Source organism: Mizuhopecten yessoensis, unplaced genomic scaffold (genome assembly GCF_002113885.1).
Source record: "Mizuhopecten yessoensis strain PY_sf001 unplaced genomic scaffold, ASM211388v2 scaffold4535, whole genome shotgun sequence".
NCBI lineage: Eukaryota > Metazoa > Mollusca > Bivalvia > Pectinida > Pectinidae > Mizuhopecten > Mizuhopecten yessoensis.
This window is the reverse complement of record NW_018405595.1, coordinates 607,048-679,136: the sequence shown is the minus strand read 5'-3', so window position 1 is coordinate 679,136 and position 72,089 is coordinate 607,048. Positions and strand designations below refer to the sequence as shown.

The following is a 72,089-nucleotide window of genomic DNA, read 5'->3' as shown; positions in this document are numbered from 1 at the left end:
CTAACACCGACCCTTGAGGAACCCCGAAATCTAGTACTTTGTCATGTGAGGTGGAAGTTCTGATGGCAACACACTGTTGTCATTCAATACGATAAGACTGTATCCAGCATAGTGCGGTATCAGTCACTCCATAAGAGTATTCCAGACGTTTATAATATTACTCAATACGTATATAAAGTATGCCATGGTCGATGACGTCAAATGCAGCTGACAAGTCCAGCATGACAAGCACCGCTCTGCACTGATTATCCAATGCAGAAGCTATGTAAGTATGTCCACGTAGGAGGGCCGTCTCAGTAGAGTGTCCCATGCGGTAGGCCGATTGCATGTTGTCATGGAGACTGTTTTCATGGAGATGGATCTCTAAACGCCGGGACACAACCTTAGATCTTAGACAGAAAAGGAAGATTTGAAACTTGGCGGTAGTTTTTCAACTCCTCCTTGTCCATTCCAGGCTTCTTTAACATTGGTCTGACATGTGCCTTCCTGAAACATAATAATACCTTTGACTCAGCCAATGATTTGTTCATGATTGAGGTAATCAAAGTAAGCAGTGCTTCAAGACATTGCTTAAATAGGTCTGTAGGCAGTGGATCAAGCTCACAGGACTTCGATTGCGAGGTCATGATAATGTTGCGCAACTCGTCCTAGGGTGTTGGTGAGAGCTTTGCCAATAGTTCCCCCATCAAATGCAATGTCAGTAGTCATGACAGAGATGTCAATGTCAGCAGAGGAGTTCAGTTCGGCAATATTTTTCCTGATTGAGCTGATTTTATTCAGGAATTAATCACTGAACTTGCTTGCTAAGTCTTTTTCAGAATTACAGCTTGGTAGGATAATTTCACCTTTCTGTCCAATTAGGTTTTTGGTGAGTCTAAAAAGCTGTCTATTATCCTTACCGCATTCTTCGATTCTTTCCTAGTAATAAGCCTTCTTTGACTGAAAGAGTAGTGAACCAACTAGCCGACATTGCTCCCTATAAATCTGTTGGGGAACGGTTAATTTGGGCCGTCGCCACTGTCTCTCTGCTTTTCTACGGTTCTGTTTTTCTAAGCGGAGATTTTCATTAAACCACAGGGCATTCCGTCTCAGTTATCACCTTAGTTTGCAGAGGTGCGTGTTTCTCTACAAGGGCTTCTATACCTTATGTGTATGCTTCAACAAGAGCGTCAACCTCACCTTCAGTAGTTGAAGGGTGGAACAAGACTGAATGTCATTGTTGAAATCTGGTATTTTTAAAAATTTCGCGGAATTTCCGGAAGCTTACTTCTTTCCTTGAACGATCTGGCTTACTACAATTCAGTGTTGTGTGGACAGCAAGATGATCACCGGATAGGTTCCCCTTTACATCACTTAGACATGGATCAATCATACATGATACATTATACGACGACTGCACCGCGAGCTCTATTCGAGGAAACCGGTGTGGTTTGATTTTATTAGGTTAAGCATCCTAACAGCTAAGTCATTTAACGATGTTCATCTATTTGTGTATTGTATGTGCTTACGTGTGAAATGTCAGTTGGAGGCGGTATTTTGTTGTATTTGTAGTATTAAAATCCCAAATGATGTAATGGTTGCAACAGAGTTTATTAGTTTGGTCGTGTTTGTGTCCGCAAGTACCCGATTCTGCAGGGTGTTTCTTGACTGAAGGTCTCGCTCAAGGCCTGTGCAGTTTTTAATTTTGACTGTTCATGATGCTCCATTGTTATCGATTTATTCATCTCCTTCTAGTATACCTCCCCTGCAGGTAGGGCGTAAGAATTGTACCTGCTGCCCCCAATTGCATGATCGTAAGAGGCGACTAAATTTGGGACCTTATCTCTTCTCTCCTTTCTAAATAACTTTCTTCTTCCTGATGTCTCCCTTGACAATGCCTCACTTTTGGCCATTTGTTGAGCGTTCGCCCCTGTGAGGAAGGCTTTGGGTTCTGTCCCCTGGCCGAGACATACCAAAGTCTTTAAAAATGGTAGTTTCTACTCCTGCTTAACGCTCAGCAAATTAGGAGTGGGACGACTGGTTCGCCCGTTGTCAGTATAATGTGACCGGGTGGGGCGTCCTGCTGGGTGTCTTCGGCAGTATGTTTCAGTGAGGTAGCACTATAAAGTCGGCATCAGTTCCGCGCTATCACAAGGAGACAAACACGAACATATCGCAGCCTCCCAAAATACACACACATACACTACACGCATGCATCTTGCACACAGAGGAGGCCGTCCTTAAATGACCTTAGCTGTTAATAGGACGTTAAACAAAATCAAACAAACAAACAAACAAATCTAGTCTATACAAGATCCCATTTTGTCTTTTCTGAATAAATGTTTTTGATATCTCAGAAGTGTACCAGTAAACATCATTGAAATAGACTCTTTGCAGTAGTTGGTGTTGTTATTAACTGTTGACAATTTCCCCAAACTCCAATAGTTAATGCACCATACATTTAGGATGTTTTCAAATATATTTAATTCCACAGCTGCAAGTGTAATGTTGGCTTCGTTTGCCTGTACATGTATTGAAACAGTTCCGAGTATAATATTGTTGTCTAAAGTCAATAATAGATATGAGTCATTGATACATTTCGTCCATCTTACTAACGTGATCCAATTGTCTTCAGAAATAACATCGCAAACAAATTCGAATTTGATGTATTTTATTAAAAAGAGAAAATAACATAATGTCATTCCTTTGTTAATTTAATTTGTCTGCTATATTGCTACCTGCGTTGTACATTATGTCGAATCATGTGTGTGTTGCGTTCATCCGTTCATGCTGTCATCCAACTTTTAACGGTTTCATTAGTGAAACAATGCCCACAATGCAAGAAGCCGTATAGCAAAAAAAACGGATTTTTTTGTTGTTAGATCTCCACTTATCAAGCCATATATACATGTATAAACAATGCACGAATCTCATTGGTCAGTTTGGCAGCATCCGAAGCAGCAACGGAAATGGAGATATTTAATCCAATCACATTAAGATTAATACGATATTTTCCGTATCTGTGTTGATCTAGGGGACACACAGGGATAATATGATCTGCTGCCCCCACTGCACCGTTTTGGACCTTTATTGTTACTTATCTATAGAGTCCATTTACATTAGATTTCGCACGAAGCCAGATAAACGTGACGTGGACGGGAATCTTGCTTTTGTTTCCGGGCTGTAATTTATTTAGATAACACTGTAAAATTGATTATGGTTTATCATGACACAAGCTCAGGGACTCTAAACCTTTAAAACAAACATGAAAACAATACTGTTTCTGTCATTTGTTCGATAAACTAAACAATTACTTTAAAACGTGTTCCAAAAATAATCATGTATCTACGTTACTACAACTTAAAGGGTTGTCACACACTACCGATGCACCGCCGTTGTTGTCCCGTTGCTCGCTCCGGCAGTGCAACGGCAAACATGTTTGAGCATGTTCAAACATTTCTACTGTTGCCTGCCGTTGCTAAAGTTTTCGCCGATGTTCTGACGATGTCCTGACGATGTACTGAGCGATGTGTAAGCGATGTGATACCGTTGCGCCGCCGTACTAGTACCGAACCCCGAAAATCGCCAAATTTGTGCTCCGGTATAGCTCCATCGACCCAAATCAGCAATTGTAATAAATGTATTAGGACGATTTCTGGTAATAATCTTAATGTTGCCCGTACAATTAAATATCAAAGTACATATTACTCAGACGGAGTGTGCTTTTCAAGTAAGTAATAATCTAAGAAACTAACGTCTTGCTTGTTTATGCCAGAAACAAATCGATCAAAATGTCTACAAGGATAACGTGATTAAGCGGACATGACAAACATGTCAAATCACACACACCATTATGAAATGCTGGTTGTCATGTCCTCTTGTCTAGTATGTCCTCTCAAATGATTACTAATCAAACACCGGACCTTTACACTCGATCTATGTCCAGTTACCAATAACATGTTTTACGGCGACAAATCCCACTAACTACATTTCAGCGGCAATACACAAGGTGACTCTAGGATCATATACTGATCTCATTCTAGTCGGAGTTCCAAATTTGCCCACTCGTTTGTGAGCGTGATATTCCCATAGGGTGTGACATATATATATTATCCAGCATGATACAATCTGTAAGAGCGGTGCCACGATAGAAGAATGACATGAGATATCAAGGAAAGGCTTTTCGAGGCTCAGAGAGAAAAGAGAACTTCCAGCATGGAAGGTCTCGGTATATATATATATCTATTCTCTCCAATTGATAAACTTTATGTTTTACGCTTAAGTGAGTGCTGACGATGCGACACATGTTTCTCTCTCTGTGTCTGCCGATAGCACACTTAATCTTTCATAAACAGCTATTACTCTAAGGTAGTCGGTGATCTGTATCGTATGTCAATGAAATGACGACCATCGATAGGGCCATCAACTTTTGGCTCAATCTTCGTTCCTTGACCATAGCGAAAGCACAGCAAAGAACCCTAAACATACAATTAATCAATAAGTATAATTGATGATGCATTTGAAACATTATCACGAATGCATACACTGGTAAGTTTAACAAAATTTCATCAGTCCAAATTATTCCACTCGTTCGCAATCTTTTTCGAAATAAATCTGCCCTTGCTGATTCCAAATGCAAGTTATAGTATAAGGAGACTAATGTGAGACAGCATGCAGAACCTAGGGGACACAAAATAAACTAAAATTCATCTGCTGTACCCAATGCAACACTTAGGTTGTGTATATTCGTTTCGGTCGCGTGTCCCGAGGCATCCGTCGTCGTATGACGTTGTTATTGCAAGGTCGCTAAACCTTAAACTTAAAGTTAATCGAGTTTTGAGTTGCATTAAACTGAATGCATGTATTCGGCATTTTACGTCGTTTTGACGTCATATGGAACCGACGTCGTCAACTAAGATTAAAAAGTAAAAGAATTTGTCGTTCTAAAGTAATCTCGCTGTTTGTTAAAATATTATTCTCTCATTTTAATGTTTTGAAATAATATGAACATGTTTAATGGTTGTACATAATATATGTTTCACTATAAGGCCATCCTCGATATCCAGGGGTTACGCTCATTTTCGCTCTCTGCACCCCTAGAATATGTCATAGCAAAATTAAAGGCACGCGGCTAGCAATTTGATTGGTGTCAGGTAAAAAAACCTGACCGTGACCAACCAATAAACTGATACTTGTTCTTTAAAGATTACAGAGGAACGACGCCCGACTTCAAAGCCAATACGTTTTACCGTTACGCGACCGGGAGATTCTTTTGATGTACATCACAGGATCAAACAAGTGTTCTAGTCTACAAGGCGGTGCACACCGAGCCTTCGATTTTGCTATGACATATTCCAGGGGTGTAGAGAACGAAAGTGAGCGTAACCCCACATCGGGGATGCTCTCATGCAAAACTTTAAAAAAAAATAACACTCGTGAATATATTTAAACAGTCTGCATACGCGGGCTATACTTATCCACGATGGAAAGTATATTTTTTCCGAATAAACACTTGATCGACATTTAAATACAACAAACTACTGATGTTGTATAAGATACACAATATAAGTAGTTTGGTAATTCAAATATCGACAATAAGTACATATGAATGAATATAATACTGCGTCAAAACAGAAGGACGAAAATGAAACTCAAATTCGAATAATAAGAAACACAAAAGGAACACAGAGGAAAACACCAAAACGAAAGGACATGCAACATCAGGACCATGAGGAGAAACCAAAACAAAAAGGAAAAGCAACGAAAAACACTGCAGAGATTGACAAAGACAACATCAGAAACACAGGAGATACACAATGACAAAAACAGTGACACTAAGGAATGACAACAACTTGGGCGGCAACAAGGACATACACAGGAACACAAAAACAGCCATATCGATAGACAACAACAGGAACATGGAGGAGTCACAACTATAAACAAAAACAGCACTTCCGAATGACAACAACAAACAGACATCACGAATATCCATAAAAGAATGCTCTTCACCATATGTGGTTATCGTCATGATGTATCCCATAATAGTATATCAATTTTTTCAACAGTGCCGATACCGGAATGTCATAGTTGAAAATCCAGGAACTGTAACTTCTCTCATGTAGAAAAGCCTAGTGAAATGGTTATTTGGAAACGCATATATCAAGACAAAAGCTTTATTTGGTACAGACTCAGGAGTAATAAAGCATACGTTATATATTAACATTGAAATCAATACGGTCATACAGGGCCACATGGTAGAAAGTGAGAAAACAAGTGTGTCAAAACACGGAAATAAGAAGTAAACGTTGTAGATATTTGTATATTGCTTTTAAAAAGAAAAAAGTTTCCAATTGTGAAATTGCAGTCGTTATACGGTGAAGTGACAAATTTTACCTACATTGATAACATTAGGGGTTACATTCTTATAATCATAATCATAACATGGAATAACAAGAGATGAGAAAAAAGAAAAAACAAGAAAGGAAAACACGATGAACGCCCACAAAAATATCAAAAGGAGACTGGGTCCTCACTACGTAGAAATGGTTTCAACAGGCAACGGTGAACGAGTAGGTATAAGAGAACAGGAACAATAGAAGTGTGGAATAATGTAATGAAAGAGGAGACTATAACAGGAGAAATCGATACACACTGTACAGTTGTAAAACAATACCAAAGAATGTTCCAGTATTTCAGAAACATTTTGACAAGTTATCACCACTCACACTAAAAACTAAAAAAAATAAACATTGTGACCAGTGGTGGGATGTTAGGGTTCAGCATATTGCTTTCAATTGAACCAATATCCGTTAAATAATAGAAATAATCACTGCAAGTAAAGGAGATCAGCTTTATTTAAGCCGAGATCTGCTAATACATGTACGTATCATTACAGACGTTTGATACCTTCGATCCTAGGCTAAGATAACGCGCCGTCAATAGAATTGCTTCTATTCAAAACAGATTATATGTGTACAGTAGTGGTCTGATGTTGTGTAGAGGCTGGAGATTTGTTGGATTAGGGCTATGTCCAAAGAATGGCCAATACTGTACCCTCAATGGTCAATTTGGTTCTGGATTTAACCTCTTGATTAATACTAGTAAATCCACATCGTCTTACTGTTGAAGATTGCAAAATGTATCCGTGCCATTATGCGATCATTCGTAATATTTTACAAATTCATGAGAAGTGCGCAGTCTTTTATATATGTCTATTCCAAGGCAAGAGTTTATGTAGAATATCCATATGAAACTAATCCTCAAACAGTTGATATATAACATCAATCAAGCATTGTTAGATTCTTCACACATACATGAATGCACGTCCTTTTAATGACCTTATCTGTTGGTTGAACGCCACGTCAAGCAACAAACTTAGACATACATATCAATCAATCATTAAACAACCTTTTCCACACCCATTATTTCAGAAATCCTCCATAAAATTTTCACCCAGCCTTTTTTTTCTAATTGTTCATGATACTCATATACTGCTATGTTAAAAATTCAACACGGTCGTTTATTTGTTTGTTTGTGGTTCATCGTCCTTACATATCCAGGGAGACGCCCTCGGAAAAGGAAAAAGGATAGGAAATAAAGTCTGCAAGAAAGATATGACACGTAGAGTATGCAGAAAGACACCCCAATTCTGTAAGCGCCCTCATATAAGTCGTCTTTTACGATACAGATGCAGTGCGATGCAGCAGGTCGATTATTTGTTGTTTTCAATGTCCCTTAAATAGATGACAAAATCTTCATGGAACTTAATATCAGTCATTCATAAGTATACTTCCATAAAGCACTTTTCATGCTATTTGTTATACATGATAGTCTAATTAATTCCTGATTTGCATTTTTTAAACAGGACTACGCGCTATAAAGAGAATTAGACAAACATTTCCCTGTGAACGGAATAACGACGTCACGTTACTTAAGCGTTTAATGACATCAACATAATAGGAGGCCATTGTTTAGATAATTTGATCTGTATGTAACAATAAAGTATGCAAGGAAGCAAGGGGGCACAGACGCACGTACCCATGTCCTTCTCAAAACACATACTATCTGTATTACAGGCGCACAGTTTGTGTAATGCAAGGTTCCGTATCTGATGGGCTGAAAATCCATATGTCAGTATTATAAGATTTAGTTGGTATTTGACAAATCTGCATGATTGCATGTCGGCACGAGGTTATGTCTTCTCCAAAAGGTCTATTACCAGAGATAATTTTGGTTAAATTTCTACCGCTAAAATAGTCTCCTATTAAGTTTAAAATTGAATTCGGAAATAATTTTATTTTGACATCGAAAATTGGAATCCATTTAATTGGCCTGCAGCGACTCCTGTACATAAAACCTGAGCGGATGCAATCCTTGAGATACTTTGATCACGTGTGCAGTAAATGGCAGGAAATTGTCCATTTCATTGACGACATTCCGGTTCGTTTCTATCAAATCAGTATCGCTTCAACTTATCTGATAGAGATTTCATACAGAACGGTCCATGTCTGGAAATTGGTTTTAGCTGTTTTTGATAGATAAGGTGTAGATGTAGTAAATTGAAAATTGAAATGTACCAAAAGACATCACAGAAGAACGAAACCATTTGCACAGGAGACTCCAAATTGATACGAAACGTGCAAAGAACCCCCACAAGATATTATACGTAACCAGGTGCTCCAGACGGCTATAAATAACCTTTAAGGAAATGCCACAAAAAGCCATAAAACACAGTGTCAGGAAATATTTGTTATATCCAAAGTCATTTATCAATATAGATAATAATATTTGCAATCAATATTTTCTATGGAAACCTGTTCCCTGAGTAAAGTCCGAAGTATATCGTCTAACCTGGTGGTAAATAAACACTGTTGAATGTTAAATCATATTTTATGTTTTGAAAATATGTATTTTATTGCTCCATTATTAACACTATCAAACAACGTATTTTATTATATATTCCAAGTACGATACATTAATTAATATGGCAAAAAACGAGTTTCTTAAGGTAATGATTTTTCTGGAAACTAAAAGTAGCAGCGCAGGCTCTCATACTGTATTGGCTGTATCAATAAGTTTGATCAATTAAATATCTATGATTTGTAAAGCATTTGTTTGTGCCTACTCTATCTAGATAGATAGGGAGCTACATCAAGCTCGTTCTTTATGAATGAGAATCAATATAGAGAATGTTCATCGTAAACTCTGCAGGTTGCTCAACCACGCCATTATCAAACTTCTTACTACCATCCTTAGTGTCAAAATAAGTGTGTGAGTGGTATTGACGCTTTGTGCTGCAGAAGCGGCATTAATAGAATATGGAATATGGAAGATTATAAGGGATTGTTTATTCAGTCTAAAAAATCCTTTCATCAAAGGTGTTTTGTTTATTCTTTCACACTCTATACAATCATACCACATACGTAACTGGAGATAAACATTTTAATGAGAGCTTTCTTTTCCACAACATCCGAACGGCAGTACAACTATTAAGTTAAGAACTATTTTGAAGCATGTTTTATTAAAAATGCGACCAATATCAAGATATTAATTATATAAACATCGTGAGGTTGATTGAAATACTCGTTGCCAATTAATAAGTAAGATCTTATTATTGTGTGAAACGCGATTGTGAACTTTTTTAATAGTACATGTAGCATTCTGCTTCCCGTCAACAGTGTTAGCATGTCGTATCAGCTTCGGTATTTTGGTTTGCTTCAAATATAAAAGTCTGAGCCATAAACTCATAACAAAGGTTTCCGAGAGATTAATGTTAACAATAACCATGATCAAGTGTTGTAGCCGCCATCATTATCTCATAAAAAAATATTGTATTTTCCATGTGTGATATGGATATCAACGGTTTTTACTATGCTAATTAGTGTTTATTGTTGTTTTGTTGCTACTACTCGGGTTATCTCTTTGAGATTGTATCTTGGTTAATATTGCGGGTGTTGTCAAGGAAACCAGCCGTTACTCTTCCACAACACATGGTATTGTTTTCCATGTCCCCTTTAAAGGGTCTACGTGTTATTCTTTTCCTCTCTGAATATTTCAGTTTTCGGTCTAATCTCACAGGTTTGTATTGGTTTGTACGCTTTGTACTCTCCTGATTGTTTGTTGATTTTGTTGTTAATAAAAAGAGCTTGCTTGGATATTTTCAGTGATTATATGGTGATGACATTATCATATCTCCTGATTCCCCTTCCATTTTTATTTAGCCATGCGGGTTCATGAAAAGAAAATTGTCCCGTCGAATATACATATGAGGCGACCAATATGGGACTTCCTGCAAAATGAAAGGTTCACTTTGTTTTCGGAGGGCATTGGGAATATTTAATATTTAATCTGCTGCCTCCATTTCCTTTCTACATAATCTTCTGGCCCAATGACCATTTTAGTATCATTACACTGAAATGTTATAATCTTGACACAGTACCATGACGTTTCTTCTGTACCCATTATTAGCACACCTGGTCCAAAGGATCATAATGAGCTTATACCGTGGCGGGGCCCTGAAGGGGAACTTAGCTAAATTTGCTTTAAAACGCTTCTCCTAAACGCGAGAGAAGATTTCAACCGAATTTGATCTGAAACTTCATTGGGATAGGGCAATAATTTCTAAATAAATGAGACTGAGGAAGACCGGGACCCAATGAGGAAAATGATCTAATATGTTGCTTTAAGATGCTTATAACCCTAATTGCCTGAGTGGATTGTACAAAATTTGATCTAAAACATTATTGAGGAAGAATAAACATTTCTTAATTGAATGAGGTTAATTTGACCCTTGCGGTCCTAAGAAATGGTACAGCTGGATTATCATATTCTATGGTGTAATTTTCATAATTTTTTAAAATGTGGTTTTTAGGTTTATAAAAGCTTATAGTTGAATGAAAATTAAAGTATTGTTTAATTGCACCCTGTAATATGACATATTACTTTTTTTTTAAACTCAATTGAGGCCCTTGATTAGTTGAAAGTCAGATATTGTGGTCCCAGTTGGGTTAGAACATAGATCTTGTCTAGTTTTGAGGAAATTTCATATAAAAATGTACTAATACATTCAGTTGTAATGACATATATAAAACTAGGTGGGCGATACAGGTCTAATGGACCTCTTGTTCTAATTACGGGCCTACCAGAGGTGCATTGGAACAATCTTATTGTTTAAACTAACGATTGACTGATATTCAAATGTTTAAATATTGGGAACTGTAATACAGTAATAGCATTCTAGTTATACGATTGAAATCAAATTGTGTCCTTGAAGGGACGGAAAAGCTAAAGCTGTATGATGCAAATTATTTTTTGGCATACTGTATCTATTACCAAATCTTAAATGTGAGGTCACCTGTGTGTGTGTGTGTGTATTTATAAGAAGACTAAGCTTAAGAAGATTGTATCAACGTTATATCGACAATGTCTCCATGAAGTTAGTTGATGCAGGTAGGTAGCCAAGCAACCATATAAAAAATGCCTCCGGGATACGCACCGCATATCTGTTAATGTTGCACTGGTAGAAGGACGTCCATAGCATCAGACATCACACAGGCGTGCTATACACGTTAAGACTGCTTAGCCTTTTTGACGTAAACAACGCTGTTTCAGTTATTCAGAAAATAACGAAGATCGGAGAGGGGTACCGGATTATATAATAAAATTATTTTAAGGTAAGTGATATAGCCTGATCTAATATTCACTCAGGTGTAAATTAAAAAAATGTGATTTGAAAGGTTTACGTTTTCATAATCATGATGCCACAATGCCCGTGTTTATGTTTATATTTTTGTAACAGTGGTTACTATTGTGCTTCCAATAGGGATCGAATACTTGACCACTATTTTACGAGTCTGACGCGATATGGAACAAAATAGAAATTCTCGATAGTCGAGTCGGTATGAAGTGGCCAGTAGTTAATCACGTTGACATACATCGCTTACAAGAAATAACTTGTCCATTTTCCCCCCAGAAGTAATAGTGAAAACAGTGCTGAGAATATTTCTCTGGTTCCTATGTAGGCGCGATTGAAACAGGGTTATCAGTATTATTATAAATTCATCCGCTAGGGATCGGACCCACGAAATTTAACTCACTAGTCTGAAACACAACTGATTGAGTAAAAGAGAAATTTTCTCAAATCGATCCGGTAGGAAGCGGCTAGTAATTTACGAAGGTGACATTCGTACTATTACAGGTATAAACAATCAAACTCGACGTTTGTTGTATCTATTGCGTCCTCCCAACTACGGCAATGTAAAGGTTATGTCCGCAATTAAAGATATCACTCAAAAGCTATTATAACATGTATTTAAATGACCATGATTTTTTTTCTTTCTATAGTTCCTATTCCAATATTTCGAAATTAATGTCCCTCTTTCCCATTCATTGCAGGTTCAGTTACTTTTTAAAAAACATATATATCAACGAATGGTCGTAAAAGGAAAATTGTCAACTGCATGCTTAAATGGTTTATACTGAAAACAGAATATATATTTGCTGTAAACCTCAGTATGTTAAATTCAACTAAATTTTGAACCCCATGCAGAACAAGGTATTTTGCTTTCGTGGCCTCGTATTGGCAACGATAAATCTTCTGCATCTCTTACAACATTAGAGATATGCATATCATTTCTTTACTTACTGACAATGCCTCACTTTTGGCTTTAGTGTTGAACGTTCTTCCAAGTTGGGAAGGCAATTGATCCTGTCTCAAGACCGGAACATATCACACTCCTTAAAAATGATTTCGTTTTTTTCCTTCTTAACATTCATCATTTTGAGTAATTGCGACGACTGCTTAACCCGTTGTCAACATAAAGTGGCTGGGTATGATATTGTGCTGGGTACCTTTGACATGGTGTTTTAGTGGGGTAGCACTCTAAAATCGGCATTAGATCCGCGCCATAACAAGCTGGCAAGTTCACCAACATACCGTTTCAAACACACATCCATTTGTATACGTACATAACATACATAGATGCACGCCCTTTAATGAAGTTAGCTGGTAATAGGAGGAAACCCCCTTTAAAACCAAACAAAACCATCGCTGTGATACAGCACCTTTATATTGGCCTATATCTCAGAATACAGTCTCTATTTGATTTTAGTTGTCATAATGCCGCACAATACTTATCATTCCTCTTTCCCTATACTAATAGTAACTCTACTTCTTCATTTCCCTTCCTACCTGTTATCCTATGACAGATGTTGTGATATGTATATTAACGTTTGTTGCACCTGTACTATGACCTAGAACTCACTGTTTGTCACCATTTCGGTGATTCATGATTTACCGAGGGCCATTACCGCATAAGATGTAACATGATTGCAACCTTACCAACCTTTCAAAATTATACCAACGGCTTGCCTCAAACATACGGTAATCTGAAAAAACAAAACATAATAATTGCATCCTCTACACGCGTTTTGAAAATGAATAGAGAGGTAGTGCCCTGATTGTCGTATTCAAATCTTTAAAGCATAAATATACAATAAGTACGGAACTGTTTGGACAGATTACAGGAGTGGAACTGGATACAATGGCACGAAAGGACACTTACACGCCTGTCGAATGATATAAAGATAACTAACGGAAGAATGGATGCAAATATCTAGAGAAATTCTATTTTTATGATGAAAGAGCTATTATCACGATGTGATAGCTATCAATCATTTTTTATAATTTTGTTTTTCATTTTCAGACCTTAATGTGATACATTTGTATTAATGTTAGTACCTGACTCTATAAAGAACCACAAGGAGTAGCTACTATTTATAGAAGGTCAGTTATTGACAAAATTACTAACTATCTGCAAAACAATCGCACATACCCTTCTATTTTATAGATTGTTTTGTTTGCTTATTTGTAATTTGTATTTTCCGCAGAAACCAAGTTTAACATTTGTTCTGTAACTAAATACATATTATACATAATGTTATGCATTTTACGGATACACTGTATATTACCTTTTGAAACATGAGCGGAAAAGGGAAATATACCATTATGTCTCTATTAAGGTATCTTATTAATTACAAGTTTGTTAGACAGTTGTTGGTACATGTTTTAACGGCCACTGTGTTATCTTGAATTATGTAACATAATGACACCGATGCATGCTACGATATGCGTGTATCTCTGCATTTAGGCTGCATGGTAAGTTGTCAATCAACTGAAGACTTGCGCGCCATAAAAAAGAGCGTACTTTGTCTTCCATTGTCTCTCGGGTCGCGTTGTTGTAGTTCGATTCGTTTCATGTTTTAGTTAATTTTTCGTCTTTTTGTTGATGCATGCACAGCTTGTCATAAAGCATTAATAGTGAAACACCTGCTGTTAGATTGCATTGACCGTCAGCCAACACGATATACTTTTACCATACCATGGCCAACTTGTATAAAACATTAACTCTTGAAATTTCCTCAAGTCTAAGATTTCCTTAACTTTGAGATGTTTTATGCAAGTGGGCCAATAACAAATCTCAAATATCTTTTCGAAACAGTGTCTCTACAATTCTAAACTATCTGAAAGCTGTGTGTCTATTCAAAAATAATCACAGCCACATTTTAAAGTGCGTACACACAATCACTACATTATTCATGGTTCTCTCATACATTACCTCCCTTTCGACCCCGTATACAATACATACGGTTATAAGAATAGGAAGTTATTCTCAGATCGGCTGCGGAATAGGCTATCAATGTAAACAGACAGGATGGTCGATTTTGGCGTCGATGCAACTATTTTTGGTAATATAATCTGTAAACCGTAGTTCAATTTATGCAACATCGTTCCTAATCCATCTCAGAGGATTAACGTGTAGAACATCGAACGTAACGTTAAATTGCGCGTGCCTTCTATGTCTGTCCCGGACGTAAATTGCGATTTAGTTCCTGCTGTTTTCATTGATGATATATCATGAGAAAGCTGTGGTTTGTTTCTATCTTAGGATCATTTCATGAATATTTCATTCGGTTGCACTACCAAATTTATGTAAATAGCTGGTTGATTTTATAATTTAGTGCGTATTAACCGATGGACGTGTACTGTTTAAATTATTGGCGTTTTCTTTACAAGCAAATCCTAAAGACCCACTGTTGACTTTACCCTTATCTTCAACATGTTCGAAGGGAAAACGACTTTGCATGCACCACTACATGATTTTACCAAATAAGCGAAATTATTTATATAATTATATAAACAAAAATAAAAAATGGCTGGTTTGAGTAGCCGTTTTTCATTTATCCGCTGTCTGAATTAACATGCATTATTATGACTTCATTTTATTTGCTTGATATATTATTTCTCAAAACAGTCATTTCTTTATATATGATAGTTTTAGATCCTTATATGTGGTTACCTTGTCATTCTATGATGTTGCATATTATTATACATGGTGGTCATTTTATTATATACTAGTATATATATGTGGCTGTCATAACATTATACACGGTTGTAATTTTATCAAATGCGGTTGACGTTTCAGTATATGGGGTATATAACTAATTATTTGAACTGTTGTGTTTTTTGTTATAATGCTAGTTTGGTTTGGTTTAGTATTGTTTAACGTCCTATCAACAGATATGGTCATTGAAGGACGGCCTCCCCTGTGTGCAAGATGCAAGCGTGTAGTGTATGCGTGTGTGTTTTGGAAGGCCGTTCGTGTTTGTCTCTTTGTGATAGCGCGGAACTGTTGCCGTCTTTATAGTGCTACCTCACTGAAACATACTGCCGAAAACACCCAGCAGGACACCCTGCCCGGTCACATTATACTGACAACGGGCGAACCAGTCGTCCCACTCCTAAATTGCTGAGCGTTAAGCAGGAGTAGAAATTACCATTTTACAGACTATTGTATGTCTCGCCAAGGGGAAAGAACCCAAAGCCTTTCTCACAGGGGCGAACGCTCAACTTAAGGTTAAAAGTGAGGCATTGTCAAGGAAGACATTAGGAAGAAAAAGTTGTTTAGAAAGAAGAGAAATGATAAGATCCCAAATTTAGTCGCCTCTTACGCTCATGCAATGGGGGCAGAAGGTACGATTCTTACGCCCTACCTGCAGGGACTGTTATAATGCTAGTACATGTATGCAGTGCAATAGCATCATCGCCTAAGTTTGAAATTGAACGTGTGTCAGAGCATTTTTGTGACGTAACTATAAACGACGCCAATGATTCTCGACATACACAACTTTAATCTAATTGTTTGGCGATTTCTTTACAAGATTGATTTGGCATTTGAGTTATGCATGTATAAGGAGGCAAAGTGACGCAAATATTAACACCAATATCTAACTACACGCGGTTTCAATCACATAGCATAAACAGGAAACTTGCTGAATTGACATTTTGTCATACAATTCCACGAAAGTGTAACGTATTGTAACTTTTTTGTATCGTGCTCATGTTCTGTCATCAGAAATGATACACGTCTTTGATGGAATACAAAACGATTATATCTATTTCTGCCCCTGAGCTAAGGTTTGAATGTAAAGTAATAAGGTGATTGCTCCGAGTAATATATTATATCCTCAATATGTAATGTAAACTTACAATTTCAAATCTGAAATATCAGATACTTTTACATCCCGAGGATGATATTGTCGTATGTACATCTGCCATGAAAAATATGCGTACATGTAATAAAGAGAAATTACATTTCAAATAATTCTAAGTATAGCCAATGTCTCGTCTGGCAGACATTAATCGGTTAGCCATTAAAGTGTTGCGGGTTTTGGTTGCTTATTTATTTGTTATTCTAAAAAGTTTTGCACTCTTGTACTTATATTGTCGATACAAAAATCAATAAAGAGAACTTTAATTATTTCTTTATAGGTAGTTTTCATTTGCTAAAGTGTAAAAGTCCGTGTCAAATTCCCGTATATAGATTCTACGTGATAATGTTTTACTCTTGTAACAAATCTGTGTTTTTTTTGTCTAAAATAGAAACAAAACACCAAATTTAAGTTTTATTAACTGTGTCAATAAAATCGATACTTCTGGGTCCAGGTGAATGAGTTGAAGGCCAATAGTCCGTTTCTGAGATAACTGGTTAAAGTCAAACTGGCCCATCATCAAGTTACACAGTACCATACGGTCTACATTGGTAAACACTAGATAGTTGAGAGACATAATCAAGTCAATATTAGACAAAGTAGGGCGCTAAAGGAGGGTATTTCATCAAAAAGCATTGTGGATCAGCCAAAAAAACGCATATTTTCATTTTTTTTCATTTTTTTTCATTTTTTTGTTTAACGTCCTATTAACATCTAAGGTCATTTAAGGACGTACCTCAAATGTGTGTTGTGTATGCACGCATGCGTGTATGTGTGGCGGAAACAGTGTCTTTTGGTGTTTTCTCAGTTTGAAAAAAATTCATGGTATAATCACAATTATGATAAAGAAGTGTGGTATATAAATAAATTTGCAGAAAACAATCTGGAAGATAAAATAGCAGGTTTGTATATAGATTTCTTTTACGACAAAAGCAACGCATAGTCATGTTTATTGGATTATTACAGTAGAGACTTTGTACCAGAACCGGAAAGGCATTTTGTAGATTGTTAGTTTTATTACATGTACTACATTTCCTTTAGAACCACAATAATCTGTTTGGATATTTCATACGTGTGTAAAAAGTCCGCTTATAAATTGTGTACACTAAGGAATAAAGTCAACTCAATTAAAACGAGGTTGCTCGTTTCACCACAACAATAATCAATATAATTGTCATTGATGCAATTAACACCAAAATTGATAGATTTGTTTACACGAAGGAACAAAGTTGAGAAATTGCCAATTTAAACAAGATCTCATTTTCGTTTCAATAAAACCATAGACACTATAATTTATTTTGATACCAATAGAAACACCAAAAGGATTAAAATAATAAATAAAGATATATTGCGTTACAAAGTGTATTTTCAACAAAATATATTAAAAGAAACGTATTGCACAGTCTAGTTGTGTCAATCATGCCATCATTAAATAGGTGTCTAATATTTTGGACGTTTGAGGGGAAATGTGAACATCTGTTCTATTCGAAATTATAGCGGTAATTGTGTCATCTCTATTGGGAACGAATGTGACAGTGATGTCGGCGTATTGGAGGTTTCTGGGAATATCGAGGCTACGCTGTCGATCGTTTCGGTAACTTACAATGAAAAGCAACACATCAGCTTTAAAATTATTTTCCAGGAATGTCACTATTTTTTTTAATACCTGTATGCACTCTTAGATATATAAACTTTATCTTTTACGAATCTGCTGAGCGTTTAAATGTACAAACTTTGCTATTATACTATGACTTAACTTGGTGGTCGGGTGACGCAGTGGAGACCGCCCTTGCCTTTCACCAAGGCGACCGGGGTTCTATTTCTCGATCAGACGTAAAACAGGTATGGGGTCATTTGCCCGACCACCTGGGTTTACCCCGGATACACAGGTCTCCTCACAAATTAAATCCCAATGTGCGCTAAAACCCGGGCCAACAAGAGTGATTAATACAAGTTGAAATAACTTGTTTCATAATTGTTGTAAACTATATAAAGTTTATATACATTGTATATATTAATATCACAGACCATTGTACTTGTATGTCGTACACACTTTACTGTACGTACGTATTCGCGGTGACTGTAATTGTTTATGTATAGATATTCCCAGTTGGTGTTGCAAAACCCTTCTATGTCTTACTTACGTGCAGGTTTATTTACTAGAGCATAACTGAAGCTTCACTTTGCAGTGTATGGATACATAGCCTGAGTATTACTGCTATGGATGCGTGACTACGAGCTCGGAAAATAGCTCTTTGAAAAACAATATTCCAAACGTTCCCGGCACTTTAATCGACGCTTACATAATATATTTAATTTATTAATTTCTTTTTCTAAACAAACCCTGATGAATCGGATTTGATAACTTTTTTTTTTTTATTTCAATTGTGTGCAAGCGCTGTTGTTGCTATAATAATGAACTGACCTCGCCTAAAACAAAAGGACATTTTATAAGAAAAAAGGGGAAACAATCAGGTTCACAATATTGATATAATTAAACATTTATCTCAGTTAAATCAGTAGGTCTGCAACATCTATGCTGTTTATTGCAATAACAAGTATTGGGGATATCTTAAGCGAAACTACATATCAACCAAAACATATTTAGTTACAGTTCTATCGATTGTAGAAGTGAAGAATAGTTTAGTTTGATTTGGTTTAGTATTGTTTAACGTCATATCAACAGCTATGGTAATTTAAGGACGGCCTCCCATGTGTGCAAGATGCGTGCGTGTAGTGTATGCGTGCGTTTGAGACGCTGAGATATGTTCGTGTTTGTTCCTTGTGATAGCGCGGAACTGATGCCGACTTTAATGTGCTACCTCACTGAAACATAATACTTAGGACACTCAGCAGGACACCCCACCCGGTCACATTATACTGACAAAGGGCGAAACAGTCGACCCACTTCTAAATTGCTGAGCGTTAAGCTGGAGTAAAAAAGGTCTTGGCAAGGTGGCAGAACCCAAAGCCTTCCTCAAAGGGGCGAACGCTCAACTGAAGGCCAAAAGTGAGGCATTGTCAAGGGAGACATCAAGAAGAGGAAAGTTGTTTAAAAAGAGAAGAAAATATAAGATCCCAAAGTTAGTCGCCTCTTACGATCATACAAGGGGAGCAGCAGGTACAATTCTTAAGCCCTACCTGCAAGTGTAGAATAAATTCGTAGATACATCTGTAAATGGGTAAACTGCCAGTACTTATGATTGTTTTACATTTTTTGTTAAGCTGTTTAGTAAGAATCATAAAATACTTATATGTATAAGTACCTGGTAGTAGAGGATGTTTTCGTTTTGATACGATCTGCATTGTAGTTTAATATGATGGCATATAATATGTGATAATATTTAAAAGAAATTTGATTTGATTTATTTGCAAACGAACGATGTCGAATTTTGAATTTCAATAGGCACGGTAGTCTAGTGGTAGGACGCCGGGCTCGTGACCGAAGGGTTGCGGATACGAGTCAAGACACGGCACTGTGTTGTATCTTTGAGCAAGATACTTTACTCCGCTTGTTCCAGTTTATTCAGCTGTAAATAAGTACGAGGTTGGGCAGTGCTAGAATTGTTTAACGCTAGCTGTGAGCGCCAACATAGGAGCACCGGCTTTATGCCCCCACCCCCCACCCCACCAGGGAGTTGAGAAATATATTGGCTGGTTGCATAGGCCCTATAACCACGGATAATAATCACGTGTTATGTGACTTAGTACCAGACAGTAGAACATACACAAATATTTAGTGTCTTTTCAGAAAGACACTGAAATAAACGTTGCTTTATAAAAATGCACGGACATATAATCTAACTTAACGGCCCATATATATAATATACGACAGGTTATAATTGTTACTGTATCGGTACAGAGTCTTCCAATAGTTGTTGTCGAATGTATTCAAGGGAATATACCTACTAGCTCATTTTGCAGAAAAAAACGTTTAGCTTCTCTTCACATCGTAATCTGTGTCTGAATAATCAGATAGGGTTTATTTACATAGAAAATGATCCATTTCGACGAGACAATGTTATGACCAGACTAGCATAATGTACGTAAGCTTGCATATAGTATTGATTTGTGTTCGGGTTTGATGGAACTTAACGATACATAGGCCAACAAGGCAGAGCCTTCCGGACAACGAAAAAGAAATAGTAAGTGTGATGCATGAACTTATGTGAACAGGATAAAAGACACGACCAAAGTAACGATGTATATGTGTGCTTGCGTGTCATGAGTTAAATTGAGTAAGCTATTTAGTTAGAGTAATGTAAAGCTTAAAGGTACCGTGCCGCTTACCTTCGCTCATTTTAGAGTTGCAAGGCTTTCACTTGACAGGTAAGAACAGATGGACTAAGAGTAATATTCGGCACGTTTTGTGTGTAAACATTACCCCTGACACAGTTTAAGATATAGTCCCTGCTATTGGTGACATAAGTAGCCGTCGGGAAAAAGGCTTTGCACGCTTATACTTGACATAAAAAAGCAATCATTGTAATTTAAATCTTTCGAATATACTTAAAGTATTTATAGAATTTTAATAGACTGCAATGTTAACCACTGTTTTTTTCCAATAGCTTGTGGCACGCAAACTTTAAGAGTTTAGAACGGTTGTGCGTTTTATTCGCATGCGTCGATAATCAATAGACGAAATGCAAATCTCACGACCAGTACCAACGTATAATTGAATATCAAGGTTCTACTTATACGACTATTACCATGCACAACGGAAACGACGCGCTTATATAAAACATACTTGAATTTCTATTTTGGTATTCAAAGTGAGGAAGTGTGTGGAGAGTCACTTCAAAACAAAAATGTGTTGCAAGCAACATGCAGTATAACATGAATATATGTCTTCTAGATTTTTAAAGAAAAGCATTCGGATTTTTCTGTTAAGAATAATAAAAACTCAATATTGCATACTTTCATGAGAATGCTAAAAGAACGTTCATACTGTGTATAGAGTTGAGTATTTATACGAGTTCTAAATACAGAATTATAGGATAAAATCCAGGTACATATCCGTGCATAAATACTGAAAAACACAGAATTTCTGTAAAAACAGTTTGTTCAAGACAAAATTATTACAAATGTTTTATTCTAGCATGCATATGTATATGAATTCATTTTTTTATGACACCCTTTTATCTTTGAGGAAGAGTTGTTTTGAACGTGCTTTACATTAGCTGGTGATCAGCCTTTGATTGCTACTAATATTGTTCTTTTTTAAATTTGAATTTCAAATATGACTCATGATCATCTTTATGTCCTATATCCTTCCTCTGGAGTCGCTTGAAGGAGCAATTTATTGTACATAACAACACAGAATCAATAATGGTAATGACATCAGTGAATGTTTTGTAGTCGTTTGTATGACAGCGTCGCAAATAAAGTTATATCAACCTACCAGCCTATCCTTTTAATGGACATAGTATCATAAGCCATTGATTATATGTCAGGAGTAAGATAGTAACAAAACCTTTTAAACTGTCGAACGCAACACTATCCTATATTCCAGTAATATACTATGTGACAGACACTTCGATATGCGCCGGGACAAATTCCTTTAAATATTTAGAGACCACGTTGTCTTTTAATGATGTGACTATCATTTTGTCTTCAACGTAATGCATCAATGTCATATACCAAACTTCATAAATCAGTTCTGACAATATTGCATAAATGTGTATTCATTACATTTTAATTGAACGGGGTTTTAAGTCTTCGTTACGAGGTAGTTCATATGTAATACGACGGTGACTACTGATGGTGGGATCACTTAAGATACCACCGGAGGAGCAGTGTCTCAAAAAAACGTCTTGCCATTTTAAGGACTTTGGTATGTCCCGACCTGGGGACATAATACATGGCCTTCCTCACCTTGGCGAATGCTCATCATTTAAACCAAAAGTGAGGTATTGCCATGCAAGGCGCTAGAAAATAAAAAAGTAGTTAGAAATAGAGAGAAATATAAATATTCCAAATATTGCGATGGTTGCAGCAGAATTATTTTGGTCACTTTTGTATCCCCAAATAGAGGACATCAAATCAAATCCCAATTCTGAAGGGGGGTCCCACATTAATCACTTCTTACGATACATGCAGTGGATAACAGCAGGTGTTTTCTTTTCTCGATCCTCGACCTGCAGGGATGGAAAAACGCATGGTACTTTCGCTAAAATGCAAACCTGCTAAAGTATGGACAGCATTAACATCTAAGAGAGATGCGGATTGATGTAGACTATGGACACATTTTAATGTAGCCATGGAGAATATCGATGTCGATGAAATAGACGACACTTTGCTTTGCAGAAAATACTGTTTTCTTTTCCTCATACTTTTTTTCATGCATCTTCCCGTGAATCGTTTCATGCTAATATCTAACCCGATTGCTCTAGAACTGTTGCGTTCGGAACTCAGTTTCTTAGTTCATTCCTCACAAGGTTGAAATTAGGAGTAGGCGTTTATGTCATTAGCAAGTATATGTAATGAAGCCGATTTCGGGAGGTTGGGATATACCCAACATAGCGGTAAATATTGGTTGGTGTGTTTACTTTTTTGATAAACAATGAAATACAGACATCCAAAGAACACGAGTGTATGGCTTGTGCACTGTCTCTGCCTCGAACAAATGTGCACAAGTATGCTGATCCGAATTTTGCAATGAAATACTCAATGAAATGAAGTAAACATCACGGCATACCGTAGAGAGGGAAGAATATTGTCACAAAAATAAAAAAAAAAACCACTACACTAAAATGGAACTCTTTTTCGTGATAATAACCGATGCATTGGTACCCTTTACCTTAAACTAGTCTAAACTATAATTGTTATTTAGGTTTAAGACATTATGCATTATGACTCGATACAGGTATGAAGCAGTCGTTTTCCTGTTAAATGTATGTTCTATATTCATACAAAGACCATTATAGGTTGCGGACTATTTATATTAAAAAGGTAAAATATTTGAAAATATATTTTAAAAAGAACATTAACTTCCCGAATATATTAAGTATTAAATACATGAACATGTACAACCCTTGTGATATACTCAAGATGATAGAGTTCCAGTCCATGTTGTTTTGGTGAAAAATGAAAAATATTGTAGTCGAGTAAGAAAGCACTGGCGTCAGGTAAAAAATGGCAAAATGAAGTAAATATGTTTTCAAAGTTTCCTTAAACAAATACATATTATTATTGCATATAGGTATGGATTAATATACACTTTATACTGCTGTTGGGGACCTTATTTAATATAAACAACTACATAATGGAAGCAGCAGAGCATGTCTGTAATGAGACGATAGCACTAGGGAGCCTCTAACGGCAATGAGACAGGATCAAACAGACCTAATCTTCTGTAGCTTACTCCATCTTGAATAGCACAGCACCTGAGTATGAATATATTTCGTCGGCTCTATCGTAATCTGCCATTTGAAACATCATAGACGATATAACGTCAAAGCAACAAACGATCGGCTAACAGTTAAGGGTACATGTACCACTGCATCAGATATAATTATACAGAGGACTATGCCCCCTTATATCAGAATATGGACCATCAGAAAGACCAGCGTTGATATGCTGTCCGTGACAAGCTATTCATTTTAATTTAGATGCTTTTTTGTGTTTACAATTCTTGAATAATAGCATGGGTAAAGTGAAAGTAATTATAGTATAGGTCTCTATATTCTTTTTTTTTTTTTTTTTTTTTTTAATACTCCAAAGTGGAAGAAATGATAAATGTCTGTATAATGCTTCGCAAGATGTGATGTATATGTACATGTATATCGACCCTTAAACATAAAAATGTATTGTGACAAAGTAAGGAATGAGTTTCATCGGTTTGGTATGATTGACAACTGCTGTTTCAATATCTGATGTGGTTGTGTATGCTAGCGTGGATAACCATATTACCAAACTCTGACTGACTGATGCATAGGAGTGCTATTTGGCCAAAATGTCTCGATATTTTCTAACAGCTGAATTTACTGACTCGGCAAATTGTGGCTGAGTGAGTTTTTCAGTCTGATTGTTCATCAGTGTCGAGACACCGGTCCTTGTACTCACAGCTTACCAAAAGTAAGCATACGTTTTCGAAAGCACGGAATATAATATTTACATTATTGTTTGTGTTTAAAACAAACTTAGCATTTATTATTGTGAGAAAGACTATCGTGAATTTGCAAAATAATTAATTAATTTTCTTAAAACAATTCAGTCTAACGTGGGTTCATGGGCAACAAGTAGGAGAGACCGCAGAGGGCAAGTTTCACACATGGCTACAATTTATTTTCATTCATGTGATTAGCAATTAACAGTCAAGCGTTTTATGATTGATGATTTCAATCAGATACGTGACAATTTGTGGTATATGAAAAGTATATTCCATACAGTTTATGTGCAATTAATATATGACTATTTACAATCAATTGATCTTTACAAAAAGATGCGATAGTTTTTACACTAATTCGTTTGATATTGATGAATTTTGAAACTATTACACATTTTAACCTATTTAATGTAAGTTTTATGTATTCATTTCGTGAATGTCTCTTTTTACAGTGTTGTCTGACACTACATGACTCATATTGTCGATGGGCTGTTGAGGAAAACAGAAAACAACAAACACAATATTTGAACATACTGGCACTATTCACCTTTAAATAAACACCGATTCACTTGTTATCCGTTTGAGTTTGCGTGACCAATGAAAGTTATTATATATGTTTTGCTATAACATACAAGGTTTATCCTGTGTGTGGCGTTCATAAACATTAACTCATTACACATAAATCGGCATTTGCAAATTATTGTCCTGCGTACGATGCTGTTAAGTGCTGCTTGCACTAAGCCTCGGTGTTAGCCCATTGGTCACCATCAAACCACTCGTTTCTATTTAGTTGATTGTTTACATGCGCTCACCTGAGGGTATGGGCTGTTTTCAAGTGGAATACGTATGGTTAATAACCATTTTATGTGTACTTTAACAGTTTTCTGCTAACACGTTAATGATTCGCTGATTGTTTTTGTGGATGTGCTAGAAACACTTTCAGGGTTGCCATGAACTCTAGTCATCCCGTATTCGGGCAAACAGCGCCACATCATTACATGTCGTAATAAGGTTAGTTTGGGGACGGTACCTTCCAGTGCTTTCTCTAATTAGCAGCCGTTATTTACTTGCAGTTAAGCCCGGTTAGCTTCACCTTAAAAACTAACTCCGCATCGTTGTCATATATATTGTACCGAGCATTCATTACGCGGCTATTGTATATAGCTTTGCGTTAATTTGCGCGTGAGGATTGCTGATTGCTTTGTCACTCTCTCAGAACAGCTATCTACAACGGAACATCTACAGGGTTGCCTTGAAGAAGCTGTATTTGGGTCGATAAACCGCTAAGACGTAGCAAACGAATACATATAGTACGAATTAGAATACATAGTTGTCATAGTTCAACAGGAAATACGCGTGTACAGTAACAATACTGAACAAAAAATAAAAGTGTAAAAATATTTTTTTATGCAAAAATTGATAATTGATTTGAAATGTTTCTGGTTTGTGAAGCTGATGAAAATAGACGTTTCTCGGTAAGCATGAAGGATCGTGTAAAAGGGATTATTTTCAAAATTGTATGCACTCATTATGTCAAACATGAAAAAAATGAGTCGTGACATATTAAGAATATTAATATTTTCACGCTGAATTTGTTATTTTGAATCATAAAACAACAATGGCGTTCACTCAATCATCCTTGTAACATTGGCAGGAACATATTGCCGTATCATGGCTGCCAATTCACACGCACAGGATTTAAATAATCTTTCATACCCAGGGGTGTAGGATAGGGATATTCCACCCGAGGGGTAACAAAATTTGGAAAAACGCGAGGCTTTCCGAGGGATTTTCCCTTTCCTAAATCTCTGGGCATGAAAGAATATGTTTCGCTCATTCCAACTACCAGAATAAGCTCAAAAACGATGAAAATGCGTTTTGACTGGCTACCAATTTTAAAAACATCATCTTTTTCCTGAGCTTTTTTGACGGAATGAATCAGTCAGCGAGTCTGACATATCCCATATCCACAGGAAAAAATGATCTCATCGTTCTAACGTTGTACGATCAATATATAGTAAAAGGTTTTGATTTCATCACGTCGCCTTTTCCGCATTGCGACATCGGAGAGTTCAAAATTCGTCATTGTTGAGCCATTGTGACGTCACGTCACGTTAAATTGGGTGTAAAATAGAAATTTCCTACACCCCTTTCTTATCCTGGACATCTCTATCTTACACACAGGAAATAAGAGAAAAGGATATATCACACAGGTAAAAGTGTAAATACACTTCTCCAGGGTAAGAGATATTAAATTTCTGGGGCCAATCTAAATGTGTAAAATGTGGCCTCAGTTGCAATTTTATTTTTTATTTTCAAAGTGATAGCAAATTAAACATGCGTAATGCATTACATTTAAAAATTTAAAAATGTTGTTAACATTTAAATCGACGAAGTACCTGTATGGTTTAGTAAAAAACCGTCAACCACCCTGATTTTGCTAAACAAAAGGTATTTATTGATCTAGTGTTTACTGGAACAAAAAAGGGAACCCCTTGCATTGAAAAAGTTGTCAGCATTGACGGATTCGATTGCAATATTTAGTGGATCTTAATAAAATAAGAACACTTTTCCATGAGATTAAAAGAAAGCACAGCCATTGATGTAAAACGTCATCATGATGAACAGTTTCATTGTTCTATTACCCCTATAGATACACTGCGTTTGTCTGAAGACGGGTTACATAAGCCGGAGAACATTTCAATCAACATATTTACATCTCATCCTTCTCCAGCTAGGTCAATTCTGACTGCGTATAAATTAGCGTATACGCAATTAGGCTCGGCGGATTTATACCTGTTTCAAATATGTTCGTTGCCAACTGCGTTCATATGACCTTACTTAAACGTACTAAAAATTAAAATGATGAATCAGCTTTGGTGATAAAACGAAATGTATTTAGGAAAGGTGATGTAGTGATGTTTGTCGATAATCACAAGCCCCATCTGTGACACATAAAAATGCCGGATTAAGTTCCAGTTATCAAAATATCTAAAGGGTATAGACGCGACTGTAGATCTATTTTAATTTCAACAACAATAATAGGTCGCTATATTTAGTATCTATATATACGACTCTGTGTATTATGCTGTGATGTCGGGCGCCATCATGACCTGAAATCAAGCTATTAGATTTCTGGGATTGTCGTGATTCAAACATGTTCACAAGTTTTCAACGGTGACCGGCATTTTTTCCCAATTTTATGGGGGATACTATGACTAATGAGACGGTTGATCAAGAAAAGGTTTGCCCTTCCGGAGAATTCCTTTATTGTGGAACTTCCCCTGTTCCCGTCGTCTTTTATATCGGCAATGCATTGAAATTTCGCCCTTGTGTATTGACGGCACTGCTTTATTTCCTATTTTACTGAGGTAAATTGCTTCGCAATCTGCACCTTTAAGAGCAATACCATGTTAAGCCTAAGAAAGAGTAACATGATAGGCGTCATATAAAGATAGCATTTCCTTCCTGATGTAATTAATCTTGGATCATTAAATTAAAACTGTGATCGTGATATATTAAGGTTTAATTAAAAAAATACATAGGATTAACATCTTGGTAACGAATATAAGCAGCACATCATTACAAGGCCAGTGTGAAATCAACATATTCTGGCGTTATATACTGAGAATGTGCTACTGGAGTCGTGTGCAGGATATTGTTAATAAAAAGACAAGTAATGAGATGGTATTGTTGCGTTAATTGAGCTTGTTTTATCGCAGATTGGCTGTATCTATGTATAAAAGGAATACTATTGGACAGACAGTTAATAGATTGTTGTATTTGCTTGATGTTTTCTACATACGATACTCAATATTCCAGAAATTTTCGTTTAGGAAATATCTCTTATTTTTTGCATAAACGCGACAGATGGTTTTTTTTTTATATAGGAATGATTGTTATTGGAAAATATCGTTAATTTACTGGCAGTTTCATCTATTTAAATACAATAATTGGTTTTGAGTCAAAAGATTAAATTGGTAATAAACCATACTATCATCTGTATTATATAAATTGATGTAGAAGTAAACATCGACCATTACACTAATAAACCCTTTTTACTTACTTTTTTTTTCTTTTTTTCTTTTCTGAGAGATTTCTACTTAAATGAATGGTAGGGTCAGGATGATTTGGTTTTAAGTTTGATATTTCTTTGTGTGCTATCATTAAGCTCCTCTTCCACGTCTTAGTTTGTTGGTTACCTACATACATGTACTATTCTATATTAAGACATAACGTTTGTACATATCTAAACTATAAAAACGCAAACTCTTCTTCAGCTTCTTTCCTCTTTAAGTTTTTATGATTTTCGTTTGGTGTTGTCTCATTCGTTAGTTGGTGTTTATAGTTCAATTTTTTATATCACTACTATTGACAGATTCTCTGAAAAAAATAACAGGTTCACAATCACAATAATTTTATAAAACAATAGGTAAATTAGAAAAATAATGTGTTCTGATTTAATATGTTTGATTTTTGCGACGATGCAATTTTGCGGGTAAGTTATAACTGGTGCCACTTTCGAGAGCGAGTCCGGTGTTAAGCGGAATGACGGAAGATAAAACTTCAACTAGCGTGTTTTTTCTTGGTTGTTCACCACTCTGACTAATAACAATTTTCAAAGCACACCGACACCCCCTTGCTGGTACCATTGCATCGAGGTCCGGTGACAGTGTACGTTGTACATGTCTTTCTAGAAATATCTCCCAAACATTTCAGCGGACTTGTGCTGTTGAAGAGAGGTTTGCGCAAGTATCACAGGCTTATTAACGACATTTTTTTTTTTTTTTTTTTTTTTTTTTTTTTTTTTTAAAAANCACTCTAAAAATCAGCATCAGATCCGCGCTAGAGCTAGGAGGTAAATGTACCAAAATACCACCTCCAACACACAATGATACGTAACACACATGAAGGCAAGCCCCTAAAGTCCTTAAATAACAAAACAAAACCCATAAAAACTGTATGATAACTCAAGTAACACAAATTGTGATGCAACCAAAAATGTTATCTTTGCAAAAGGTTGAAAGGTAATTTAATAATTGAGTTATTCTAGAGAAATATTATTTGTTGGTAGCAAATGCGCTTAAATATCAATTCTTTCTGCGGCACATTTCTCTTCATCAAACAGGAGGAATGCTAATTTAAAAAAAATGTTGTTACAGAGACAAACACGGCTTCTGTACTGGCAAATTATTTATTTCTATGTCTTCCCGAGTGATACACATGCTGTACGTTGCAAGAATAGGTCGTCGAACTGTACAGTGGTTGGAACAGTTTCAGTACACACGGACCGAAATGTAAGTAGTAATTATCGTAAATCTTGGTTTTTACAACGGAAAACAGATAATATATAGTCTATTTATAGATATTTGTATAAAATGACGTTCTGTTGATCACTACGGGTGGCTCTTTATGTGTTCACCCCTGCGGTGAAGGAGTCGATTTTTCAATTCATATTAGCATCATAGGAAAAATATTATTGATAAAATCTCACATAATTAATTGGTCATCAACTTTTTGATTTGCATATATTTTTACACAATAATGTTTTGCAATATTATGAATACATAATTTTCACTTGAGCTGTAACATAATTCTCTCAAACTATGTCTTTTCATTTAGCTATAGATTAAATCAAATACAGTTATTAGTATCAATTTTAAACTTTGCCAATGTATCATTAATTGTTTGGTTTAAGGTCAAATTGCTAACCATTAAAAGTGTTTTACAGACTATGTTAGTGGATGATTCTTTAGGGAATAATATAATTTAGACAAGATAATGTGACAAAAAGGGAGGGAACACCACAACAATATAAAGATATACAACCTAATATAAAGATGCACATCGCAATGCAAAGATACAAAACAACAATGTAACAATACAACACAACAACGAAAACAATGTATCAAGACACCAGAATAATGTAACGGCAACAGTGTAACAACACACCACAACAATGCAACGGCAACAATGTAATAATACACCACAACAATGTAACGGAACAATGTAGCAAGACACCAGAACAATATAACGACAAAAATATAACAATACACCACAACAATGTAACGGTAACAATGTAACAACACGCCATAACAATGTAACGGCAACAATGTATCAATATACCACAACAATGTAACGACAACAATGTAACAACACAACACAACAATGCAATGACAAAAATGTAACAATACACTATTACAATGTAAAGAATACCTCAGAACAGTGTTAAGATACCCAAAACAATGTCAACACGAAAGTTAAGTACACAAATGTGAACCTATACAATTTGGTACAGTGTAACAGATGTGGTATGCCAGAAACGAATTATACCGCAGTTTATAGAGGTACACAAACAAACTTACATGACTAATACTGCTAGACATGTGATAGTGAATACAATAAGCAAACCTGAATATGTATCAGAGCGGTGCCATTGGAATCGTTGCCCGTTGCCTGTAGTCATACACATATTCAGACATAAAGAATTGTCTCATATTTATGGATTGAATTTTTGTCGGTCGGCTGTGTGGGTCGTGCCTCGATGGATAAACCGTGCATGAAAGTCACGTCTGTGAGTGGGAGTGCTACGGTCCGCTTACTAACAGTTGGGTTGGGCTCCCATTATAAGAAGCGTGGCCATTATTAGTTGTTCTCAATCACTAAGGAGGCCTATATATAGGAACTGTGCTGTATGACGATACAACTGTAATGGATCCGTAAGTACTTTGTGTTTTAACACAGTTTTGTTATTATAAGTAAAACTTAGTACAAAATTTACCTGTGGTAATGTTTATGTTTTTGTTGAATTAGTTGATAAATTATATAACGTCTACCGTACATGTATTTGATAACTAAACAAAGATACCAGGCTGATATTTGATAGTTACCGATATATCATTTTTTACATTTTAATTTGCATTATATGTTACAAGGTAATGATGCGTATTAAAACTGATAACTTTACATATAAAAACAAAATAGTTGTCTTTTTCTTTGTTTCAATTTGGCACCAATATGAATTATTTCAAGTACTAACGTACTTAAGCGAATATCGAAACACTTTGTTTGACATTAACAAAGTAACAAAGTTTTGAGGAGCAGATAAAGATTTCCATCTTGAATTAATTCATTGCTTTGATTTCGAAAATTCGATTTTCTTTACATCAACTATCTAATACAAACTGGAAACCTTTATAAATGTACTGTTGGCCATTATGTTACACTTGTTCATCGCACGATGATTTAAAGGTCCGCTGTCAGTATATAAACATGGAATTTTTTTCTTAGAAAACCAAAAAAAGTAGATTTCTGTTGTAAAAATATCGTGGATGATTCCATTACAAAACAGATTGATAATTTCATACAACCGCAAAAAAAAGGTCTGAAATATGTTTCAAACGTTAACGTTGTTGGTGTCTTAATAAATCTTTCATTTCACTCAAGCATTTTATTTGGTCCACATATGTGTTACATTTGTTTCAATATAAACTTTACACTCTTTCGAATGCATGGCATTGATTAATGTTATTGTGAGCGTTGTCTTTACTTATTAATTGTCAAATACCTGATGACAGTCACACTAATATTGATCCAAACATAATTTAACATTCCGTTTAAAGGGCATTCAAATGCATGTGCATTTTATCAATCAATCAAATGCCATGTATGACATCAAATATTAAAAAGGCACGCAATAACGCATAAACAATCAACAAAGTGATAATAAAAAGCTGTAAGAGGAGATCATCACAACTTATATGCATTCGTCAGAAAATCGTGTTTAAATGCGACTTCATTCATATAATAGGTCCCATATCAGCGTTAAGAATAGTTACCGGTTTTAGGCTATGAAAAAAAAAAAAGAAGATAAATAATAATTAAAACTTACGATTTGTAAATGCAGAAAGCCAAACAAAGTGTACATTTTACTGCGCTATTTATGACTCATTAACAGCATTATAGGTAAATAGAAATGAAAATCAGCATCTCTAGAGTGTTCAGAATATATGCATAATACTGCAAAAAGGAAAAGGTGACTTTTAGCCCCTTCATAATTTTACAAACTGACAACTTTGCCTACAAAAAAAAATCTTTAAATAGTGTTTCATGTCAACCATGCAAAAATAATTTCCAGTGGGTTGCGGCCAACCTCGAGGACTGGTACAATGTAGTCAACTAGCAGAGCCTACCATCTTGTTACACAATACTGGTACTGGGCACTACAACATTAAAACACCTCAAATCAATACGAAAAGTGTAACCGTACAGGGAACAAAAAAACCATCAAAACAAAACGAAAGGCAACCTGATACCAAACAGAAAAAAGGAAGTGAAACAAAATTCTCAGGAATTGTTGAAACGAACTGCAATCGACAGAACTGACAAAATATACACCCCAAATATAAGAGAAACAATGTAAGCAATACATTTTCTTCGACGACTTATGACAAATTTATGGAAATTTCGATTGATGAATTCTGTTCTGCAAATTGTCTCGTAAATGTGAATACTTGCTATTATTTACAGTTTCTTCTGTTATGGAGGGTTAAATAACTCAATAATGCCGTGCTTTCAGTGTGATAATCAAGGCTGATTTTTTCTTAAATAAGTCAGGCATTCGAAAACTCAGTGTGTAGCAAAATTCAATTTTAAGCATTACGGCTTTTTTTAAAGGAACAATTCTATAAATCTGTTTCACTTTGTATGTCAAAAACAAGTCTCTTCAAACACTACGCTTACTAAGATGAATAATTAAATAAAGTTAAAATACTGTAATTTATCACACAACGTTACATACGGAGCCTGTTTGCCGGTGCTAGATTTCTTACTATGCTGCTGTGGTTCGATGGTGTGTAGAATCCGTTTGGTTTGGTTTGTTTTCATTTTATTTAACGTCACATAAACAGCCAAGGTCATCCGAGGACGAGCCTGCATGTGTGTAATACATGATTGCCTGCGTGTATGTGCGCTGGAGACAGGATATCTAGAACTTGTAAATGAAGAGCACTTATAACAGAAATCGCTTTTAATCGTTTACATTTGTACACAAAGTATTTTTATTTCTTAATTTCTAAAAGTTGTTGACAAAAACAAATTATTAGAAATATCAAGTTCCAGTTCGTCAATTATGGACCCATTAGCGGTACGCATGGTCTTTGGAAGGGACATCATGTCTAAAGTGTTCAAAAACATGCACAAAAACACGGCGAAATTGGAAATATGGCCCTTTATCCCTTTAAAAGGTTACACACTTTTGGATATATATAGGATGATTTATTTTTAAATTGATATTTCATGTAAACCGCGCGAAATAATTCAAGATACAGGTTACAGTTTACATCGGGGACTGATTAAATTACCAAGGAAATTAAACCTTTTAGACATTACTACCTCATCACAAAACTGACAAAAATTCCCAACATATTTCAAGTTATCATTTGTTTTGTATGATAAAACCTTATACGTACATCTAAACTCAATCGTCTAAACTATTATAGACCAATCTTCGTTATTCTAGTCAATTACCCAAATCTGGCATGCCTAGTTGTTAACGTCACGGCCGTTTCTTCAAGCATTAATGTAAATTAAAGGAAGGTAACACTGTTATTATATTACTTGGATTTTGTTCAACGGTATTGATTTGTTCAGTTAATTTTGAACATTACGTAGAAAATTTAGAAAAAATGAATCATGTTTTTTCAAATCGGTTACCCAAACATATTCCCCCATACAATCCAAAACACAAAAATGGTCAAATTGTCGGTAAGAATTTCTCTTGCTGTATTCAACTGCATCTTATTGTATGACGCGAATTATGTTGACTCCCTGCATTATCGACTGATTTGGTGTGTCTTCTGATTAGAGGACATTCGACAGTACCAAGTTAATTTTATAATCAACGTTTTGTTAAGAACCTACCAGCATTCAATCAGTTTTTCTCTGTCTTTATTTCGAAAACCATTTGATGGATATTTTTCTAAATGTAAACGTCTATTTATCAAAATTTCACTCTGTCTTGGGACTTTACCAGATGCTCTTGTGAAAAATGTATATACAAATGTCAATAACACTTGTTTTGCTGTGTTACGGTCAATCGGCTATGTCCGTCATACAGACAAGGCGTATACAATTCGTTCATGTCAAGGGGTGTAGCATAGGGTCGTATGCACCTATTTATTCCAAGAGTCACCATGTAATGTTTGCCTTTGTTACTCATTTTTCATATTCGTGAGATCAATTTTGAGTTCATGTACGCTTTGATTTTCTCTTTTTCTCTTTTTCTTCAGATTGTTTGACGTGCTTGCCTTTCGCTTAGTTATTGCATCCTTGAACACTACATATCTTCTAAACGTATTGTGTGTTATTGTATTTGATAGACTACGCAAGGTACTTGAAAATTATTTGCATTCATTATCTTTCAAGCAGGATGCGCGGTGTATCGGGTTCCATTAACTTTTTTGAATTCTTAATCAGAAAAAATGAAGAAACAGGATTAGGTGAGAACATGCATTTGTTACTGCATCGTGAACCGACGCTTTTATTTTCCTGTTGCACCGCCGTAGTCTATATATTATATTCACTGCGTAGATTTTCAATTTAAAGTTAAGATGAAGTGACGGCAGAATAAGTGGCTGTTGGGTTCCACCTTTGCAACAAACATTATGGTAATTATATACGTAACTACACAACTAACAACTTTTCTGCTTGGAAATATTACCAGATGATAGTAGCAAACGACAGAATTACACAAGAAACCCATTCAGAATGGCGCTCTGTATTGATGTCAAGCGTGACGTCATCAGCACCTGGCGTCAACAATTACTCTTCAATATCCCGCGCTTTTTTGATGTAGCAATATTTGTGTCGCAAGACGCAAAAATGTAATAAATAGAAACTGTTGTGGATTTTACCATATGGATATATAAACAACCAAAAAAACAGCGTTCTGGCAAAATGTGTCTGCATAGCAGACGTGAAAGGTAACAACTTCTGATTAGGGATTAATGACATTGGATTAATTGTAAAAACACAATAAAGGCTTACCATTGTGATGAAATTGTAAGGAAGACTGCGTTACTGGGTGAAAATATCTTTGTTGAGTTCGGTGATTTTAGGCATTCCCTCGGAAACAAACTCTGCCTCTCTATTTTGGTCGACTAGTCGTTGTTTTATTGTGACGCTGATTTTATTGATGAGCTTATCAAAATAGTTAACAGAAAACCTTTCAAGGTTCTAAAATTTCACATTGAGATTTATCGAAAGTGTGCTATTTTTAGATAACAAGAAATTGATTGAACACTTCGATGTTATATATTCTACCTTCCTGAGCTTACCGACTCATCTAGCTCAACTAAGTCCACTTTCCGCGACCATTACTTCAACATGACCAACATGAACGGCTTTCAATTACACTGTAAGATTATCGGGAAGATTTCAATTTTCAAACTATCCCTTTCTTGATAGTAACATATCTGCCTCCCCAACCTATGGTGTTTTTACATCGCAGTTAATAGTGTTTAAGTGCTTTCTCCGAATATCATGACATCTTTGATATATGACGACTTTTGACGGACAATTTTAAAAGACATGGTTTTCAAAGATGTAGGTTGATGAAGAATATTGACAAGTTTGTTGTCGCAATCACAATCGCATTGGAAACATTGCTATTTCTTTGTGTGCTATGAAGGTCGATGCCCCCCCCCCCTAACACTCATTAGCGTGTCCTGTGGTGTTGGTGTCACTTTACGGGTTCCCGATATGAGGACGTGACATGACTTGCATTTGACAGAAGTTCTCTTCCAGAAAATCTTGTCTTAATCTGATACTTTTTCAATGGACTCAATTTTACTATATACTATGTGCATTAGTTGCCCTAGTTTCATCGTTTTCGAGTTCGAGTGACGGTTTTGTTGACACCTCGATGTTCTCTTGTAGTTTATTGAAGAAAAAAAACGTTTTTGTTTGGTTCCCTTTTTATCCCAAACACGCAATTGTTTTAATAGAGTATAGTAATGGTAATACAATATATCAGCAGTAGGTTTTATGCTAGTCTAGTGACGGAATCAATAACCCAAGGTGAAATCACCGGTTGATACTTGGAGGAAGCGTTTCTGTCGCTGTAAGATATATTTTAGAAAAAATATTACCACAAAACCCCCCCAACAAGTTTATGAATGACGACATCATTTTTATTGAAGGCGTGTGTTGTTTTGATAAGGTATATGCTTGCTTACCTATGATATCAGCTAGCTATGTTATTTCCTAGGTAGTACGATTTTATTCATGTTTGAATCCCTGGTAAGCCCAATGAAAAATATTTGATCTGTAGACATTTCATGGCCATATGAAACGACTGATTTAAGCCTTGCCAAATTCTATTTTGTCAAATATAATCCTCAAAAGCAATCGGCCTATCCATCATTTGTATCTGTATTGGAGGCGGCCCGCTAACTGCAGATTCGATTTTCTTTCTTTTCAGAAGATGGGTGAATTTGCAGGTCTCTTAGAAAACATTCTGCAGTTTAATTGTTTGCTTATGTTCATGTAAGATGTACTACTACTTTTGGATTCACAAAAACAAAACATAAAATATCAGATGATAGCCTTTTCTGCAGGCTTGTGTCAGCCCTATGAAGAAAATTGCAACTTAATACACTTACTCATCTAGCGGCGTTTCACTGTCTCAGTCGACCTCTGGAACGGTGTGGTGTGATCTCTCTGATCGATGATAGGAGTTTGGATCATGCACATCGAATCTCATAGGGATTGCAATATAATATAGCAAAATCACGGATAACAAAAAGCATTAAACAGGAAATAGCAAAAACGAAACGTCCATGTTGTAAGAAACCCTTATTGAAGCAAATTATCCCAACTTGCACATAAAGATGAAGTTGAAATGAATGTAAATGCAGGCACCGCCACCATCGTGCTTTATTTTCACTCGTAATCAGCGGAACCTCTTCATTACAAGTTCTGGTTATCCAATGCACTCATTGTCTCATTTGGTCTCAAGGTAATTTCTAACTGAAAGAAATATCTGCTACAACATACCTAATGTCAGAGACAATCAGAGATTTACTGGTCGGTGATGCCAACCTCTCTCAAGTTTATTTATCAAGCTTTTTTAAATAAACAAACTCGCATTTATCGTTATATATATATATATAATACTTTATTCAATTTATCCATGCATGAATACATAAATTGTGATCCAGGTACTCATATCATCAAATTAAGATGTGTCATTAGATATTATCATGGCAAGGGCAACTGGCTGAGGAACGAAAACAACAGCATAGCTGTTTTACAGAGATGGCGCGGTGTGGCAGGGGCGGGTCCAGGTGAGGGCGTAATGGGCGTACGCCCCCCACCCTCCCTTTTTAAAAAAAGCCCGTTACATTAGTGCATTTCACAATTATTTGATGTTTTTTAGCAAAAAACAGGTCCAAATTTTGTTTGGCCTCGCTCCGCTCGGCGAAATGGTTGTTTCTACGCCCCCTCTTTCAAATATTTTGGTATTTTGTTTTACAAATGATTTCGACACTATGCTCGGTCATAATATTTTCTCAGACCTTTGCCTAATGCCATGCCAAACAGATATGAGGCAATGTGATCATTAACTGGACATCTCGCAGACGGTGCCTGTACGCTTCCTCTCACAACTCTAACTAATTTGCTATCGTTGCAAAATTGACATCCGTCTTATTCGTCAGAGCGATATCAGTCTGATTTATGAGATATATGCAATGACAAGCTACTCGATACATAAACAGTTAAAAATACTGATTATAAACGTGTACTTACTGTTCTTTGGGTATGACCATACAGATAGAAATATTTCTTTCTTGTCATCAAGACAGTAAACAACATTAACTGTACCACCACATCATATACCCTCTAAACAATGCAAAATTGGAAATCAGAACATGCCTATGAAGGGTTGTGAAATCCATAAACACTAAGAATATGTGGTTAAAATTTTCTATTAATGCCAAAAGAATTATCTTAATATCCTTAAAACGTTCTTAAAAACCAATCCTCTGAATAATGATTCTACAGAATTTGAATCAATTAAAATCAGGTAAAATTGTAATAACATATTTCATTACGTTAATGTATATTTAATTTCTAGTTACGTCGACTATTTCATATCACATTGAACAATACAAGTGTTTCTGTAATAATTCTATAGTCACAGGAGCAGCATATGATTATTTTAATACAGTTTAAATCTACACTGGCTTTTCATAAAGGTTCAACAACCAAGAGGCTTTTTTCCATCAATTAAATTGTGAACCCAATATACTCATGGACTACAACAAACACTTGGCGAGGTGGGAGCATGATTAGTAGAATTTATTTCCAGGATGGGTTAAGACTACTTGTACTCTGTATATCTTGTTGTTTTTGATATCACTTTTTACAATATATAGCAAAACATGTATTTGTGGCAATGAGGTGTGATAAGATGCGTTTGTTGTAATGACATTCTTGAGAGACCATGCCTTGTGTTAGTTAAACAGTAGTGTTCTTTCATTTCAGTAACGTCATTGATCCCATAGTGATTTGTTTGTATTTTGATTTCAATTTCTACATCCAATACACTCCGCAGTACGGTACGGTATGTCTGACTCTTTACATTTGACCGGACATTGATTGGGATGTGATACCTAAACCCTGCTTTATTGTTTTGTCAATAAGTCGATCATAGCGCGCACCATGTCAGACATTACAAACTAATATGTCATCAATCTTTCAGATCGATTGTCTGAAGCACAAACGCGAGTGCGAACAACATTTGTCTTGTGGTAGACATTTACCGAACAACGTGCCTTACTTGTAAATGATGTGTTCAGACTGTCATTCTGGCCACGATTAACAACCGGGAGACATAAATGGAAGCGACGAAGACAATTATAAACATACAACATAAGAATCGGTGTATCAATGTCCGAGTGAAACGCCATGGAGCAATGATCATGTCTATCATTTATTCATGAAAGAGAATCCATGTTTACGTGCGGGACGTGTTTCTGCCATTTTGTCAGAAATTCAATTCAATGTATCAAACAACGACTCGACCATTTTCATAGAAAGTTTTTTCTTATTTCAATTTGTCACGAGCGAAAACTGTAACCAAACATGAGACCTGGGGCAGTGACAACGAAACACCAACAAGACATATTAATGAGAAAAACAATGAATGTAGTTATTTATATCGCATAAGGAAATCGAATAGTAACCAATGAAATTATGATGAGGATCACAAAATTGGCCTATAATTCTTAATCTTTTTGTGATTAGTTTGTACATCAGCATTCAACATCTATCTCAGCAACTGTAATTTAACGAGCAATATACAACGACAGATACACATGGAAGGGGTAAGCAGGAATATTATTATCAAGAATTGATTGATAACTATATTATTTTTTTATAATTAATTAAGCTTTGTAATCATTTCTATGATACATAGTTGGAGTTTGGTTTAGATACATTATGTATGTAAATACACGAAGTGCAACTTGATGTGCTGATGTAGTCTGGCAGTAAAGATATCAAGAACGAATCGTTCTTTCCTAAATATATACAGTGTACGTCAATATTATTGTTACATTGTACTGTTAATACGTATATTTTGATCAGGCATTCTGACCCAAGACGGATGTCGGAGGCCATTTATTTTGCATATGATTTGGTCTATAATAAGTTTAGTTTAAGTACTGCCAGAAGACCATACATCCATCAGCTGTACGAGCGCACATAGTCGTAAACGGTAAATACTGCATTTACCGGATTGTGCTAAGTCACGAATTTACTACACATTTGGGCTTTCCAACATGGATGAACAACATGATTGTCGATCCTGTGAAGAGTCTTTAACAGCTAAGCACTTTACGATAAACAACATCGATTCTTATTATTAGGAGGCGCTGTAGTCTAGCGTTGGACGGGTTGCGGATTCGAGTCACGGCACGGCCCTGTTTTGTATCCTTGAGCAAGATACTTTTCTCCGCTTGTTCCAGTCTACTCAGCTGTAAATGAGTGCGTGGTTGGGCATGGCTGGAATTGTTGAATGCTAGCTGTGAGCGCCGAAATGGCAGCACCGGCTGTATGGTCCCCAGGGAGTTGAGAAAGATGATGGCTGGTTGCAAAGGCCCTATAACCACGGATACTAATATTTGAGACGACCTACGAACTAGGTTGTGGTAAAACGGTATACAATAATCTCGAATTATATTATTTTTATTATTAATATATTCACGACAAACACTACCAAAAAAATAATATAGCAGTTTTGGTTGCCGATGTTAGCATATAGGATCGGTTTGTCCTGTATGGCCTTGGATGTTGATGGGCGAATAATCTTTTATCTCATGAAATCAAACTCCAGGGCGAAACTGACAAACATGTTACATTGTACGTGGGCATAATTATACCGTTTAAAAGAATGAAACTTTGAAGATAAAGAGTCTTTTGCCATTGCTTGAGATTTATGGTGTAAGTACCCCATCTTCAATTACATTATTTGACATATCTCCTGACAACTGTCATTGCAACAGGAAGCAATCTCAAGAAGCAATTTTGTAGTCATTAAGATTCCTACTCAAAATATTGCACCCATCAATTAGTCACTTTTACTATGCAGTTACTGTAAATATACAGTTTCTTTGTCATTACCTTCCAAACCATTCACGTACACAAACCATACACAGCAAACCAATTACTGATCTTGAAAACCTAGATTCGCCTGTTTCGTTACGAAACGTGACGTTTTCTTTTCTTTTCTTGTATTGCGTTTCGTCGTTCTTTGTTTTACCCTTATAAATGGTTGCTCGGGTGTCACAATAAAGGAGCAACGACTTTTAAGCAAGTTTGTTAATTTGTTCAGAGATTTAGAGATTTGTGACCTTGATAAAGTCATATGGAGACGATATTTAACCATGATACATCCCACTTTTTCCTAATAAAATCCTTTCACGAGACAACAATGGCGACCGCACACACATGCCAAAATCGATGGTTGTAAGCAAGTAGTATAGAGCTGTTAAGTTGGTCTGGAATATAACGAACTCCATATATGTTTATGACAAAAGCAACTGTAATATAAAGGAATTACCATATAAAATGAACATCAAGATGCGAATCTTGAGAAAAAGTAGAACTCTGTGTTAGTCTGTTATCTTAACATGGAAACCGAAGGAATCACAATACAATGTACATCACTAGCCCAAGTTGCAACACCTGGTACATTTATGATCAATTCTAGTTTCCCTTACTTAATCTGTTCCTTTGTTGGTGACTCGTTAGGCACTTATAGTAAGTCCATTTAGATGTAGGTAGTAAGCACGATTTAACGGGTTGAGATGTCATGCTTCTGTGTACAGGTCGCTACGCATAAGGACAGACCGGAGGCACATTTAAATAGAAATAGCCTTTGAATAGCCCTATTTGACGAACTGCTCTATCAGTTAATTCGCGTCCACAACCTAAGTAGTATAACAATTCCCTAGTGTCATGCCCTATTTACTTTTTAAAGAAACTGAACACGCTCTGAAGGTGATGTATTCTTTTGATATTTGAAATGACCCTTACGACGACGCTCTGGTATTTAGCTGGGTAAAGTAACACCCCATGGCGTACTGATGAAGGATACATGTTCACGCCTACGGATGCTGACAAACCACCATAAAAGATCAATAATTAATCAAATAAATCACTTGTCCGTTAACATGTGCTCGATCGATTAGCCATCACTATCAAAAAAAAAAACTTGCAATAAAATACAATTTGTGTTGACATTTTCCAATGCAAATTTACAGGATCATTATTTATAAAAACAAAATGCAATGTGAACTAGGTGACTTCTTGTTTGCTATTTATAGAATATTCAAGACATGAGCATATGGCAGAATTGAATAAAAAGCATATTGGGAAATGATTGGAATCTCGTTTGCGTTCAGGAAAATATAGTGAATCGTAATTTGTTTTAATATTGTTCAGATTCAAGATTAATATAATGTTGAGCACGTTTTGAAACGCATACGGTCTGATCATAAAGCAAAGTTCATGAAGCGTTTTGTTTTTGATTTGTATTGCAGCAATAAGCAATTAAGGGTGGAAATTGAATTTGTGTGTTGAGTTTTGAAAATGCATCGTTGAGAACAACATGCTTTCCTATATGATTTGGTATAGGAAACGCTGTCTTATCTGATGTTGTGTTCATCATGTCCTTTGCTTCATTATGCTGTAACCTTTGTCCTTGTTTGATACGCAAATTGGATGTTGGACTTGTAAAGCAAGTAGCAGAGCAGACGATAACACATTGTTAATGATAAATGCTGTGAAGTATCAGAATGGGAATGATACGGCATCGTGATAAAAACTATTATATGTTTTGTCTCAAGACACAACCGCAACTTATCATGCAGTTCGTTGAGAGCAGTTTTTGCATCGGGGTCAAGAAATACAGATTTGTTTTTTGTTTAATTTCAGATTTCAAGCAGCACTTTCTTTTTTAAGTGATGGACATATTGAACGAGTAGTTGTTCTAAGGTCATCTGAAATCGGATTTTGTAATGTTTGTCGTGGTTAAAAAGCTTTCAAGCGATGAGTTTAAAATAACTGTAAGAAATGGTTGAATTACAACGTTGGTACATTTTGTATATAAACCTCTACGGACTTTTGATGTAGAATACAACTGATGTGAAAAACATCAATCATAGATGTTGACAGAACGTAAAACAGGATAAAACCAAACCAAACCAAACTCTTTGTTGCCAATTAGTTGTGAGTTCAATTTCTGCACAACAGCACTAATTTTATGAAGTATCCAAGCTAATTACCAAATGTCATCAGGAACCCTTTAACATTTTACTTTTTCTGTGAGCGGGAAGCACGAAGGGAGTACATGGGTCCTTGACTTAACGTATATTATTCACAAGGAACTGTCTGCAGTTAGCCAAACCTCAATTGTTTAGTCACTGAGTATCCTGTGTTTCAAGACAAGCATAATTACTTCTGGACAATTGGTTTGCCCTTCGTTCTTTATTTCAAACGCTGGAGTTCCTCATTGCGTTCCTTTTGGTTTGGTGGATCATCAGACTTGTGGTCATGTAAAAGTATATCGACACTACATTTGTATTTCGCTACTGTATTTTGGCGTTTGCTGTATATCGTTTTCTTATTTAACACGGAGATATATTTTACTCTATTTACACTTCGAGCTCTATACATGATGTTACATAGTCACTTATAAGCAGTGTGGATAAGGGACCAACGAAATACATTAACAAGTATATGAAGTTGTACTGTACGTGTGGGGACCGCGGTGACCGAGTGGTTGAGGCGTCTGACATTCTGCCACCGCTAACCCTCCACCACTGGGTCGTCGGTTCGAGATGTACGATGGGCAGTCACAATGAATTGGCCTTAGGTCGGTGGTTTCTCTCCGGGAACTCCGGCTTTCCTCCACCATCAAATCCTGGCGCGTCCTTAAATGACCATAGCTGTTCATGACGTAAAACACAAACATTTTCTAAGAGATTTGGCTTAGGTGCAGTTATATTTACCAATGACGCACACTGAATCTGTTATGTTCAGTTTCTTAAAGGCAAATTGTGTCGTGTGACTGGCATGGATTTACGATTGAATGATTTTCAATCTGTCCATATGTGAAGACGGAACAGAAAAATCTGGAGCATTACATATTGGTATGTAATGTTAGTCGGTAGCGTGAAATCTCATTCAGCCATTCCGAAATTAATAACTCTCTGTATTCTGAGGGGGAACAGTGACAACCTTCTGACAGAGGACTTAATCAAAAGCCTTCCTATGGTGCGGGGGCAGCTATCATACATATGCTAAGGTGTTTGTCTCTTGCGAAATCAATCTTGGTCTTTATTCTATCAAGTAAAAATTCTTGAATTTGACATTAGCCTCAAGCTCCAGTCTAAGTACATTAGTTCAGTCACTGGCACTACTATGCAGAAAAGACATATAATTGACACATGTCAAAATCAATTTGAGTCCGAATGATATGAAGACATTCACGTGAGTTGAACTGCAGCAATGCCATTTTGTTTTCTCATTGACCTTACTGTTGTATTAATAGATAAGACTGTAAGGAACGTATTGATATTAGAACATTCATTAAACCGCTGACATTTTAATAAAACCTTATTTCTTAAACAAATAGCTCTGAAACGTTCTGTTTACAAGAACATACTAAGAACGCCGAATTAATGTTTTCGGTGAAGTTATTTATTATCTGAAATATAAATTGACTATTAAAAGATATACTGTGCATCAAAACGCATGTTTATATTCTGATCAATTGGTTAATATAGATTTCTCTAAGTGTTGCAATATTTATTTTGCTCCAGAAAAGCAAATATATTATTATTGCTGTAACATGTAGGGTGCTATTGTTTTGAAGTTTTTTTCAAGTCATCGTTTACTTATTTTTTCTTGTAGGAATATCTCCAAACAGTACTTACACTTCGTTCATAAAATGTTGTTGATGTAATTTACGTTAAACAAACTGTATCACTATCTTGAAAAGATTATGTTACATCAATACTTTTTGGAAAGCAATACACCGAAAAGTAAAGCAAATGAAACAGACCTCAATCTAATATGATACTATGAGGACTTTTTATCTCAATGTATACCTTCATCAAAAGTCAATAAAATATATTTAACGATTAATGCACTTTCGGTAGTAAGTAATTTACGCTTGCCCCATTGATAAACCTATTATACAATACTAATTACTTTGACATAACATTTCCTTGACCTTTCGCTTGTAACCTTTATTTAGCGGATGCCAATTTGAGTATGATAGATTCGAAACGGAACACAATGATGATAACACTTACGAGGTAGTGTCAACATGATAGGATGCATTACTATTTTTTCATATTATTTCCGACAAGTGATTGGCCAGGAGTGCATCACGTGTGCAACGATAAAAACCGGTATTGACTTGAAGCGCGTGATTTTTGTTGAAGGACCGGGCGTTTCTAAAAATAGAATTATGACGTGTCTCCAAATAATGCACCATCCAGAAGCTTTTTTGTTGTGTTTTTTTTTCAGATTGCTACATTACTGTTTTGTAAAATAATTAAACAATTGTAGCCTTCAACTTGGGTCAAAACCTGGATTTATGAACCCGAGAAAAAATACATTGACCGAGGACGCATTATTTGGAGACACGTCATAATTCTATTTTTAGAAACGCCCAGTCCTTCAACAAAAATCACGCGCTCCAAGTCAATACCGGTTGATAAATCCAGATCTCGACCACAGTCAAAGGCTATAATTGAATAATATCACATATCCGCCTCTAAAATGTTTTAAATAGCCAGTTTGTATTGATGTTAGAATGGACGGAAGATAAACCGTAGCAATCGTCGCTACCCTTTTAGGTAATGATTGTTTCCTGACACCTACTGTAGGCGACATTTGTTATCGTCTTGTATCAAATGGATTTAGAACTATAAAACAGCACTGATGATGATCCGGGGATGAAAATGTAGGTACCACGCCATATCTTCTAAGTTAACCTTTTGAATGTCTGCAAAGGTATCAGTACATTTATATTGGATAATTTTGAAATGTCATGCTCACAAACCGAAATTAAGTCATTTTAGTTCAAGTAATGCTAATTTACGCCACTCCTGAGCGGCCTCTTCACAAATATAAACCGTCGTTATTGTAACAATAGTTGTTGCGAAGTCGTGAATAACTAAACTGAATTGCATTTTACTTTTCGTATGACAATAAGTATAAGCACACATTGACCCTTAAAAGCTTATTCAGATTTACATATCTAATTTCAGGCTTCTCGGTCCTAGCAAACATTGGCACGGTGAAAGTTCGCTGCAACGAATGAAATTTCTTCGTATCAACAGGATTAAAAAATTCCGTAACCGGGGCCTATATTTATTAAACCATTCTCATGCCCAAGCATGGATTCTGTTCTCCACCCAACTTCTTTTGTGCCGCATAAAAATTATGTCAAACGATCAAAACGCCAAACATTGAAAACAGTATTTGGTTTTATGTCTCTTCAAATTTTTTCCCCCCAAATCATTGACCAACTAACATTTGTTTTTATCAATTTAAAACTGGAGCAAGAAATAAAGTTTGAGCACAAAAACCATACTTGAGCATTGGAACGGTTTCATGAATACGGGCCTTGGTCTTAATATAGATTCCTGATCATGTCATGGAAATGGGGGGGAAATGGGATCGAAATCTAACCCTTGACCTAATGAGGATTCCCCGTCATTTCGGAATTAGAGGAAACGGGAAAGTAGTAAGGTCTGCTAAATTGCCTAAGCATATTCTCAAATTGAATCGCAAACACTATTGATCTGAAGAAACTAATATTAAGATGTTTTGTATGCAACCCAATGTGTCTGTACAGCCAACAGAGCACAAACCCTTACGTTTTTCTGTGTAAAGATCAACCTTGTTATCATAATTAGGATCAACCTTTTACTGTCATACATTTCATGATTAAATTAGCAGACATTCAACAATGCAAAGTACCATCTATTAAATGTTTGTTTGATACAATTTTTGTACAACAGATAGATGTTCGTTTATTAACATTCATATTATCGTTACAGTAAGAGATAGGTTATGCTTGTTTGCCGCTACTTGTACATGTAATACATTTTTGATTTTATTAATGATTTAATGTTTGGTTTCATGTTTCCTGGTTTTGTGGACATCACGTTTTGTTTTATTATTTCTACTCCAATCACTTATATTATTGATACTCAGAAAAGCAATTCAGCAAGGAAACAAACCATAAGAGGCCACTGTCGAAAGACATACCAATTTTCATTTCTTATTTTGGAAATAGGTATTCATAAGTATGATGTATGTACCTTCTCAATTTGTATTTACTGTTCGATTGATGCAGTTGCCTTTCATTGTGTTCATCCATAGGTCTCATTGTTTCGCAACGTTTGACCTTTAAAGGTTGATGGATCATTAAGATCGCATCATTATATCAAGGTATCTATCTATGTGATAGGTAAAGTCTAAACTAACGCACGGGAAAACCAAAATAGTCGTAACGCATGTAATCGTTGCGAAATATCAAAGCAACATGTAGACATAAGTTTCCAATTACCCTTACAGTAGGGAAGTGATATGTACCTCCTAGTCTCGTCTATCCAAAGTGAATCATGTCGTGCAACAAAAAACTAAATGCCAAACAAAAGATATACATGTAGCTGTATCTTTCGACAGTTTCAGAGATATGCTTAATCACTAGTGGTATAATTCAATTATAACTGTGTGATTATTATTCACTGTCTTGTTTCCTTGTGTTATGTATTTGATTAATGCTTACGTGTTGACAAAGGGCTGATCGCTTAGGAAATTTGACATTTGACATTGTCCGCAAGGGTGTGATAACATCTATACGTTCATATTGATTTAGAAATTACGCATCCAACAAGTTCGTAACAAGTACATGTATTGAACCTTATTGATGTTCTTACTCATAAATGCTAAAATATCTAAACTTTGTAAAAACTCGTTACTAAATAGCAAACGAATCAAACTGAACCAACTACAAAGTACCTTGTATGTGTGAATACATTATCCTTACATTTTAATCATGCACAATAATAATTCAAGTCCTTACTTGAATTTTCAAAACGGTTTTAAATTCACTCTACATGAACAGAAATAAACTGTATATCTAAATATCATTTTCACTATTCTTTAAGATAAATGTTTTGATTGTCATATATTGTATTAGTCAAACTGGACCATGGGGCCTTGCCTCAGTAGTTATATAATTTAAATTCTTCTAATTTCAATAATGACAGTATAGACTGATTGTTGCATGTGTACTGATGCCATGCACAGAAGTGATTCCCTGTTTTTTTTTTTACTGTTTGTAACGCCATCGACACATACTTTATGTGTATGTCTACTATGCCGCCATTGTATGGTCTCTCATTATTGTGTTATATATCTGTTCCTTTGCTTCAAATAAACTGTCTCACAAAGAACCTTTACAGACGCAAAAGGCCTGTCGAAGATGCCACATTTTTATGCCATAAGATATCTTGATAAAATTATTAAGTATTTCGCATTTATTTTCGGTGTCACAGAGGATTGTTCAAGTACCGCTTAATTCTGCACAACGTTACATACAAACAACAATGTACAACTCGCCTGTTCGACCTTTTGTCTAATAAGACTTTATGATGGAAATACCAATAATACTGAATTTAAAAGTTCTTTGTGATATGCCATGTTTTTGTAGTACATGCAAAATGTTTGTATAACTTTTCGCGTTTTGATTAACTTTATGCATCTAAAGTATTTCTTAATTGTTCGATTACTTTTCGTTCTAATCGTTGATATACCAAGACCGTCAATATACACACATGGAGGCTGAGATCCAAAAATAGCAAGCGGATCTGTAAGCGATATCAGAAAATAAAAGATGTCCAATTAAATGGTAGCGCGCCAATCAAATCCGATTATGACGTTCTATTCTTACCAGAATTACCATTAATGTAATCAGTCATGGCTGCAGGCGCGTGCATCAAAAAGAGAACACAATGTATAGTTAGCTTTTATATAATGATCGTGACCTTGAGTGAGGAGAGAATGTCAGTAGGGTGACTATCAGGTGTGTTCTACAAGTGTGCATTTGTATGTATGATACGGTTTTATCTTCTGTCATGTGGCTAATGGACGAACATTTAACTTTCGTCTATTCATTTCACGAAATAATTTGGTAATTGTCTCACTCCACTCAATCATGGCAAGCCAAAAATAATATATACAATATAATTCATTTATCATTGAAAATATACTGAAAATACTGTGAATTTCAATATTAGGGCGCTTTATTGAAATATGAAGAGACAAAATAGTGTCACAAGATTTGGTGTTATCAGCTATTTTATCACACATGTATGTTAAAAAGGGTGTAGTGATACTGTCAAAATATTGCATTGTACCAGAAGTACGAGGGTGTCAACGCCTTCATAGTGTTGCGTCCGGAATAAATTCACGATGTCCTTCTTTTTCTTTCTTTTTTTCCTAGCAGTTTTCACACTGGTAAATAGCTTGTGTGAGTTAAGAATATGCGAATAAGTTCAACAGCGTTACAGCAAGAATTAATCAATCACGAGATACATGACCGCTAGACAGATACACACGTTTGCTAAAGTTTAAAGAAGGTCGTTGAAACATTACATGTATGTGAATAATGCGAGGAATGCAATGGTCGGGATAAGACTTTCTAAAACAAAACTGGACTTCATTTAATCGGAAAGTATGCTTGAAATAATTTGACAGATCAAATCGTTTATAGGTTCTATTTTTGAAATGCTATCCTTTAAATAGAACTTCTGAAATAAATAAGTATATATATGGTTTCATTACTGATTACAAATTCCAATTATGGGTAAGTGGCGTAAATCAGATATGTAATGTGGGCTCCTGGAACAATAAGGAAGCTATTCGGCCGAATAACTTCGATTTTGTCTGAATTAGTGTGGCTTCGCTAAATTCAATATTGACGCGCAAATGGATTCTGTCTGGTACCTCTGGTACACCGTTACTAATGTGTGTCATATAGAAAACGCATATTTGCAATGGAACAAAGAGATCTTAAGGAATGCCTTGTAAGGGAAAGTCTCCTACGTGATGAGATGCGTTGGTGAAGGCGCCCATACCTGCGGCAATATATATCTGGTGCTAGATTCAGGGATCATGAAGCAGTCGTAGAAATCAGTCAAAACATGATAAAATTATGTTTATACAACACACAGTGCCATATGACAATGAACAACCTCATTCCGATGTAATCATTAAGGTAAAGACACACAAATTAGGTAATTTAACCTTCGTTTTATTTCATTCTTTGAAATTCACAGAATGACAAATATTTCTTATGATCAAATATCGATGGGCGTTCTAACTAACGGAATTATCATGCGGGGCTTACGTGAGTTATTTACAGAACACTAATTAGCACTTATGTTTTTTACAATACCAGTAGCTAAAACGAATCCCGGCATGCATGTTGCAAGAACTTGCGTTGCAAGTTAGCAAATCTTTGCTAGTATCCCACCATAAAATCCTTGAAAATCGAATTGATACAATTGTTTATATATCACGGGTAAGTTTTTATTTGCTTCAAAAGAAGGCATAGTTCTACTACGTGGTATGTTGGAAATACCGTTAACAGTTGTGTATTTCTGAGTATATTTGTCATATGCTGCTATTTGAAAATCAACTATCCGTGACAAAAGAAACTGATGCGTGGATATGTCATCCAGGCTAAATCATTATAAACCATGAACTGTTGAAACATTTAAAGATTTGAAGGTACATGTATATTTGAAGAGTTATCCGTGTTTGGTATTGATCTGCTGTATGTCCTAACCTCCTCTAGATTGCTTACATAGTAATTTCGTATTCTCTTTTCAGATTCAAATCTACACTTAGGTATGATTAAGGACAGGAACGGAAGAACTGACGGAACTGCAATGAAACCGGAAACACTAGAAGTGATGACGTATCAGTGCACGTCGACGATGGGGTTTGCAGATATGCGCACCATGAACCAAAGCCACCTGCAACTAATTGTGAAAGAATTTCGCGATGCGGATCGCTGGTTTGACGTAACAACAGAGACTTACTTGATCGTAGCCTATACTATTGTGATAGTAGCGGGAATTCTTGGAAATTCGCTTGTATGTCAAGTTGTTTTTAAACACCGGTACTTACGAAAACCTAGAAATATCCTCATTGTCAACCTCTCAATCTGTGATATTCTTATGTGTACGTTTTGCATGCCCTTTTCATTAATCAAGCTCACATTGAAAAATTGGCATCTAGGGGATTTTTTATGCCGGGCTGTTCCAAGTCTGCAAAATGTTGATGTCCTAGTTTCGACATTTACCATTGTTGCCATAGCTATCGACAGATACCGTGCCATAGTAACTGTCTCTAGGGAAGAGGAATACCGTAACATGCTAAAATATATGATTGCTTTCATCTGGATAATAGCTATACTTTGTTGCATACCAATGATTGTCTTCCACAACGTCGAGGTGCCATGCATAATGGAATACGGCATTTATCAGATTTGTACAGAAGTGTGGCCTTCCCAAACCTATAAAAGTGTATATACGGTAGCCATTACATTCACCCAGTATGTATTGCCTCTAACAGTCGTAATTACATTACACACAAGGATATGTTATGTTTTACGCATGCGCATTCGCAGTGATCCAATAACGGAGACGGAATTAAAACGAGTTTTACGTGATATTAAACGTAATAAAAAGAATATGATGCTTCTGTCTGCTGTGGCTGTATCCTTTGCTTTGACGTGGCTTCCATGGACGATTCTCAACATGACCGCCGATTTTGATTATCGTTTCTTCGTCGACAAGAACTTCAACCTTATGTACGCTATATGTCTACTCGTAGCCATGACCTCATCCTGCATAAATCCAATCATGTATGGTTGGTTTAACAGTAACTTTCGACAGGCCTTTATCAGTGCTCTGCTGTTCTGGAAGAGGGAGATGAGCGAGTCCATGGAACTTATCACAATCAAATCGGACTCTAGGGAGAAAAGAGGATACGGAGGAAACGATACTACAAATAGCTAATTTCCGCTTTTTTGAAAACTGTCCTGTTCGAAATGATCGCTGACAATTCAGAAACCATGACGCCTACCTATCGTTAGATGACCAAATACTAGTAAATAAAAATCAGCTTTTCCTTGTTCTTTGATTTACAAATATCTAAATCCACGAATCCTCAATCAATATTGTTAATCATTGACATAGATTTTAAATATATTCTTGTATAATACTTTAAACCTTTTTATCCCTTTTTGAAATAAATGCATACTGAATAACACTATTTCTATTTAGTCTTGTTTGTGCAAACAATGTCGATTAATCAGTACCTCACGACTTAAATATAAGACAACGTATCATTGTGAAAGATTGTAAAAACAGCTGGAATGAATGGAATGATATAGCTGCAAATCGAAGCAGTAAATGGAGATTTTCGTAGTATTTACACCTAAAAGTACTATGGAGCAATAGAAAGGCACAGTGAATGTTTGTAAAAATTGCAACGAAAAAATTAAAACAAAAACGATAACTAATACTAGGTTGTCGTGTGCACATTTGAAAATGAAACTCGATTAATCATCTTCCAAAGATACTTATTCTGGTCCTGATTTGGCATAATTCATTGTATAAGCTCTCAACTGTCGCTACGGTCTTTGTCTTCTAAAAGCAACGCAAAAATGATTCTAGTTGATATGTACAACGAAATAATAGCGGGAGTGCACACAGCTAAAGTTGTCTTGATTTGCCAATTTTTTTTATGAAATAATTAAATTACGCACACATAAGGGGCATACAAAGTAAAGAACAATAATCACATAATTATTAAATACACGAACTGATCAATTTGATAAATTGTTTTACACATTCCGACGAACCAATTTCCGTAGTCACTGATTCAAATAAGCACTCGATAAATTTGAGTGGGGTGTTCATCTAAAACGGTCTTTGAGTGATCTCACCAACTAATGAGGCCATCTCATGCTACCGTAACTTTTGAGAAGTTGCAAATATCTACAACTCAAACATTTTCCGTTATTGAGAAATTTCCTCACCAGAAACACGAAGTATCAAAACTACCATAAATTGAACCCAAATTCAATAGATTTATATTGAACTATTTTATTATAATGATTATTATGAACCAAGAATAGATTTTGATAAAGATCATTGCAAAAGTGAAACGACAATAATACCAATAATATCCAGAAGTGTTTTCCGCTACTTCGACGACACATGCGAAAATGTAAGTCAAATCCAAGTAATGTCACATCAATATATCTTGAACTGGCTGTACATGTACATGTACCAACTAAACATCATGGCACGCCAATGAAAACAAGATGACATCTCACAGATCCTTTACTAGCCATCTAATCACACCATATCAATAGATGTTTGTAGGAAAATTTGGTCCAGTTACTTGTTTGTCTTTACTATGCTTTCTTTTAGTTGTGTCTCTCTAGACAGATCTGGTTTGCCTATGTCACAATCATGTTACTATGTACCAGGCTGGATGTCCTGTAATGTCCAGGTGAAAGCAATCATTGCTGTTGACACTGTCTTCATATGACATTTACTGTGAAGATTCTAAACCTACATTCGTCTAAGTTACGATCGTTAAGCCGAACGCTCTCTTGCAGTTTACGAAATGTATCGATAAACAAGACAAAACAAGTATTTAACGGGTGCAGAATTATTTTGTAATATTTGCAACAATTGTTTGCACGCAAATAGGTCGTATACAATAGAGAATAAATGTCTGTTACTATAGATAACAATTGTGTCGTAGTACCTTATTTGTGAGTAAAACATATGGTCATTATTTGTTTTTAAAAAATCACGTGCCTGGCTTTAGGCTATGGTCCAGAGACTTTAGTCAAGTCACTTATTTATTTGTTTTCACTCCCTGAAATCGGATGCGATAATGATAGTTATTCGTTATTAGATAGCTAATGCACACGAAGAACACATTAAAAGTAATAAAAAATAACAGAAAGCCTTAATTGCAAAGTCTCAGCTAGAATAATTCGTTATTAAAAAAAGAAAATGCACCTGTGTTTAACAGATTTGCAAGTTACATTAATTTTTAACATTTATTAGAACGTGCAGGAAATAAAAAAAATACCTGACATCTATCAAACATGGCTCCTACACTGACACAATCACAAAGCATTCCAGATATTCATGTTCCGATTCAGGCATTTTATTGATATTTATTGCCGATTTAAGCAGTTCAACAGTATGGTTGCATTAGTATTGCATTTCAATAAAACCACATTGATTGCACCGTCAGCGAGTGCCACATTCTGCACCGTTTGACAGGTTGTTTAGTTATTGTGATTTCGAGTGACAATGTTCAGGTTGTATTTTCATTACTTTTGACAAATTCATCCAAGAGATTACTGTGGCTATCAAGGTTATGGCGAAACTGGGAGACACGAAATCCACCAGAAGAGTTTACCACCTTGTATCTTGAAAGATGACCGTACGACTCACACGTGAGATTACAGCGTCATAATATGATAATAAATACAGTATGCCTAAAATCGGTGATGGTAGGGACCAAACAGTTGAAATCCAAACTGTTCTAAACTTCTTTTGAAACACGAGGTTATGTGCTACCACTAGACTACCGTGACTCGAACCCGCAACCTTTCGGTCACGAGCCCGGCGTCCTACCACTAGCCTACCGTGCCTCCTACACTGTAACCAAGGAAAGTGTAATAACAATGCTTATTTAAAAAAACTTACATTAGCAACAAACAGACAAAGCAACTTATAGCATGTTACACCAATTAGTATTACATATTTGTCATCTTGCCTTTGTCAAGTGTGTCGCAGTTGACAAAGACACGTTCTCCACTTATTTTCCGGTGAAATACAGGAATTCACCCTAGAGATAGTCAGCCTACACGCGTAATGACGTCATGCCGCAATGTTAACTATCTGCATTTAACACTTTTCTTATTCTATGTCCAGGGTTCATCACCCCTATGAACTTATCATAACTGTATTCATGAGCGCCTGTCATAGAATAAAAGCACATGAACAAGTGTAGAGTATTGATTCTGACATGCTATTTCGAGTATGAGAGAAAAGAATAAATCATAGGTGTGGTCTATGGACAGGAACATTCAAATCACAGTGCATGAGTTTAGCTTCCCAGCACGAGGCGTCGCCCTCATGTAAAAATTCTATCCAGCACTCGACTAAGCCTCATGCTGGGAAGCCAAACGCTTACCTGCGGATTGAGATTTCCCTGTCCAAAGACCACATCCATGCTTGATTCTGTTTCTCCCAAACTCAAAATAAACGTACAAGAATCAATACACTACACGGGTTGTTTCCCTGTCCATTGACCACACCCATGTAAGATTCTATAATTCCCAGCTTTACAGGTGTATTCCTGTTTTAATAAGGCCATCTCACAAACACTATTGTTATGAAACAGTCACCGCCGCGCGATCAGATTATGCACTGATTCGGGGTATTGTCATCAACTATCTCACACTTTGCGTTTGCCCATGATTGTTGCAAGGTGCATTAAGATCACCATTTAAGCTTACTTCTACACTAGGAAAGTGCGGGAAGAAAAGTCATCGATCACTCCTGTTTGATGTAGACAGAGAAATCTCAGGCCTCAGGGTAAGATTTTCGAAGTTCAGTACTCGGAAAAAGGTATGCGCTGAACGTTAAAAATGATCTTATCCACAGGAAGGGATTTCTCTGTCTACTTTATAAAGAGGTGATAACGTTTTTTCAATAAAAAGTGTTACAGAGGATGATGGTTCATGATGTATCATTTGTTTCTGTTTTCTCATCAAGCATTGAATCTACCTTACTGTTACATCAAATTATGCCCGAGTGTTGGCTCAGCCTAACGGCAATGTACTGGACAATTGACTGCATGCAGATTACCTACTTTCCTTCTCAATGGCAACATTACATTGTGTCCAACACTTTGTGACAATAAGGAAAATGTGTAGAGAGAAAATGTTGCAAAGCAGCTAACGATCAATTCAACCATTACAGTACCAACTGTATCAACCAATACGTTGGCATGGAATATACATTGAAATAAAACGTATTCCTAACATAGGTTAAATAGGTGTCGGGATGAGAATGGTCCTTGGTACCTTTAATGCATCATATTTGAAAGCAAACAAGCCAAAACAAAATTACAATTGCAAAGTTAAATGGAATTTGCGAAAATTACCTATCAAATAGATATTAAAATTGACGATGTATGGTGTCATATTTTGCAAATAACATCTAAACTCTAGAACTTTCAGAAAGAAAAAAAAATATGTTGACTTTGGTTTTAAATTACAGGGGATGAGTATGATAAAACCCAATCTCTCGAAAATTATCGTTAAAATGATGATCCATTTTCTAGCACATAATCATTGTGCTTATGAGTAAATACGGTTATACCGAATTTCCGGAACTTCACAAAACCGGCATATTCAAAGAAGTTTGGTCATTCAAGTGTTTTAAACGGTGTTTTGTGTTTGTTTGTTTTTTAAAACGGTTTGACATTATTATCAAAGTGCGGTACTGACCTAATTACAAGAACACAATCACGGATGTATACTATGCCAGTCCATACATAAAGGGATGATTGTTTTCAAAAATACAGAACATTGTGCGATGTTTTCACATTCTTGGTGTGTTTTAGGGTATAACGTATACATGTACTGTGCATACATTGCACTTTGAAACTTGTGATATACATGTACTTTAATGTTAATGTTACTTGTGGCAATGTATTTGCAAACGCGTTTTATCATGCTTATACAGCAGCTACAGCGACAACGAATAAAGCTGAGGTTTGTTGGTGAAATGGAAATGCGGCATCACGTGAAAATGTGAGAAAGCACATTAATATACGTTTTTCTCGACACTTTCGCACGTTCCTTCTATATCGTATCATGCATGTTGATTATTTCCTAATTAACATTGAGCTGAGAAAACTGACAACGAGGAATTTCCTTTGTTTGGAGGTCTGTGTCTTCAAAAGATGACATATCACGACGGATGCCATACACCAATTGTCTAATAACGTAAGCGTCATCACACCACCTAATAAAACTGTCAACCTTCGAACGGTAGTGTGAAAAATCATCCAGACGAACACAAAAATAATGCTTAGGAGAGACTTGTTCAGGTCACAAACGCTTGTTAAGAGCCTAAGGCGCATAGGCAGGTATACAAACTACACGCACGCACACAAAAACACAAGCATACGCACACATACGCATACCATTACACACACATAGACACCTCACACAGAAGACATTGTTTAAATAACAAACATATTTTGAGAAATATCATTTAAAAATCTTAATATCATTTTGTTTCATACTGGGGTCAGTCAGGGGCATGGACGTCATTAACGATAGCCATCCGGGCTTCATATGCAAATGAAAAATGTGTGGACAATTACGACTTTACTAGAAGAGCAGCTGTTTTTAACTTTAGCTACTCACACAATATTTGCAAGGTTTATATAAACAAAGGGCAAATCAGCTCTCAAAGAAGCCCGAAAAAAGCGTGTTTTTATTTTTTATTTTTTGAGAAACTTTTAAAAATATGATTTTTTATGGAGAAATACACGAACATATTGCTTTGAAATTGTGTCGAGTGAATGCAAAAATGTTCAAACTGAAATTTTAACGATTGCTATATTTACGTTCTGTTACCATAACCTTGATATATACAAATGTATAGTGTATCCTGACATCAGCATGAGTCCTGGTTATATTAAACAGGCAGTTTTCATAGAAATAGAAATATTTGGGTGGTTTTAATGGATAAGGCCCCGAAGCAATCAGAACAAAACGTAACTGTATATATTCCACTTGAGAAGGTATTGTAAAGAACGATTGTTCAAGCTTATGATGCTTTCTGTAGCTTCACGTATTAATCACTTTGTTCTCTGGCTGGGATAAGGGTGTTAATACCGTAAACCCTTATCGTTCCTGTATAATTGACTGATTCGGCACGCATAATACTGTTATGACCTTGAAAATGTAATACATTATTGTCAATCAGATAAACACAGCTGGATTGACGACAATTTCAGGTAAATGTTGTCAACGAATAGGACTTTATTTGGACACTGAGAGACGTGATGAAATGCAGATGAGTCGTAATGGGAAATAGATCTTATCAGAATCTGATCATTTTCCATTTCGTTGAACTTCCTGAAAGATTAAACGAATACAGTGCCACACTTTGCTACAGAGTTTGATTAAAATCGAGGTTTAGCTTCACAATCCTACCCATTCATTGGCACGCAATTGATGATAATCGCTTGATTAAGTAGCCTCTCCCTGCCATCATATATAGACCTGGAATCATATTTCAAATCATCAGCTATCACACAGACGTCATGTAGATAATCTGAGAATGGAAACAGAAACTTTATATGTAGAAATTATATCGGATTCACGTAATGATAAATTGAGCTCAAACAAAACAACAGTTTGTGTACACAAACACATTTATTAGATTGCTTTCCATCGAGGTCATCGACTTTCCTTTTTTTCCACCGATATATTTTCAGGGAGTGCAAAATCAGCAGTATAAAATTGACGAGTGGGTTGAGGGTTACATGTGTTTGTATAAACCCGAAACGCAACTGTTATCCGACTTCAAAAGCCAAGATCGAAAATGTGAGAGTTCAAGTAAACATGTTTTAGCCGAAAACTCTATAGGAAACTGTCTTGTTACTGTGTGCCCTCTTAACAATGTCAAGAGTGTTCCAATAAGCATTTAGTTCTTTTAAAATAACCATATAGATCTGTCCGTGACGGAGATTTAGAAAAGAATCTACCCGCTGATAACTACTGCCTGTTGTAAGTGGAAACTAATGAGGGAACTCGCTGCAGAATTAGGAATTACTTTTGTTTCCTCTACTTCGGGACAAGATTAGAATAAATCTTGCAACATTTGGGATATTTATATTTCCACTTCTGAACGGTATTATTGTTTCGTAGTGCCTTTCTTTCAATAAACCCCTGCAATATTTACTATATTGATATTTTCTTTCTTTTTCCTAACAACCTTCTTGTTTCCTAACTCCTTGCTTGGCAAAACATCACTTTTTCCCTTAGTGTTAAACGATCGCCAAAGTCAGGAAGACAATAGACTCTGTCCCCATGCCAGGACATACCAAGTCCTTGAAAATGGTAGTGGTTATTTCCTCCCTAATGTTAAGCGTTTAAGGTAAAGGCAACATTATATGTTATCACGTTTTAAGTATAATGTGACGGTGTGGAATACTGTGCTGGGTGTCATTTGCATGGTACATATGTATAAGTGAGGTAATACTCTAATGTCGGCATAATATCCTCCAACACACATACACAAGCATGCATCCATTACACATGGGGTTCGTCCTCAAATGACTAGGATATTAAACCCTATTGAATCTTTAGCAATACCTGACTTTTAGGTTTAAGTATTCAACGTTCGCCAAAGTTAGAAATGCATGTTTTTTGGCCTTAAATGACGTACATTGTCAACGGGTCGTAAAACAAACAAAACCAAACAAAAACGAAAATGGGTTCAGTCCCCTGCCTTGAACATACCCAATGCATTGGAAATGATGGTTTGGTATTCCTTGCTAAATGTTCAGTATTTTGGGTAACTGCATCAACTAGTTAACCCGATGTCAGTATATTGTGACTGGGTCGAGTGCTATGCTGGGAACCTGTGGCATGGAATGTCATTGAGGTAACACTATAAAAACGGCGTCACTACCGCGCCATCGTAAAGAGGAAAATATACCATTATAGCTCTTCTAGCAAACATATATTATACACCTGGAAGCACGTCCTTTAATGACGTTAAACCGTATACAGTGTAAAACCAAAACTAAACAAAGCCATATATTTCATTATAGTTCTAACTTTAATATCAAAGATCAATATAAGTTAAAGGGGATCTTCCTGTAAAACACCTTAATCGTCAATTGTAATACTTTCTCTGTAATAGACTGGACTCATTTCCATTATGCTTCAAACTTTCACTATTCTGATATCTGTACACGTACATTGACAAGCAACCAAAATAATTCAGAATTTAAAGAAACTTTTGTGTTTGGAATCGTTTAATGTGAAATTAAAAAGAAAAATTAATGAAATAAAAATAAAGAAAAAGAATATATTTGTACGCAAATTTCACTCATTTCATAATTGTATGTGTTTGCTACACAATACTACCACTACGAATAAACACTAACAACTGTTGCTATGACGACGACGACTATTGCTACTATAGATATAAGGCATTAATAGTAACTATTTCCTACAGAAATTCTATTGCTTTACAATTTTACATACAAAACACGAAAAGTACATACCCAACAAAACGAACAAGAAGATTCAGCAAAGCCATGGGATATATTTTTAATAACCTATTTTATACATCTATGTCTCGCATGTAACACACGTAATAAGAATAATGAAAACATTCTTATAGTGGGATCAGAATGAATAGACCCCAGTCAAAAGAAAATGTTAAGCGAAATTCCAAGCTATTCTAAAAATAAAACGAATCACCTTGTTCTTACAATGTAAACTAAAAGTTGTGTTATCATCCCTTTTGATAAAGTTATTGCAGTTAGAGGGATACACAAGACGGCGTAGTACAGTAAAACAGCAGTCGTAACGTAACAGTTGCAAGGAGGGACTTTCTGCACAACCAAGACAACGACCTCTCCAATTACAATGTACCTACTCTGATCATGAAGGAGCTCCTTGGGCGTTTCCTTCCTTTCTCTCTATATATACATTCTTTTAACAATTACGAGTAGTGTCTCCTGCCTTGGGGGAGTGAAGGCTGCTCTTCGGGTCTCTTTACAAAATCATTAAACAGAAAACGCCTGACTTCTGGCTAATCATCATCCTAGAAATATAATATGATCTTTCTGTTCCTGTATCGATGACACCTATTAATGAATTATCCTTAGTAAACAAGCCTTCTATGTGTCTCGTATAACGTTACGGCGACGTTTATCAGCATGAAGAGCTATAACGAAGAGAGTTGGCGGATGTAGTTACGCTTTATCGCCCAATCCAGTTTAATATTAGGTTTCTAATATCAGATTTGATTCATTATGTACACAAACATCGAAAACATTTCGAGGAACACTGCAAAGGGTAATTATTTATGAGAATATGTTACATTTGAGGCCGTTGGTGTTACGTTTAGCGTTTAAGTTTTGCTAACAATGTTAAAGCGGTTTGAGAAGTACAATACGAAGAATCTACGTCTTTATAATTTACTCATTGATTGTGTGAACACATTGGTTTTCGAATCAAACATGTATCTTTATTCTTAAAAAATGCATTTTTTGTTTCAAAGGAGTTTATTACCTAGCAAGGTATTAGTAATTTACTCCGAAAAAAGGATTCCTGATAGTCATTTGTTCAATTTTTCGCCTACTCGTTTTAAACGCACATGAAAAATCAAAATCCTATTCATATACATTTTAGGATTCAGAGGCCAAGCATTGATTTATATACTCTAATCCTGACATTGTGTCACTACCATTGGGCTTTATGAAGATCATCAGTCATTTTGAAAGCAGCTATCAAGTCAACATCAATGACATTCCAGCCCAAGATGGATATAATCCAATGATTTTGCTACAATTGATAAAGGGGCAATACCTTTTCCCCCAGTAAGACGATAGGTTACTTTGATATTGACAACAGGCATGCTACATGTTCGAATACACTAATGTAAAGAGAAGGAAATCGATGATTTTTAGTACGCGATGTTCTGGGGGTCTGACATAAACCGTGAGTCCCCGTGCAGAACGAAACAGTTGTTATTACGAATCCTACACTGAAATTGATGACATGATAAATTTTGTCATAACTACTCATTTTCCATTTGCCTTTATGTGCACAATTGTTCATACTGTGCATTGGTTTTTCAAAATAATATAATTAACATAGCGACATTTGTTCTTGGAAATGAAAAAAAAAAGATCTGTGAGCGATATTTCAATTACAAAATCAATACGGAAGTGTTGTGACATCATTATGATCTGAAATGTATCTGTCGAAGGTTTCATTTCAGTGTTATTACAAAAAAAATATGGCAAGTATTCAATTGACACGTTTTTAACACAAACGGAATTGAAAATAAAGAAAGAAATGATTTCTGTATTGCTAGAAGAAAACGTTTCTACAGGGTAAGCCAATTTATTCTTTAGCTCAACTAACACGAAATACATATGAGCTTGTTTTATTTCGCGTCGTCCGGCAGCCGTCATCCCTTGATGTTACTTTCAGATACGTTTGTGTCCATTAGATCAAGGTCAGATAGTTAACCTAAAATATGATTAACTAGATAACAGTAACCACATTTAAAGTCACAGAGACCTAAAGTTTAAAAACTTTCAAGTAACAGGGGATCTCACACTGATAAAAGGGTATACATTTGTTCAAATAAATGACATTTGCCATAGTCAAGGTCAAAGGGGTCAGCGTGTTAACAGAATCTTTTGAACAGACATCTCTCCTTTACACAACTGACGTTAAGGTATTGATACATGAAGTTGGTCGGTAGCTCTGTTGGGCGAAATGCTGTCCAAATAAGTAATCTCCACCCACATAGAATGTAACCAGGACTCAAGCTGAACACGTCAAACAAGAGCAGTCATCATACAGCATTTGATATGTACCTCATATGAGTGAGTTTACGCACAAACTGTTCAAATTCTGTTCCAATCAACAAATAAGTTTTGTTTTTAATTTCCACGAAGTCTGAGATTAGCCTACTATCGTATAACACAAATGAACTAAACATGTCTGTTTATCTTCATGTTTATAGCATGTTATGTCTTGTTTTTGGTGTCGCATTTGCTCCTGAAGGATGAAGACGACGAAATCGGTTCATCAGGGATCTTAGTGTTGCTCTTGATAACTAGGATTTACTGAATTAAGGACACCAAATATCTTGTCTCTACTGGTCGACATTTCTCTGTGAACATCACAAACATTTGGTTAATATGCTTACTTAGTCCCTGATTATATGTGCGTTCTGCCCGTGAGATTAGTCCTCGATGCTGTTATTTCATGCTTGAGACAGCCTGTGGATTTCTTCGTTGCCTAATTTGATTTTGAAGACATCACGTATTTCTCAGAGGTGGTTATGTCCTAAATAAATGCCCTTGTGCCAAGTCGTTAAAAGCTCTGTTATCCTTCAATGAGATCGTGTAAATGTGGAATGGAGGAAATAACACCATAACGTCACACACGAGGTTTTAATTGGAACTCAAAAATCGAAAAACATATCAATAAACAAACACACACAGAGAAAACGTTAAGTTATATGAAGGTCGACTGAATGAGGTTGGTTACTTATTTTTGCATTGTACAGTGTATGTATTTGTCTGTGATAAAACACACGATACGATGTATGCAAAGTTATAACAATACATCTTTGTAATTGATGTATGTTAACAGTTGTGTGATCGCAAATGCATCAAAATTACCCTGCGCACAACGTCCGTACATTGTCCTCACAGAGTGCGCACAACTGGGTAATATCAATCGAACGCTCCGTTGTGCGATAAAACGCTTGAATATTTGCGATATAATAAGATCGGTTGATTGACGTTACGGAATGAAAAGAAAAAACAATTCTGGAAAGCTTGCTTGACATAAAGTACATCATATATGTATTTAGTATCCGATTTGTATATTTGACTGTCAATCATGGGGTCTATTATCGGGTGTAACACATGTACCGAGTGAATTACATGGGGCCAATAGCCGATAAGAGTCACCGATGGTTTGACAAATTACGAAACACAACTGAACCTACCTGTGTTACAAAGTAAGTGTGTTTAATACATGTACGACTTGTGTGGAAATTTCACACCTCTATTACGGTTGACTAGTGATACAAAATGTATCCGTTACTTAACGTATTTAACAGGTAAAGCTGCTTTGTTGAAATTGTATATGTGTGTACATTGCGTTCACATACAATTATATGACTTAATAAGAACACACATTTCGATTTAGGTTTTTCTCAGGAAGACGTGAAACGTGATACGCCCAGTACTGTTAATTAATAATATGTAAATCTGGCTGAAATATTGCAATATACTTAAATCCGGAAAGATTAAAGTTAAATAACGAAATCGTGTGTATTCACAGCCATTCTTTAATAAACACCAATCACGATGCCAATCGAATAACCGTGCGCACATTTTGTAACGCTGTGCCACAACTGTCTATTGATTGCTGTGTGATCTTCAAACGTTACACTTGTCAAGTCATAAATAGTATGATACAATCGAATGGCGATGCAATTGGCTTCAATTTGCTGATGGTGAGCTTTAATTTTTATGAAAGTTTATATTCCTGCTTCCCCAACTTAGTGTTTACATGCATCGGTTGCTTTGGTACATTATAAAGACCTTACTCCGAATATCAAAATATTTCCATTGTAGTTGTCGACTACTGACGGAAAAAAGTTACAACACAAAGTTTCGAGGGATGAAGGTTAATGCAGACTATGGGCAAGTCTTATGTTCTATTGTTTTGTGTGGTATGAAGGTCGATGATTTGTATTACGATTATTCATCGTCAAACGACTACCTTTATAAAAAAAACTGTCGAATCGGGGTGTTTTATGGTGGGTTTTTTAGGGTCCTAGAAGAAATCAAGAATATTAAAATCTATTACCTGTAACTGAACGAGAACGAGTTATCTCAGTCGAGGGCTAAGATTCTGTAACTAGTCCCTATCGAGGCGTAACCGAGGTTGGGATGTTACAGAATCTTAACCCGAGACTGAAATTTTGCTAAAGACTACAAGTATCCCGTCTTGGGCCTCAATTAAAAAATGCCTCTACACTACTAAAACTACATTTGAATGCTTCAACGTAAAAATGTAGTCCCTTCTTACAAAGAAGACAACTTATTTCCCAGTGTAGATTATATTATAACTACAATATTAGATATCAATCAACATCCAAAAAATACATATACAGACAAACAGACTGTTTATAATGCAGATTGTCAATTTAAAACCGTAAACGCTCGGATGAGTGCATCGCATTGTAAAAATTCCGCGAAATGTCACGTAAAGGTACCAGACAGATCGGATGAGATAGAAATATCTAGCATGGGGTATGACGTGTGATATCTTTGTCTGAGGTGCGAGAATATACCTTCTGTATCCCACTGCATGTGTATCGCAAAAGACGACTAATGTAGTATCCCTTGCAGTTTTCATCTTTCCTGTCTTCTTTTTTTGTATCTTTTCTCTGCTTCATGCAGGGTCTCCCTAAGTACCCGCCCTCATAATACCCTGGCTGTCGGGAGGAGGTTAAACCCCAATCAAACAAACGACTACCTTTATCCCAATGCAATGATAACACAAATCTACCATTGGAAGTTTTACTGTACACATTTCGTCACAGACTCAATATGAACCTCAACGCATTGTCAAATAATTGGGGAGAAAAACTTTTTGGCTTTTTGAAATCGAATTCCATATGACCCTCTATTAGATACCAATGTGAAGCGTTGTAATAAGCTAGTGAACTAAAATCTGTCCAAAAATCTGCGAAAAAGAAGAACGCTTATCGTATTAAAGTCATTCTTGTTATAATTTAATCCTCTCTGTTTGTTTTTTTTCTTCGCCCAATCCAAGAAAAAAGGATTCATGTACGAAATTCAATTTCTTTTAATTGCCTCGAAATAGTCAGATTAATAATACAAAGAGAGATGTCATTGTTGTTGTTGAAAGATTTAATAGATGGAGGCCTTAAAATGGTACGTATATTGCTATCAACATAATCCTTGATATACGCTGGATTAAGAGGCAACAAATCAAGCAAGACATATTGACAGCAAATCCTTACAACTTACATAAATAAGGATCTTAAACTAAGCTTTGTTTTACAATACTTACATGTATCTATCTGTCAGTAGGACTCTGTTTGGAAAGAAATTAAAAGGCATGGAGTAGATTATATCTAAAACAATAGAATAGGAGTTAGTCTTATCTATAGTTACCATTACAAGTGTAGCTATGTATCTAACGTACTATAAGAATTGGAACCGTTATGGTGTGACTCTAAAAAGAATTCTGATAATAGATGAAATCACACGAATGTTTTATAATCAGAATGAATATAGTAAGAATGACAATAAAACACAGACTTTTTGCTGTTTATACTATTTGTTCTTAAAACATTCCACAAAACTGTGTTGGCTTAGTCCTTGCGGTTCGCCGTAACCGTGATTGCCACAGTTCTTTCGTTTGTGCAGTGATATACACGGTTTATAATTTACATTCTTTAATCTTGATTACATTATTATTACCATGTTCTTGTCTTTTGTTTTGAAATTCAAATATTTAAATGGTTTCAAGCACCTTCCATCTATAGTTGAGATCAATTTCGATCTCCATTTTTGGCCCCTAGCCTTACCAATGAAACCTCTAAGGAGGAAACAGCTGTGCGATGCAATGGAGGCACGGTAGTCTAGTGGCAGGACGCCCGGCTCGTGACCGAAGGGTTGCGGGTTCGAGTCACGGCACGGCACTGTGTTGCATCTTTGAGCAATATACTTTACTCCGCTTGTTCCAGTCTACTCAGCTGTAAATGAGTACGTGGTAGGGCAGTGCTAGAATTGTTGAATGCCAGCTGTTAGCGCTGAAATGGCAGATCCGGCTGTATGGTCCCCAGGGAGTTGAGAAAGGTATTGGCTTGTTGCAAAGGCCCTATAACCACGGATAATAATTTGTGAACCGCTTTGAGACGACCTACGAACTAGGTTGTGATAAAGCGGTATATACGAACCTTAAATCATTATTATTATTTTTATTAATTAATTTTTGTCATACTTTAGTTATTATAAAATTAAGTACAAAATTATAAAGCATATATCAAAAGGAGATTCTTCTTTTGAGAAATGTCAAAATGGATCGAAAGAATGGAATAGCAGTCTGAAATTCTGACATTTATTTAAAGTAATATGATTAACATCACGATTTTTCTTCTTCCTCCTTTCACTTTTTCTATATTTTCTGTCTATTCATCTACTACAATGTGTGTCATATACAATGCACATGAATACTAACAGGTATTTATATATGCATTTAGTTATTAGTATTACAGTTAGTTAGTACTGGGGAATATGTAGAAAAAACCAAAATCATATATATATATATATATAGTAGATAATAAATAAATAAGTCCTTGCGAAATATATATATATATATATATATATATTCGTTTAGCTATGTATTGATGAAAACTCTTGCAATACGCATATGGCTTACGGAACCATGGTGCTTACCCGTAATGTCAGGTTAGTACTAAATCTGTATACTGTTACTAAAGTAATATCAACCAGGATATAGTAACTAAAAGCAGAGGTCCCTACAAAATAATTGCGGGTTGGTTTTTCGTAATGAGTATCTAGTCAGGTCAGATGTTAGAAAGACAGGAGGCTAGCTGAAGGTATCCTTCAACTTTCAAATTGAGCCAACAATAGCTGATACATATAGTAATGTTTGTACATTTCATTCACACGATATGAGGAAATTCATATTATACATGACATCAGTATTCGACTTCTACAAATACTGAAGTCACAATGCGTGATACTTAGATTGGACATAATTTGAGGTTACAAAACAGTCTGTCCTGTCTACATAAAAGTGACACGTTAAAACAGTTCCATAATATAAAATGGTTTTATAAAAATAGTTTCCCTGTGTTTCTTTTATGATATTCTGTCAAAAATGTAGATGATTCCCGCCATAAATATTTCTCGCATGAGGACCATGTACACAAACAGGAAGAAAAGTATGATTGTTAATGTAATTTGTAAAATATGTCAAAAACAGTATCAAGCGTCATAGAAAAATAAAGAAGAAAAAACTAAAAAACTGGAGCAAGAATAATTCGTTCTGAATGAATTTAATATTTTTTATTCAGAAATGCAAATATGCAAGTTACATTTAAAAAGTGTCTTCCATGAATATTCGACAAGCTAACCAGAATTTGAATCATTTGACATTTAGTTATTGGAAAATAATCCCACCTCGTGTGTAGGAATCGGTGGACTATGGTGAGTGGAACTCTAAGAGAACAAAATTGACCCCATTCGTACGCCGTGGGATGCTATCTTTTCCCTGTCGCTTTACAAACATTTGGTGTTAGTAGTCTAATTGTGTTAAGTCGTGAAGAACGTTCGCATTACATCAAATCATGGTGTCCCAGTTTGAGTAATTATAGCACAAATTCGTCTTGGGAAATCCGTAATACTTTCTCAACAGGAGCGGTCCGCGTGATCAATTCATTTCTCTGTTGACTACAAATTTGTTTTATTGGTATGTCGTTTAACGTACAATATGTCACCAAGGAGAAATACAGTTGTGGGACCGCACAACGCACCAAAAATAGCTCCAAGGTAACATAACAGGTAAATAACAGTTTGATGAGAGTCCGGAGTTTTACCTGACCAGTGCCTGACACACAGAGCTGATATGCGATACCGTTTGACCGTAATGAATAGTATTTGTTATTTGCATTCGTTTGCCTATATATAGCTCCCCTTCACCTGAATTTTCACACCCCCGGCCTTACCCGACGATTTACGTAAATGCCCCAGGCGGGGAGAAAACTACGGTCCAGGTACATGTACAAAGTGGTTATGTTTACCGGTATACGGGATTGTGTTGTAATTTTACATGTGTCGATTAAGTTTGTTTAGAAACACAGAAAACACAATTCCTAAATATAAGAATATATAGACAGAAAGATAAGTTTATAGATCTTGCTAGAATATAGAAACATACGTAAACATCAAGTTTATATGTTTAAACACGAAACCGTATAAATTAATAAGGCATTCCTCAATTTACACCAACCACGATTGTTATCGCACAACGTCCGTCCATCGTGCGCACATATGTGCGCAAGCAATGATCGTTCAGCTTTTTATCGTTCGCCCATCGTGCACACACCGTTCACACACCGTGCACACATCGTGCGCACACCGCAAATCGTGTAACGTTGTGCGATCCCCCAACTGTATGTATTCTTAAAGTCACCAAGTTTTATTGGTCCTACTGGAATTATAAATCATGAATACCTGTCTAAGATTGTAACCTGATTCCAAACTAATCATTTATTTATGATAAAATCGCTTATGCAAAACAAAATAAATCATTGTGTATCATGTATTATTCATCGGTACCAAACCTTTGGCATGAAACGAAATAAAACATCTACTTAGTACTTATCAATTCAGAACTACAGCCGAGATCTTCTGGCTTTTCCACTCTTTTCCCAATATTTGTGGAAAGTAAAATTGAGAGGTATATATCTCCAACTTCTCATCATACAGGAATCAACTTCATTCGAAAAGGCATAACCAGGAACCAAGAGATATAAAAAATGGGAAAATAACATTAACCATGATCAGGTTCATTGAAATCTAGGAACATATTTCATGTTTCCGTTAAAAAGTCAAAGATAACTTTATAAATAGATATAATACATTCGATATACAATTTAGCTAGAATAAGCCCCTCTCAAGCGCTTTACATGACGCAAATATACAATTAATACAATCAATACAATTAACATGAATGACATGACTTACATTCAAGGTCACATGGGTCGATTGTCTTACAAAATGTAAAAGCATTTAAATGGTTTCTGAAGAAAAACCAAAAGGCTAAGAATGTTGATATTTGGCAATAACGTGCTTGGGTGAAGGGCTACAACGTTTATTAAAATGAGTGACCCAGACCTATATTCAAAGTCACAAGTCATATATGATCAAAACCTTTAAAAGACCTCTGAATAAGCAGAAAACCATGAATGTAAATATTTGGCCAGTAGCATGCTGAGATGAAGGGCTACCACATTTGTACAGGTGAATAACCTTCACCTACATGTATATTCAAAGTCGCAGGGGCAAAATATGTTAAAAGTTTTAACGACTTCTACAGAATAACCAAGAGGTCCAGGTTGATGATATTTGGCCAGAAGCATGTTTAAATGAAGGGTTACCAAGTTTGTTCAAATGAATGAACTTTAACCAAAGCCATACCAAAACAAGCTCAGTAGTAGCTTGGATGCTTACCACATTGTGGATGGAACCCTCGGTCCCCCCGGCGAAGTGTACTATGGGGCTGTCGAGGTACAACGGAGGTCTACGAAACTATAAAGAGACGCCATGTAGAAGGTAAAACTACCCAAATAATTGAAAGTTCATGAGATAAAATCTTGGGTTAAACAAGTTGATCAAAATCACTTAGGCTCTGTTAGCAATTGTGATCGCTACACAGAGATAGATGTCAGATGGCTGCTGACTCTGAATAGAAATGAAAAGTCCGCCACAGACTCTGACCTCGATCAGTTTTTCACTATAACTAATCGCCGTTTCAATTGTCTTAAACAAAACTTTAAACGAGTTCTTTTGAATAACAAAAATGTCAGGGTGATAATAATTGGCTCTTTACATGATTAGATGAAGGACTTCCAAGTTTGTTCAAACGAATGACCTTCGCACATATTCAAGGTAACATGGGTCAAATATGTTTAAATCTTTTAACAACTTCTTCTGAATATTTAAAAGGTCCAGAATTTTGATATAAGACCAGAAACATACGGGGGTAAATGGCTACCAGGTTTGTTCAAATGAACGACCTTTGCCCATATTCAAGGTTGTAGGGGTCAATTGTCTAAAACAACTTTAAACAACATCTCCTGATAACAAACAAAAATGACAAGGGTAATAATAATTGGCTCGTAACATGATCAGATGAAGGACTTCCAAGTTTGTTCAAATGGGTCACAGGGGTCAAATATGTTGAAATCTTTTAACAACTTCTTCTGAATATTTAAAAGGTCCAGCATGATGATATAAGGCCAAAAGCATACGGGGGTAAAGGGCTACTATGTTTGTTCAAATGAACGACCTTTGCCCATATTCAAGGTCACATGGGTCAATTGTCTCAACAAAACTTCAAACGACTTCTTCTTGATAACGTCAAACATGTCAAAACCTTAAAAGACTTCTCCTAAATAAAAAGATGGTAAGAATGATACTATTTAGCCAGTAGCATGCTGGATTGAAAGGCTTGCAAAGCTTGTTCATAAGAATGAGTTTAAGGTATATTCAAGGTCACAGGAGACAAATATGTAAAAAAACAACTTAAATTTCCTCTTCTGTAGGACCAAAATCCAATGGATGATGACATTTGACCAGTAGCATGCTCAGATGAAGAGCTAAACAGATTGTTCATGTGAATGACCTTGACACACTTTCAACGTCGCGTCTGGTCAATTGTTTATTGATCTTTAAAAGTCATCTTCTCAATAAACAAAAGGCATAGGATGGCGATGTTTTGCAAGTTGCATTCTTGGATGAATGGCTATAACGTTTGCTCAACTCAATCCTTGCTTGTCTTTTGAGGTCACAGGGTTCACATGTGTTGAAATATTTAAACAGTTTTTAATAACTTTGAGTCAAAACACTGATATTTTACCTTTAAATTATTTTAGTCCACTTTTAAGGTTACAATTGAGATATCTATACCAGGTGAATTGGGGTTGAAGTGATGTTTTTGCGAGCTACAACGCACGTTGTCTTATGTCTTATGTCTTAGATCTTATGTCTAACTAAAAATAATATACAATGTATTAACTTTTGATTTATAGAACGCTTTCTAGACACTCATTTTATCATCAACTAGTGGCCGTAATATAGTATATCCTTTCTGGAGTGATATATCATCGGA

The 72,089-nt window shown here is 35.9% G+C and overlaps 1 protein-coding gene across 1 annotated transcript; it reads left to right on the top strand.

Annotated features, from left to right (window-relative positions):
* The first annotated feature begins 31,258 nt into the window (after positions 1–31,258).
* On the top strand, positions 31,259–52,506 carry LOC110449245 (neuropeptide Y receptor type 5-like). Its single transcript, XM_021495989.1, has 2 exons — positions 31,259–31,353; positions 51,122–52,506. Exon 2 carries the CDS (start codon positions 51,142–51,144, stop codon positions 52,312–52,314), a length of 1,173 nt encoding a protein of 390 aa, XP_021351664.1. The 5' UTR covers positions 31,259–31,353; positions 51,122–51,141; the 3' UTR covers positions 52,315–52,506.
* Positions 52,507–72,089: the final 19,583 nt, after the last annotated feature.

Coding starts and splice junctions, on each gene's coding strand:
- LOC110449245 (XM_021495989.1), top strand. CDS start 51,142: ATGATTAAGGACAGGAACGGAAGAACTGACGGAACTGCAATGAAACCG.